The 58,562-nt window shown below is 43.0% G+C and overlaps 1 protein-coding gene across 1 annotated transcript; it reads left to right on the top strand.

Moving 5' to 3' along the window:
* The first annotated feature begins 19,309 nt into the window (after positions 1 to 19,309).
* Positions 19,310 to 40,205, top strand: LOC117871560 (prostatic acid phosphatase-like). Its single transcript, XM_034759385.1, has 10 exons — positions 19,310 to 19,511; positions 20,992 to 21,087; positions 23,295 to 23,381; positions 24,251 to 24,403; positions 26,395 to 26,493; positions 34,023 to 34,118; positions 36,626 to 36,758; positions 37,371 to 37,453; positions 38,637 to 38,743; positions 40,049 to 40,205. The coding sequence occupies exons 1-10, from the start codon at positions 19,398 to 19,400 to the stop codon at positions 40,203 to 40,205; spliced, it is 1,125 nt and encodes a 374-aa protein (XP_034615276.1). The 5' UTR covers positions 19,310 to 19,397.
* Positions 40,206 to 58,562: the final 18,357 nt, after the last annotated feature.

Below are 58,562 nucleotides of genomic sequence, written 5' to 3' on the forward strand. Positions count from 1 at the left end.
ACTTATAATCACTTAAAATCTATCTTTCTGTAGTTAATAAATCTGTTTTATATTTTACCTAAAATGGTGTGTGATCGAAGTTTTATCTAAAGCAGAGGTGCTTGGGAAATCTCAGCTCAGTTTACACAGGCTAGTGTGTGTTCTCTCTACACCAAGGGTCGGGCAGACTGAGTAATGAATTTACACTGGTCAGGCTTCTGACCAGGGCAAGATGGTACAGCTCTGGGGTGCACGGCTCAGGAGCTCGGGGGAATTGACTGGAGTCTCTCTATTGTTGGTTCATGACTGGGGAAAGCATTCATGTAACTCAGCTGGGTTTGTCGCTGCCCGTGGATGTCTGTGTAAGTGCAGCACCTGCCAGAGGTTTTGTAGCTTGCCAACAACATCACAGTGTGAGAGGCAGCCCGGGTTGGTGGGACAGAGGGCTCAGCGGTCCCACAATCCAGGCTGCACCCCGGGAACCCTGTCACAGACACCCGTAAGAATTCATACAAAAATTCTATGAAGAAACCCTTTTGCTCAAGCGAGCTCTGAGGTAAGAGCCAGGCCTTTGGACAAATCTTTGGGACTTTGAGTTTCACTTCTGAGTTATTTGTCTGAATAAACCCAGACCCCAATAAGCATGGTGATTGAATGAGCAAGTGTGTGGCGTCTCTGTAAAAGGGCCGGGAATAGGGAGAATAAAAGGCGGGCAGTACAGAGACACCCCTGCCAAGAGAGGGTGCATGGGTTTCTAATACTTAAATTGGGGGGGGCTTCTTCTCCTGTTTCTATGTATGTATTAATCACTGCCTAACCCATTACTCCAACCCCTTGAGTACTTACATCATCTCACCAGCTTCCTGATAGATTCAGGACATGCATCCTGTAAGTATTTCATTCAGCACTTAGATCAGGAGCATTAGTGACTGCCCCAGGCCAGGTCTTTATGATTCTTTGAGAGACACACAGAGGGCAAGTTTCAGGCACTGCACAATTTGCTTTTAAAATTAGCAATTTCTCAGGAGAGACATTTTCCATGAGCATTTTGGACCAGCTCCTCCACACTGGGGCTGTTTGGATGGATAGACAGATATCCTCCATGGTGTCTCCTTTTCTACCTTTTAGCGGGAGGCTCCTGCCAAGAAAGTGGGAAGACCCAGGTTCCTTACTAAAGTGCTATTATTACTTACATTTTCCAAGCTGATCCATACAATATGCCCTCCTAACCATTCATTTGGCTGCCAGTCTAAAAAACAATAGTGTTCTTTCATTGTAATCCTTGACTATTATTACAGTCATTTATTTTAACTGCATTCCCTCCTCAACTGGAAACCTGGGCTCAGTGGCAGTTTCACGAGTCTCGATTTATTTTCACTCTGCACTTCCCATGCATGTCATTCCTTAGTGCAGAAGGAACATATTCACTCAAAGGAAAATTGCTTCTCCAAAGGATCGTACCAATCCCCCTTTCTCCTTGGAACTCAGCATACTATAAGGTAGGTGCAAAACTGGTTGAAAGACTGTACACTCACAGAGCAGTTATCAATGGTTCACTTTCAATCTGGGGGGGAGGGGGAGGAACATATCTAGTGGCTTCCCACAGGGGGCTGTCCTGGGCCTAGTACTAGTCAATATTTTCATGAATAACTTGGATAATGTAGTGAAGAGTATGCTTATAAAGATTGCAGATGGCACTAAGCTGTGTGGGGCTGCTATCCCTTTGGAGGACAGGATTCGAATTCACAAACTGGAGAACTGGCCTGACATCAACAAGATGAAGTTCAATAAGGACAAGTGCAAAGTACTATGCTTAAAGAGAATAAATCAAATGCACAACTATGAAATGGAGAGTAACTGGCTAGGTGGTGGTACTGCTGAAAATCTGAGGGTTACAGTTGATCACAAATTAAATAGGAATCAGTGTGATGCAGTTGTGAAATAGGCTAATCATTCTGGGGTATATTGTCCAGCTGTACACAGCACTGGCGAGGCCTTAGCTCATCTTTTGGAAAGAGAGAGAGATTCCCGAGGAGAGCAACAAAAATGATAAAAGCTTTAGAAAACTTGACCTATGAGGAAAGGTTAAAAAAATTGGACATGTTTAATCTTGAGAAAAGAAGACTAAGAAGGGGAGGGGGGAGATGGACCTGATAGCCTTCAAATATGTTAAGGGCTGTTATAAAGAGGACAGTGATCAATTGTTCTCCATGTCCACTGAAGGTAAGACAAGAAATAATTGCAGCAAGGGACATTTAGGTTACATAGTAGGAAAAGTAAAAAGCGACAAAGAGTCCTGTGGCACCTTATAGACTAACAGACATATTGGAGCATAAGCTTTCGTGGGTGAATACCTACCAGACGAAGTGGGTATTCATCTACGAAAGCTTATGCTCCAATACATCTGTTAGTCTATAAGGTGCCACAGGATTCTTTGTCGCTTTTTACAGATCCAGACTAACACGGCTACCCCTCTGATAGTAGGAAAAGCTTTCTAACTATAAAGATAGTTAAGCATTGGAATAGGCTTCCAAGGGAGGTTAGACAAACCCCTGTCAGGGATATTCTAGATTTACTTGGTCCTGCCCCAGTACAGGGGGCTGGACTAGATGATCTCTCAAGGTCCTTTCCAGCCCTACATTTCCATGATCATATATTCACTAGCAAAAAGGAAAGCAGATGACCAATGGTTACTAAATAAAAAGAAACAAATCAAACAAAAACATAAATAATAAACATAGAAGTACAAGCATTTCTAGGAGGTGTATTGCAAAGAAACCTCCTATATTTTGACTTGGTTCCCATCACCAAGTTCATGGACCTGAAATTCAAAGAGGCACCAACCAAGTGTCCATTTTTGAGAATGCAAAGATGTGTGTGTGTACCGGTCAAGCATGACACCCGTGTGCACGGATGATCGATTCCAACATATATATGTGATAGGCCTGGCCCATCACCTGCATCCCAGTGCTATTGCTTGAAAAGTGTGTGAATGGGTGTGCACAAAAGGGGAGACAGAGTGCACTTTCTGTAAATGAGGTCCCATAAATCTACACAAGACACCTTAGAACTGTTGAGGAAGTTAAGTTAGCCCTAATTCTGTGGGGAGGGCTTTAAACTTTGCCATTATAATGACTTACCTTTCCTAATGTGCTTTCATGGATATCACATCTTTATAGGTCTGACCTACTCCTTTTTAACACGACTTTTGTTTGCTTGAGAAATGTGTTGGGGGTTTTAAACACAGCAGTTCACTGAGTTCAATTCAGTTGTTGTTACAATGTTGCTGCTTCATATAGCCTTGATCTGAATGTTACCCACGTGATTAGTAATGATCATTCTCATGATAGAGAGGTCTTGGCAGTAAAAGCAGCACCAGACAGTACGACATAACTGGAAATTCAGTACCTTCTGGTAATAGATTGCATAGCAAAATTAAAATGGTCTCAACTAAAACAAATTGGAAGACATAAAACAGCATCTAATCATGCAATATTATACCATTGACAACCATTCCTTTCTGATCTCAGCTGGTGATCAATTTATGCTCTGAAGTCTGGATGACTAATTCACTGCTAAAAGAGAGAAAGTTTACTGATCAGTACTAAAACAGATCCTAGTCAGAAACGTATCCCTTTAGATCTTTAGAGAGAGAATGGGGGTCAGTAGGTTTACTATGAAAACACTATATTTAGCATTGGTTTAAATTTTCATATATGATCATGTGTATAGACAACTGTGAGGAACAGATGTGTTTTCCTGGACAAGAAAACTGAGGCACCACCTGTGACTCTGAGCCATTCCCTTCTTGGCTAGTGAAAAAGTTTAAAGTATTTACTACGTCTGCTAACTGAGGTTATCAGCACCACCTCTGAGGAAGGACATCTACCATCTTTGCCATCCCAAAGTGCACCACTCACCAGCCAAGCATGCTTAGCATGCAGGGGGGACAGACTTGTCCAGTGGCTACCTAGAGTAGCCTCTTCACAGCTGCTAGCTCTAGAACAGAAATGGGTCAAGAACACAAAGAGGTTAAATACACTCTTCCATATGTTCATGATTCAGGGGGCTGGAAGTGCTGGAGGAACAGGAATGTTCCTTGTCATATTCCTTCAATTAGAGGTAATCCCCCAAAAGCCTAGCAGGAATCTAACAGGGTCTGAAGTTTCCCTTCCTCACCATGATGTAAGTGTAGGCACTTGTACAGGGTAATTTACCCAGTGTTACAATTCTCTTAGGCTGCATGGTCTGAGCATGGTGGGATGTTTATTTACATGAGCCTCCCTTCCACTCTCTCATCTCCTTAAACCTCCCTGTTGTGGAAGAGTTTATTTATTGACTTTGTACACCAAGAAGATCTTCCTTTTCTATGCAGTCTAGGTGCGAGGTCTCCTGGAGTCCTCAGACTGCAGCCACCACACAGCAGCTAACTGGTACCAGCAGAGATTGTGGACTGGTGGACCCTTGCTCACTATAAACCCCACCCATGAAACTCCCAATTGGAGGAGAGATCCAGTGTAGCTATAGGTATTTGTTAGATGAGATTTCGATATAAGATAAGAAATAAGTCAGAAGAAGTAGTGCAAGAGATCTACAGGCCCTAGCCTGTAAGACAATAGCTTAGCAAAAGGACATAAGGCCTCTAAATGCTAAAGTAGCTAAACAAAAGTGACCTTAAGTCACAAGATTGCATACGATAGAATGCTGTGATAAACAAGTACGATTCAACTGCTGACAGGTAAACACAGAGTCTCATTTGATGCCAGTTTGGATATTTTAGGACAGGAACATCAGCAAGAGTTCAACCACAAAATTGCCATAGTAACCAATTGATGTGTATGCTACCAAGTTTGAGGTAATGAATATACTAACCTATAAGTGGAGAACACCCCAACATTATTAGGGTGAGGAAGTTTAGTTATGCACAGACACGGCTGGATATCCTTAGGAATATTCCTGGCAGTCATTGAACACCATGATGGACTAACCAGGGCCTAAGCCATTGGGCCACTCCAGAGAGAGGATAGAACCCTTCATGCACCACCACCTGTCTCACAAGGATCTACACAAGGATGGTGGAAGTATACGATTCTCTGATGCTGGACATATGGACAATTCTGTATTATCTTTAGCTGCTTGTTTGGGTTGGAGTATTTTTGCTTCTGTTAATGGTGTTAAAACAATTGCAAATTCAAAAGGTTTTCCCTATGTGTAAGTGTTGCTCCCATGCACATTAGGGGGTTTCCAAATTAATAGTAACTAATAACTCTGGGTCTGGTCGTGGGACAAGTCCCTGCCAAACCACAGAGTGTTGACTGGGGATTCTTAATTAATCAATAAAATTAATACACAACCAACAGATCAGGCAACACCAGCTTCTACAGTTGGCTCAGAGTCGCTATTTAAGCCAGGAGGCAGCACAGGAAGTTGTCTGAGCAGGTGAGTCCCTGGTTGGCTGCTACATTGGACCCTCCCATCTCACCTGACTCCAGAGCCCGGTCTTGTTTCCTGTTCTGTTCCTGGTTCCTGCTTCTTTGCCCCATCCAGGCTACTGGCTTTGGCTTCAAACCATGGCTTGATTCCTGATTCTGACACTGACCCATGGCTTGACTCCTGACTGTCTCTATCGCTGACCTCCAGTTCTTGGCTCCTGACTCCTGCTCTGACCACTAAACCTGACCACTACTGTTCTGACTACTAGGTCTGACCTGGGTCCTGGGTCTGACATTTGCTTGGACCATTAACCCCCAAGTGGAGTCCAGCCACGTATAGACCCAGGGGAGCCACGTATAGTTCCCCCTTACCCCCAGGAACACTGGCACTCCATGAGCAGGCAACCAAGCCATGCAGGCACAGATCACACAGCTGGTCACCAAGAATCTCGCACTGCAGGGACAAGTCCACCAACTCTGCTCTGGGCCCAACCGCCCATATCACCCCCTGAGCCAACACCTGGCATCCTCCCTCTTGGAGTGCTTCAGCAGGGATTGTTCCAAATTTCAAGGCTTAATGAACCAGTGCCACCTCTTGTTCTTGTTTTGCCCTCAAACATACTCATCCAAGGTAGGCCTGCTAGTCGGCCTGCTGTTGGACTGGGCCTGCTCCCTGCTGGAGGCCAGCAGCCCGGTGCTGTCTATCTGGGACACCTTCCAGCAGGCAATATCAACCATCTTTGGTGATGCCAACCATGCTTGTTCCGCTGATGCCACATTGTGAAAACTCCAAGAATGGTCAGGCACACCTGCCTCCTATGCAGCACATTTCCACCACATCACATTGGACACGGAGGAATGAGGCAGTCCAGCCTGTTACAGGTCCGGTGGGGCCCGTGGGGTGAAATCAGGGATGAGATGGCTAGAGCTGAGTCCCCAGTGGATCTGGGGACATTCAGCAGGATCAACAATTGGCTGCATGAACGGCAGGAAGAAAGAAGTAGTCCACCTGGAGTTTGCATACAACAACATGGAACATTCCATTGTAAGACAAAGTCCCTTTTTAAACCAAAATATGGGTTCCACCCTTGATTTTTTTAACCCAGACCTACCCACAACCTCCCCCACTCCTGCAGCCTTAGACCCAGTGCAACAAATCCATCAGACCCAAGAGGACCTGAAAACCCACCTAGAGGAAGCCAAGGGAAGTTACAGCCAATAAGTGGATCACCAATGACAAGAGCCCATTTTTTCCTTTGGCCAGACGGTATGGCTCTCACTGAAACATCTGCACACACAAGCCATCTTGTAAACTGGATTACCAGTTCCTGGGCCCATACCAAATCACCACCAAATCAATTCAGTTACCTTTGAACTCCTCCTGTCCCAATCCTCCTGCCCCGATCCATCCAGTGTTTCGTATATCACTTCTAAAGCCCCATACATAGGATGCATTTCCTCCCCACTCCGTGTTTAAGGTCACAACATATATGTCATCCAGGGGATACTTGATGCCAGAATGAGATTGAGCAAACTATGATATTTGACTGGGAAGGTTACATTCCCAAAGGATGCTCCTGAGAGCCTGCAGAAAATGCCTATGGTGGTAAAGGCCTTCCACAAGAACCATCTTGGAAAACCCAGCCCACTGATACCTGGAGGGCACCAACAAAAGGGATCATGGGTCTCAACCCTGGTCTATGGGTCCCCAGGCAGTCACCAAACAGCAGCCACCACTCAGCAGGTACCATCAGGAATTGTGGGTTGGTGGACCCTAGCTCACCATAGGCCCCGCCCACAAGACTTGGATTGTCTCAGACTCACTATTTAAGTCAGCAGGCGGCACAGGAAGTTGTCTGAGAAACTAGGTGAATCCCTGGTTGTGCTGCTACATAGGATCCTGCCTTCTTGCCTGACTCCTGAGCCCTGCGTTATTCCTGCCTCATTCCAGTTTTCATGCCCCATCCCTGGCTACTGACTTAGTTCTGACCGTTGGCTTGACTCCTGGCTCTGACCACTAGGCCTGACCAGCACTGTTCTGACCACTAGGCCTGACAGCCTACGTCCCAGTCAACAACAGTAAGTAACTTATATGGCTGCCATTGTCCACCTAGAACCTGAGTGCATTTCAGGAGGATCTCTCCTCCTCACAGCCCTCCTGTGAGGTAAACAAACAACTTTTTACAGATGGGGAGTTGAGGCAGAGAGATTTAAGCAACTCTCTGAAGTTCACATAGGAAGTATGTGGCAGAACTTGAATTTGAACCTAGGTTTAAAAAAGATGAACTCAAACTGGAACGGGTGCAGAGAAGGGCCACTAGGATGATTAGAGGAATGGAAAACCTGTCGTATGAAAGGAGACTAGAGGAGCTTGGGTTGTTTAGTCTGACAAAGCGAAGGCTGAGGGGGGATATGATTGCTATCTTTAAATATATCAGAGGGATAAATACAAGAGAGGGAGAGGAATTATTCCAGCTTAGTACTAATGTGGACACGAGAACGAATGGATATAAACTGGCCGTGGGGAAGTTCAGGCTTGAAATTAGACGACGGTTTCTGACCGTCAGAGGGGTGAAATATTGGAACAGCCTTCCGAGGGAAACGGTGGGGGCGACGGACCTGTCTGGTTTTAAGATTAAGTTAGATAAGTTTATGGAGGGAATGGTTTAATGGTGAAGCATAGTAGTCAAGGAATACCAAGTAATGGTAGGTAAATAGTATAATGGCTAACAGGGGTCAGGCTAGAGACTCTTGCCTATATGCTCGGGGTCTTACTGATCGCCATATTTGGGGTCGGGAAGGAATTTTCCTCCAGGGTAGATTGGCTGAGTCTCTGGAGGTTTTTCGCCTTCCTCCGCAGCATGGGGCAGGGATCACTAGCAGGAGGGTCTCTGCTGATTGAAGTCACTAGAACACAGGATTGGGGACTTCAACAGCAGAGTCCAGGGAAGGGGTAGGGATGGTTTTATGGCCTGCAGCATGCAGGGGGTCAGGCCAGATGATCATAATGGACCCTTCTGACCTTAAAGTCTATGAGTCTATGAGTTTCCTAAAACCTAATTCACTGCTTAACCACAAGGCATAATTTCTCCTGGATATTATGGCCTACTCAGTAAGCACCATATTCAGCTTCTGTTGTTTATGTGGCCCAGAAGCTTAAGCATCTTTTCATGTAGCAGCAGCCCAAATGTATCAAAGTCAACAACAAGTGGGCATCAAAAGCAATCATGCTTCTGTGCATTTGAGAGATTTAATGCCCATCAATTTCATGTGTCAGCTGCTCTTCGTTTATTTTGACTTCTTGCCATCATGCTGTTGTCTTTTACAATTTAACTGTAAAGCCTTGGCTATGGAAAGCATTTAGAGTGCTTGGCAAAATCCCATTAAAGGGAAACTGGTAGGGGGGTTAACTACGAAGTACAATTCAACAGTATTTCTTACAATGTGATTCGTTAATAAAACTCAAAAGAAATCATCCATAAAGAATAAAATCTTACTTGTAGGCTCTAGGCACATTTATTAAACTTTTTGAATTTAGTCACATTCACGTCTTCCTGACTAAATATTATTAGAGACTAAAATATTCAATAGAGCTGCTGCAGAATGGATGTAAATATCTAAGTAGATGTAAATGAATTAGATTTTTTTACAATTAGCTTCATTAATTAAAAGCTATATTGTTCAGGAATTATTTTTAATATATAGAAACTAAAACTAACCAATAGGCCATGAGCAGTCTCTGTAAGAAGGGGAGATTGCAACCACTTTCTGCCGTGCACAGTCAACTTTCCACTGCTGCAGGCCTCTGTCAAAAGGAGTCACTGTGGCCAGGTGCCTGGGGTGGGCCACACTGAGAATGCCCCACTCAGGGCAGACTGCAAGAAATAGGGCAGACAATCCCCAGAGCTTGTGGTTTATTCTATAATTAGATTCACCAAACCAGTGATGAAAGAGCCTCTGCAATACCACACTGGTTATCCAGAAGCCAAACACAGTCCCCTTTAGGCATTCCAGCCCTTGGCTCCCATCCAGGCAACCCAATCGAATATAGTGAGAGGTTATTGAAACCCTATTTCACCATATATGAAGTTCTTTCTAATCTCAAAGGACCAGACACATGTCCCCAGGTGAATATGAATCTCAGCTCTTACCCCAAACATCTCGCTGTCAGCCGACCCTTAGTAAACTAACTAAAGATTTAATAATAGAAGAAAAAAAGAGAGTTATAAATGGTTAATAGATCTTATACATGCAAATGATTGCAAAGTCCTATATCAAGTTTGCAGCAGTGATGGGTTAGACTGCTGGCTTGTAAAGTCTCTCTGGTAACTGGAAGGTTCTCAGTCCATAGTTCAAGATGCTCCTTTTAGTTGTAAATCCACAGTCCAGAGAATTAGAGCAGGAAAAGACGCAACAAGGAGATGTCTCAGGTGTCTCTATGTCCTCTGCCATGTGCATAGGGTTGCCAACCCTCCAGTATTGTCCTGGAGTCTCCAGGAATTAAAGACGAATATTCAATTAAATATTATGTCATGTGATGAAACCTCCAGAATACGTCCAATCAGAATTGGCAACCCTACACATGCATGGAAATTTACTGTCCCAAACAAAGCCCACAGCCCCTGTCCGTGGAAAGTTAACTGGCCAAGATGGAGTCCAGGGTCACATGAGCATATTACATGTCCCTACATGTTTTGCTGAATCACAAGGGATGGCCATTGGCTCCTTGCTGTCTGAGGCATCCTCAGGAAGAGTTATCTGGGCAGGCTGAGTTTCTTCAATGGCCCATAGTGAGAGTGGATTGTCCTTGATAGGCCATCAGAATTTACATTAGTGCTAGACAACTATCTCGGGGGTGTCACCTGGGAATACGACAAAGGTTTAAGATACAAGTACAGAGCGAGTATTCGCATACAAAGATGATACATTCATATAAACAGGATAATTATATGTAGCAAATCATAACTTTCCCATTGATGCCTTACTTACATGACATACTTTGTACAAGATGTATTGCAATTGTATAACAGTGGTAACAGCAATGATACAAATGGTTGTCTTATACACAGCATCACAGGCAGCATACATTCTGCAAACTGAATGTGGCCCAAAATACGTATCAGCAACTGATTTGTCACAATAGGGTTGTGGTTCACCTAAATGATTAAGCAATCTCCTTTATCCCTGTCATAACTATAAAGGGAAGGGTATCAGCTCTCCTGTGTACAGTACTATAAAATCCCTCCTGGCCAGAGACTCCAAAATTCTTTTACCTGTAAAGGGTTAAGAAGCTCAGGTAACCTGGCTGACACCTGACCCAAAGGACCAATAAGGGGACAAGATACTTTCAAATCTTGGGTGGGGGGGAAGGCTTTTGTTTGTGCTCTTTGTTTTGGGGGTTGTTCGCTCTTGGGACTGAGAGGAACCAGACATCAATCCAGGTTCTCCACATCTTTCTAAACAAGTCTCTCCTATTTCAAACTTGTAAGTAAATAGCCAGGCAAGGCGTCTTAGTTTTACTTTGTTTTCTCAACTTGTAAATGTACCTTTTACTAGAGTGTTTATCTTTGTTTGCTATACTTTGAACCTGAGGCTAGAGGGAGGTCCTCTGAGCTCTTTAAGTTTGATTACCCTGTGAAGTTATTAGCCTTCTTTTTAAGAACCTGATTGATTTTTCCTTGTTTTAGATCCAAGGGGGTTGGATCTGTATTCACCAGGAGTTGGTGGGAGAAAGAAGGGGGAATGGTTAATTTCTCCTTGTTTTAAGATCCCAGGGGGGTTGGAACTGTATTCACCAGGAGTTGGTGGGAGAAAGAAGGGGGAATGGTTAATTTCTCCTTGTTTTAAGATCCCAGGGGGGTTGGAACTGTATTCACCAGGAGTTGGTGGGAGGAAGGAGGGGAATGGTTAATTTCTCCTTGTTTGGATCTGTATTCACCAGGGAATTGGTGAATGTCTCTCAAGGCTATCCAGGGAAGGGAATTAGCTTTGGGATGGTGGCACCGGACCAGACCTAAGCTGGTAGTTAAGCTTAGAAGTTTTCATGCAAGCCCCCATATTTGTACCCTAAAGTTCAAAGTGGGGATACAGCCATGACAATCCCAGATTCCTAGAGCACTGCAAATGGTACATAGGTTCTGAACTTTCATTGTCTGTCAAATAGCATTTCATTAAATTTTTCACATTGTTAGCATATTTGCTATAAAACTTTATACTAGATATGTACAGATAAGTACCTTTCCCTGAGTAAGTTAGGCAGCAACTCTGCTTGCTTAATACAGCCCTTAATTTTTAGTAACAAAATGGAAATACTAAAATAAATAATTGCCTGGGCATGGCTGCAAGCCAGACACCGCACTATTTCAAGAGGATTCCCTGTTACAATCATTCTTATTTCAAGAGACTAAAAAATTAGATAATATTTTCTTGTTCTTCTAATTAGATCCAGGGGGGGAAATGAACCAGCAGGAGTCCCTCATTTCTTTTTAATATGAGACTATAATGTCTGAAGCTCATTAAAGATGACCTGGTTAGGAATTACAATGTCTTACACACATACCCCCAAAACAGGATTTTATTTCTCTGGAACCTATTTAATTTCATGTTCATTAACAAGCCTTTTCTTGCTTTCTGGTTATTTGGACCCATTATTTTACAATATATTTCCTCATTTCCTTCATTTCTTTTGCTTCTCCCTCCTCCATTAGGTGTTTAAGTGCAAAAAATACCCATTTATTAAGTGCAAAAATACACATTGTGATACCTATGTAATTCCCCTTCTACTACTTATATGTATTTGTGGCCTGGGTCCTTCAGTCAGGATGGTATTGGTCTTGATTGTGTTAACATCTGTTGATAGGCAACAGGATCTGAAGTCATCAGTTCGTGGTGGTTTTGGATGAGGCCTCATGCTTTAATAAAGATGAGCATGCAATGGATGTAACCCAGCCTATAAGAATAGTCTTACTGTACACAGTATGGCTTAAACAATATTCTAGGGATTCAGACTTAAGATCGTCAAGACAGTGGGGAACCCTCTGCACCTCCTGAGATAAGATCAGACAGCATGAATCTCTTGGTATTTAATGTCTCCACAAGATAGAAGTGAAGGTATCCTCAATATAAATATATGTAACATGCTTTGTATGCTGTATTCTGTTAAATACATTGATTTAAAGAAAAGTATTTAAGGTTAAGGAATAATATAAATGCAACATGGAAGAGGAGCAAAGGAAACCTATAAAGATGGACCATGGAAACTGGAATTTTGTAAAAACAAACCTAGGATGAATTCAGGTTGGGTTCCATTTCATCTGAGTCACCATTGGGATGGGGGATCACTAGCAGGAGGGTCTCTGCCGATTGAAGTCACTAAAACACAGGATTGGGGACTTCAACAGCAGAGTCCAGGGAAGGGGTAGGGACGGTTTTGTGGCCTGCAGCATGCAGGGGGTCAGACCAGATGATCATAATGGTCCCTTCTGACCTTAAAGTCTATGAGTCTATGAGCTGGATAATGGGTTTTGGTCCATTAGCTAAAATTCTTTCTGAATAGTTATCTGGACTTCAGCTGTGCTATGACTAGTGCCTCTCTTGACCACACAATCTCTTGTGCTGATATGATTTGAATCACATCTTCCTGCTCTTTGGAAGGAGTGAGTGGATGATAGCCAATAGCTTTTATCTGACAGGGATGGTCAAAAGATTTTTTTTGTTTATCTTTCCAGATTGTGGAATAAGAAACAATGATTCTGTTCAGAAGAAGCAATACCATCCAGTGTGACAAAATAATCATATTGTGAGGCTGTGTCATTGCATTACAACACTGCCATTGTCACAGGGTGATGCTGTGTTGACGGTATTGCAACCTCAAAAATAAATCTGGGACTTCTGTGGGACACAGGGCAGGCATACAAAAGTTGGGTCTGCCTCAGGATTTTGGAGATGGAGGGCAAGCCTCAGCTAACCATTTCAGAATAACATTTTGATATTTATATACGCATAAGCCAGCAAGTTTTCTCCTTTTCCTTCTTCCCTCTCCCTCTATTCCTCCCCCCGGCCACAACCACATTCACCCACACAAGCAATATTCCCAGAAACTCCCAGGCTAGATATGTCATTACAGCAATATGCTCCTTAATAGAATGAGTGCAGTTAGATATTGAGTTCTAGCAGTGTATTAATAAAAGTTTCAAAAAAGAGCAAACAACATTTAGCCTGCCAGATCAACATGAAATATTGCTTGCAGGAAATTAAAATGTCTGTTCCCTTATATGTGTTCAGATACCCTTTTCCTCACCAGGTGATAATGAAAACAAAAAAAATCAATGTCTTGAAATTCATTATTTTAAGTAATGCTGACAGAGGGTGAAGAAAATACAATGCAATCTGTCTGAAATGACAATTCAAGAGACCAGCAAAAACTAGTTTTTGAAGCAGGAAGCTGAGTTACATTTCTCAGTGACAGAAGTAGTCTGGGAAGAAATATGGCAGGAGTGTCAGAAATGTATCCATTTATTATAGCTATAATTTTCCGGAACAAAATTTTATACAGCTTCTGACACCAAAGCATCTTCATAAAGCAAGTTTAGCTAACTATGATAAATGCTGGAGATGCACTAACCTAACCCACAATCTTCTCTTGTCACAAAGATGGGGGCCATATTTGATACAGTGTAAACTCCCAGGGCATGGATGACCTACCTAGTGGGTGGAGCAGGACTTAGCATGGTGGTTGTGGTGGCATTTCAGAGTAATGGTGAGCACAGACCCAGGAGTCAAGTACCAAGCCAAGGGTCAAGTAGGAGTCAGGGTTGAGGAGCCAAACCAAAGGTCAGAACCAAAGTCAGAATTAGGAGTAAGGCAGGTAGGCAAGACTAGACTGGAACTCATAGGAGTCAAGGCTGGAATAAGACTGGAACCAGGCTGGAGCAGGGGGCTGGAGGTAGGACCATGGCAACTGCAAGTATAGGCATGGTACATATTGAACAGCCTCTATGCTACTGCCAAAGCAAGGCTGAAGTAGCAGGCCACCTGCTCCCTTGCCCAATCAGGAGGCATCATCCTTTGCAGAGGGTTCATTGGGCCCAAGCTGAGCTTGCTGGGTTGCCTAACAACCAGGCTGGGAGCCAGCTGTGCTCCTGCCATACATATGCAACATTTGATCAACCTTTTCTTATACATGTTTAGAAAGTTTGTGTAACTTTTGATGTACGTAAAGACAATGATGCTGCCCTAAGTTTGAGAAAATGCTCTCTGGAAATTCTTTGGGGCTGAGAGGTAAAAAACTGTTGCCGCCCATCTTTCATGAAAGCTTACTAGGGAAGTTGAGAGTGCTTAACACAGGCAAAACAACATATTATTCCCTAACCTCGTTCTTGTAAATGGATGAACCATTTGGCTGAATCTTTCCAAAAATTCAGCCTGAGGCAGATATGTGGCATGGGAAACATATCCTGAACTGTCAAAATGTAACAAAGTTATAAGCAACTGAAACAGAGTTTTATAATGAGAGTGTCATGCAACCTTCATAATAGGCGGTGCTACCAGCCCTGCCTCTAATATATAAAAATTGTACCATGTTCTATCATTTAAAAAGCATAAATTTGGATCAATCTGATTCATAATTAGGTGGTAATGCTGGAAGATGTTCTAACAGAAGGGAGGTATGAGACTCATGCTTTAATTGCATGGTGCATCTGTTAATTGAGAGCTATTCATAAATTTGTTGATAATTATTAGTCGCTTGATTATTTTTTTGTATGGAGGTGGAGATGAATTTTAGGTACATTTGTTCCTTGCTGGAAATGTACAGGTCATTTGGCTTAAACCCTGAACTTTTCAAATAAAAGTTGTCACACATTTTCAAAATCTATAGGACCATATCAATTTTTCATAGGTCTTTCTCACATCCCACCAGCTAAAATAAGCGTGTAGGGCAATTAAAGAACCCTGAATTTATTTGGGGCATGCCTGTTCTATGATGCTGCATCAATCTGTGATTATGTTGGATCATGGATGACATGGCTCGAACAGTCTCATTACATGTGGAAGCAACTTGTAATGTAAACAAATGTACATTGCAGTATCAGTGCACTGAAACAATTATTATTTTTCCCTTCAGAACAAATGAAAATAGCTGGAAATGCTGATTTTCTTTCGTGAAAATATACATTTTACCAAAGATAATGTGAGATGACAGAGAAATTTTGTAAGAACAAGTGAGTCTGGAGGTCAGACTCATAGACTCATAGACTTTAAGGTCAGAAGGGACCATTATGATCATCTGGTCTGACCCCCTGCATGCTACAGGCCATAAAACCGTCCCTACCCCTTCCCTGGACTCTGCTGTTGAAGTCCCCAATCCTGTTTTAGGTGACTTCAATCGGCAGAAACCCTCCTGCTAGAGATCCCTGCCCCATGCTGCGGAGGAAGGCGAAAAACCTCCAGAGGCTCAGCCAATCTGCCCTGGAGGAAAATTCCTTCCCGACCCCAAATATGGCGATCAGTAAGACCCCGAGCATATAGGCAAGAGTCTCCAGCCTGACCCCTGTCAGCCATTATACAATTTACCTACCATTGCTTGGTTTTCCTTGACTACTATGTTTTACCATTAAACCATTCCCTCCATAAATTTATCTAACTTAATCTTAAAACCAGACAGGTCCGTCGCCCCCACCGTTTCCCTCGGAAGGTCGTTCCAATATTTCACCCCTCTGACGGTCAGAAACCTTCGTCTAATTTCAAGCCTGAACTTCCCCACGGCCAGTTTATATCCATTCGTTCTCGTATCCACATTAGTACTAAGCTGGAATAATTCTTCTCCCTCCCTCGTATTAATCCCTCTAATATATTTAAAGATAGCAATCATATCCCCCCTCAGCCTTCGTTTTGTCAGACTAAACAACCCAAGCTCCTCTAGTCTCTTTTCATACGACAGGTTTTCCATTCCTCTGATCATCCTAGTGGCCCTTCTCTGCACCCGTTCCAGTTTGAGTTCATCTTTTTTAAACATGGGAGACCAGAACTGCACACAGTACTCCAAATGAGGTCTCACCAGCGCCTTGTACAACAGAAGCAGGACCTCCTTATCCCTACTAGATATACCTCGCCTAATGCATCCCAAGACAGCATTGGCTTTTTTCACCGCCACGTCGCATTGTCGACTCATAGTCATCCTGCGGTCTACGAGGACCCCTAGGTCCTTCTCCTCTTCCGTTACTTCTAACCAATGTGTCCCCATCTTGTAACTAAAATTTTTATTAGTCATCCCCAAATGCATCACCTTACACTTTTTACTATTAAATTTCATCCTATTCCTGATACTCCAATTCACAAGCTCATTCAAGTCTCCCTGCAGGATATCCCTATCCTCCTCCGAATTTACAACGCCTCCCACCTTCGTATCATCCGCAAACTTTATCAGCCCACTCCTGCAATCGGTCCCGAGGTCAGTTATAAATAAATTAAATAAAATGGGTCCCAAAACCGAACCTTGAGGCACTCCACTAGTAACCTCCCTCCAACCCGACAGTTCACCCTTTAATACGACCCGCTGCAATCTCCCCATTAACCAATTCCTTATCCACCTCTGGATTTTCATATCGATCCTCATGTTTTTCAGTTTAACCAATAATTCCTCATGGGGTACAGTATCAAACGCTTTACTGAAATCCAGGTATATTAGGTCCACCGCATTTCCCTTATCTAATAAATCCGTTACTTTCTCAAAGAAGGAGATCAGATTCGTTTGGCACGATCTGCCCTTCGTAAAACCATGTTGTAATTTATCGCAATTGCCACTAACCTCCAGGTCCTCAACTAGTTTCTCTTTCAGAATTTTCTCTAACACCTTGCACACTACAGATGTTAAACTAACAGGCCTGTAGTTACCCGGATCACTTTTTTTCCCTTTCTTGAAAATAGGAACCACATTAGCTATTCTCCAGTCTAACGGGACCACCCCCGAGTTTACAGATTCATTAAATATTATCGCTAACGGGCCTGCTATTTCCCGCGCCAATTCCTTCAATATTCTCGGATGAAAATCGTCCGGTCCTCCCGACTTAGCCCCATTAAGGCATTCAAGTTTTGTTTCTACCTCGGATACGGTAATCCCCCATCCTGAATGCCCCTCTGTAGTGGTGCTAGTATCCCTAATACCTTCATTGGCCTCATTAAACACCGATGCAAAATATTCATTGAGATATTGCGCCATGCCTAGATTGTCTTTAATCTCCTCTCCGGCAATAGTCTTCAGCGGTCCCACTTCTTCTTTCTTTGCTTTCTTCCTATTTATGTGGCTGTAAAACCTCTTACTATTGCTTTTAATTCCCCTCGCTAGGTCCAACTCTACACGGCCTTTGGCCTTTCTCACTCTATTTCTACATTCTCTGACTTCGCTAAGGTAAGTTTCTTTACTAATCCCTCCCCTCTTCCACTCTATGTATGCTTTCTGTTTCTTCCTAATCGCCCCTTTGAGTCGGTCGCTCATCCAGCTCGGTCTAAATCTCCTGCTTTGTAATCTTTTTCCCTTTTTTGGAATGCAGGCCTCCGACAGCTCATGCATCTTTAACTTGAAGTAATCCCAGGCTTCTTCTGCCTTTAGATCCATTAATACGTTTGCCCAATCCACTTCCCTTACCAGTCCCCTTAATTTGTTAAAATTGGCCTTTTTAAAATTATAAACCCTAGTCTTTGACTTAATTCTGTTACTTCTCCCATGTATTTTAAACCGAATTAGCTCATGATCACTGGAGCCCAAATTGTCCCCCACTACCACTTCCTCAACGAGGTCCTCACTACTTACCAGAATCAAATCTAAAATGGCCTCCCCCCTCGTCGGTTCAGCTACCACTTGATGAAGGAATTGATCAGCAAGCACATCTAGGAACATCTGAGCCCTATTATTACTACTAGCGTTTGTGCCCCAATCTATATCTGGGAAGTTAAAGTCCCCCATAATTACACAGTTTCTATTAGTAATTACTTCTCTAAACACATTAAATAGTTCCTTATCCATATCTTGGGTCGATCCCGGCGGTCTATAGCACACTCCAAGCACTATCCCCGGAGAGGCTCTAGTGTCACAGCTGACCCTGGTTGTAAACCAGATACTTTTTCTTTAAATTTGACAAATAGCAGGATGATTAAAGAAACATCTTCTGACTTACATATGATGCGGCACTAAGTACAACTGCTACAAGAAAAGTTAACAAGCAAAGAAAGATTTATCAAGATTGATGGCACTTTAGGGAAAAGTTCTTTAGAGAAATTAGTAACCATTGCCATTGGAGATATTATCAATCCATTGCATGAGGTGGGAAGTTGGACACATTTTTATTCTTGCCAGTTAATTTAGAGCTAATAAATAAAGATATCTGCTATTTTATTTCTCCTAACGCCCACAGCCAAATCTAGAAATGCCCAAAGGGATCCAATAACGGAAGACTGGGTATTGCCAGCACCGCCGCTGCTGCAGCTGCATACATTTCAATACAAAGTACTGAGACAAAATGGGTTTGCTTCTCAGCTGTTGGGTGGTGGGAGTTATCTTGGGAGAGACTTTTGTATACAGCATATTAAAACTACACCAGTATACTTGCAATGTTTTCATTTATAAAGATGCAACAGCATAAACAGATCTATGATGGTGTTACTCGGCTTTAGTTTAAACAGTATGAGCACTCATGGTCAGCTTGTGTCCAGGTGCACTGTCAGGGTGCATGGGACCAAAGGCGTCCCTCTATCACACGCATCCTGGATACCAGCAGAGTGCCCTGCTCCCATCACAAGTCCCCTGGGGTGCAAGTAACCCAAAAGGGGAATAAGGTGAGCAGGAGGCAGGGCTATGGTCCATTTCTAGAATTCATAATACATAAGACTTACTCCTCCCCTCTTATTCATCTAACTGTATGTCAAACCTGCAGTAGGGCTCTGTCCAGTCCAAGCACTTGGTGTACAAAACATTCTTAAGCTATTGCAAGGATGAGAGTGAGACGGCTGCTATGTGGAGTCTGGAGTTTATGCTTTTTGTTGAGTCTTTTCTTCATTTTGCTTCACCAAACCACTGCAAAAAGAAAACTGAAGTTTGTGTCTGTAGTAAGTAGATGGCAGTGTTAATTTCACTATGTGAATGGAAGTAATTTCTTCCAGCACCTGTGGTTTATTGTTCTTCTTGAGTTAGAAAGTGTTCCCCAGGGGGGAAATGTTTTGTAGACATTTCAATATTTCCTGAATAGTCAAGCTGTATTATCGCTTCCCATAGAAAAATAAACAAAGTCCCAAACTTCAAAGAACATTTTGTAACTTTGCTTCCTTTTTGCAATCTCAGGTGATACTGAAGATTTACAGTGAGTGCCTTATTGGTGACATCCAAAGAGGCATTCTGCAATGATCACTTAAAGTTGTGAAATAGATGAGATGCCATAATAATGTTCACTTAGTGGAGAATTCCTCGTTGCCTTGGAACTAATTTATTGTCTCAAGGGAAAGCAATGTCGCCCTTATGTGTAATTAAACAATGCAGCACACATCTGTTTTTGTTTATTCATTCAAACAGCCCAGATGCAGGCCTGTTGGAAGTTGACACAACTTGTGTTGATTTGCAAGTTGCCCTGGTTGCAGGAGGTCTGAATATGGTCTATGTTGGACATAGCACATCCATTTAAATCACTATTTTTTTAGATGTATTCTTAAATTGTATTTCTACTTCGATGATTCAGGGAACGAATTAACGTGTCATATATAGTTTTAAAGTGATTGACTAATATGTATGTGTAGTCAAGTGAATTATACAGGATTATAACATGGAATGGAATTAAAAGGGACTTAAGGATAGATTCAAAGTTTTCACAACTATCTTCCCTGAGTTTAGATTTTAGATGATGATACTTGCAATATTTGATGTCTGCCTGCCTACACACTACTGTCTTAGAGTAAGTTTTTAATCAAGAAAAATGTGACTGGTAGTTTTTTTTCATACTATTGTCCTGCCCGCTTAATGTAGTGTGACCTATACCTCCTATTTTATCCTACCTCTCCAAAATAGATCTGGCATATGATATATAAGGCTATTATACAAACTTATACAGATTGCAAACAAAACCCTGAGCTAGCTACTTTTCAAATGCAGAAGAATAGAGTCCCTATGCCATGTAAAGTTTACAATCTAAAAAAATAAGTTACTGTAGGTCTAGGAGTAGGGCTCTTAGGCACAATTGTAATACAAATAATTATTTATTAGCAGTAGATATTATAGACAATAAACACATGATAGATGTATTAGCAGGAGCGCTGCCAGCGTTTCTGCTGCCCTAGGTGATGGAAGGTCCCATCCCAAATGCCGCCCCCCACAGAGGCAGCGGAAGGTCCCGCCACCGAAATACCGCCGCAGTCACCGCCCCCCAAATTGTAGCACCCTAGGCGACCACCTAACTCGCCTAATGGGTTGCGCCGGCCCTGTGTATTAGTACACAGCATATTCAGCACTAACTATTAATGAAGACACTGCTGGAATTGCAATAATTACTTCTAATAAAAAGAAACAATTATGTGAATGGAATTCAATCTATTTTGTCAGGTGTTTCGCCATGGTGACCATACCCCGTGTGAATCTTTTCCAAATGATAAACACAAGAAAAATGCATGGCCACAGGGATTTGGACAACTTACCAAGGTTTGTTGGCTATACAGGGGCCCATATTGAAACAGAAATTGTCTTTCACATGGTAAAGTTTTAAGGTGGTGGAATGTATTTTGGCAAGCAATGACTCAGAAAAGGACTTGGAGGTCATGGTGAATAGCCAACTGAACATGAGCTCCCAGTTTGATTCAGTGGTAAGAGAGCAAATGCAATACTTGAATATATGAGCAGGGGAATATTAAGTAGAAATAAAGATGTTGTATTAACATGGTACACAGCATTAGTGAGACCATTACTTGAATATTGTGTGCAGTTCTGGTATCCATATTTTAAAAGGCTGTTCATAAATTTGATAGGGTTCAGAAAAGAGCTACAAGCATGGCTCAACACCTGAAAAAACGGTCTTCCAGTGACAAACTAAAGAGGTTCAGGCTAGTTAGCTTAAAGAGGAGGTTAAGAAGTGCCTTGATCAAAGGAGAACATTTCTGATGGCATGGAGCTTTTTAATCTAGGAGACAAAAGCATAACAAGACCCAGGGGTTGGAAACTGATGCTAGACAAATTCAGACAAGAAATAAGGAGTGAGTTGTTTATACTGAGGGTAAACAAGCCATTGGGATCTCTTACATACAAATGTGACAGATTCTGATTAAGACTTTAGGTGAGGAAGGAGTCCATGTCTTCTTAAAACAGATGCTTTAGCTCAGCCAGAAGATATGCACTTAATTCAGGAACCATGGGGTGAAATTCTATGGCCTGCCTTATACAGATCAGACTGGATCATAATGGTGCCTTCTGCCCTTAAAATCTATGAAAGTCGGGGTCACATTTGCAGAACAGTCTTTTGTGCAGATGGTCTCGGATATCTACAGGTGCTAATATTTCATTTGAAACAAAGGAAGCGCTCTACCCAACTGGGTACTGAGCATCCTCAGCCTCCAGTCACCGAATAGGTGCTCAGCACCTTCTGGGATCAGGTCTTGAATTTCTCTCTTTGTCTATGATGACAATGCAAACATCACAATACAGACGGATGCACTGCTGCCTTTTTAATCCAATTTACAGAAAACTGCATCTAACTCCGGGGTTTTCAAGCTTTCGTATTGGTGACCCCTTTCACAAAGCAAGCCTCTGAGTGTGACCCCCCCTTATAAATTAGAAACACTTCTTAATATATTTAACACCATTAGAAATGCTGGAGGCAAAGCGGGGCTTGGGGTGGAAGTGGACAGCTCGTGACCCCCCTATGTAATAACCTTGTGACCCCCTGCAGGGTCCTGACCCCCAGTTTGAGAACCCCTGATCTAACTAAATAACAAGAAATAGGGGAACTCATCCCTACCCCATCCTGCTCAGTTCAATAAGATATAAATTTCAAAGGCTAACTACAATGATGTAAATTGTATTTGTATGCAATGTAGCTTAATCCCAAACAATCCCGCCCTCCCCATTTTTTAAATGGCAAAGAAATTAAATGTTGAAAGGACTATGTTCATGCAACACTAATGTTTCACAATTACAGTCAGAGTGAGGAAGTGCAAAAGCCAAGCTTGCAACATCAATGTTAACTTTGCAGTATTTCCCTCTTCCTCCAGGCCCACCCCCCTTATGCAAATATTTTAAGATATTTTCTTAATTAGGATGTGAATAGTGCTTACTCATGTGAGTTGCCTGGTAGCAGGATCCAAGGTAATAATAATAAACAACATAATAATGGATTTATTTAGCTGCTTTCATCCACTAATTTCAATATTATTAAAATGTATAATACCATGCTGAGGTTAAAAACTGTTGCATTTCCTGATTTTTGTGCTTATGACTATGTATCTTCAAATTGTAGGACTACAGATGTACTGTATTTCATTATATATTACCATATATGGGAGAAACATTGTTTCTCTTGGATAGCTCGGATTCTATGCAGCATAAATGTTGAGATACCTAACGGACAAAGATTTAAAATAAATCAGATAGAAAGACATGGATAGGGGAAGCATGAGTGCCTCGCTAAGGTTCTTGTACATACAGTAATCAGAGATGTGATGTTTTGGGGTGGGTTTTCTTGGTTTTATTTTAAAAATATCCCAGGGCATCCTGTTTGGCCAGATCAAAAAGAAGAAAATAACCTATAGGATTTATTTTATCTATTGCTCCCTCCTCTTTTTAAAAATCAGCTAAACCTGAATTACACATCCACAGCTACCTTACAATGACACTCATCAATATTGTTGCTTCCACAGCTTGGAATACAGCGGCAATATGAGCTTGGGCAATACATGCGGAAGAGATATAAACATTTCCTGAGTACCGTTTACAACCAGTTTGAGGCAAGTATTAAAATTAGCATGAAGGACATTTTTTTCTACATACTAATGGGACTTCCTTAAGACTTGAGGGGTCTGATCCTGCCTGGTGCTGAGCACCTTAACTTGCACTGAAGTCAACAGCAGTTCTCAGGGTTCTCAGACTCCCTGAGGTTGTGGCCCAAATTTTGTTCAAGTTTACTCATTATAGAAAGATAACTGAAGAGTTAGTGCAGAGTGATCTTCACTTCAGCGGTATATCAGGTTTGGCAAGAAATCAAATTACACAGAAAGTTGTGGTATTGGGTGAGCCCGAAAACACCTGAAAAATATTGGTGTTGTACTTGGATTCCCGTGAATACAGAGATCATTGCCTTAGGGCCTCATTAATAGTAGCCTCTCTTCAGTGATGCAATAAGCCCTCCTGTGTAGACCCCACATCCTCCTTACTGTGGACCTCAGCCACTAACAATGTGTGTCCACCTCTCTCGTCCTCATGAGAACCTCACCTGGAAATTTCATAAGACGCTATTAGAATCTCTTGGCTGTTCACTATTTGATATCTTAGTCTGTTTCATTTGGGGGTCCAGTAGCTCATCATATCCATTGCTGAATCCCAAAAGCTAGCTGGCCAACTAGACCCAGTTGAATTTTTTCCACTAGAATTTCTGATGGGGTTGCTATCACATTCCAGCTCACTATCCGCCCCAACGCCTGCTCCTGCTCCAACTCACTGCTTCCTCTCTATCCCATGTTTCCTTTTTGGCCCTTTGGATGCCAACCCTCCCTTCCCATTTCAAGTTCCCTCCTTTCCCACTAAAAGTCAGACAATTAACAGGAGCAGGGTTCTGTTAGTGACCACTAAGAAATAATTCTTTCTATCCTTGCTCCAGATTTATGTTCAAAGCACAGATGCTGATCCAACTCTTATGAGTGCCCAGGCAAGTCTTGCTGGACTGTATCCACTGGCTGGTAATCAGGTCTGGAACCCCAAAATCCTTTGGCAGCCAATCCCAGTTCACACTGTGCCAGTGTCACATGACAAGGTGAGTACAAATTGGGGACTTTCTGCTTCCCATTTGGCTTTATCAGAAAGCCAAAATATGTGATGAAGAGTGAATGAAGTGGATGAAAGTGACACTAAGCTAAGGCATCATGCACTAAGAACTGATAGTGTGGGCAGCACTGTTATGTTGAGATTCCTCAAGAAGAGAATTCCACTACACAGCCTTGTGCTTAATGAAAATAGAAAGATCTAAGTCTAAAATCTAAGGAAGTGAGTTTGCCCACACTGTATGAGAACACAACTCAGAGTTGGTAACAGATTAACCCACTCTCTTGGCTCACACAGAGACTAAAAATAGCTTGCTCCATTTGAGAGCTGAGAGGAAAGTACTTTTTTCCCCCTACAACTCTTTAGGGCTGTGGTCTTCAATCTTTTCTGGTCTATGACAAAAGAATTGTCCCATGTCTCTCCATATCCCACAGTAATATTTGGATTGTGGGATAATGTTTTAGCTATTTTGTCAATTGCTAGTTTTAAAAAAAAAGTTGGGGTTGGTGCTGCTGAGGGTAAGGTGAGGTAAATAGATCACTCCTTTCCCTCTCTTCTTCTCTGGACCCACACAGTACTCTGCTCTGAGGAGTGGGGAACACTTTTCCAAGGGAATGTGATCAAGCCAGCTACACAGCCACTTGAAGTGCTGCTTCCCCTGCCCAGAGCTGGGACTTGGGCAGGGAAGGGGAAGATATGCCTTGAAGGGAGCAAGGCACAGATGGCAGCAGGAGTAGGGAGAAGCATGTGAGCTGTTCCTTCCTTCCCTTTCTCAGGCTCCCACTGAATCCTACACACCTAGGAATTTTGCAGCTCTCAGTGGAGGTGTACCCTACTGGTTGAGAATAGGTGGCCTAGAGCACTGGTATCAAATTCAGCAAAATGTCTCATACATTTTTATCCAAGTGATCAGAGAACCATACCCTGGGCCATATAACATACACAAGTGAATCAAATTACTGAAAAACATTGCTGTAGTCCTTATTTATCTTGACCACTGAATGCTGCCCTGGTCTGATGCCCATTGCAAGTACTGTACTACAGTCACTAGAAACTAAGTTAATAAAAAAATTCTCATGAATAGGAAAACAAATGTAGATGTGATTCCCCCCACCCACATTATTTATTACATTTTACATTACTATGAATATACAGCAGACTTGACTCCACAAGTGTCTTTCTATTCAAAGCTAGTTTTCAATTACATCAAGAAAAATCATATCTATTCATGAACATGTGGTTAGATTTCAGGATGACATGGCTCAAACAAGTAGATTTTTAAAGCAGCAAAAACGTAGGTGTGCATATTTTCAGGCTAATTAGCTCTTCAATTGTCCAAGGTTTTATTTAAAGCTCTTGTTTTAATTGTGTGGCTACACATAGTTTTATTAATTATTTTGTGAGAGAGGACAAAACACATGTCAGTAGGACAGATACATGCCACTTCATTTCAAATTGGCTGTAATTTTGTTTTTTACTATTTAAATTTAATGCAGATAATTTCAAATAAAAATTCTCAGATTACACAAATACCAATTCTTAGACCATATAATCTAAACAGTCTTTAGCTTGGGGTGAGAGTAAACAAAGTTTTCTAAAATCTCTAAAACCAAACATTATGGGTTATTTCACCCATGTAGAAGGCCAGCAAAAGGCATATGCACCACTTAAGCCCTATTTTGAAGGCTTAAGCAGAACATGAGCTTGCAACAACCTTCTGCACAGGTGTGGATTTCACCTTGACTGGTTATGTTCTAATTTTAAGCAGGGACTTCCATAAAGGTTTAATAGTTCTATTACAGAAGTGAGTCCATAGGGCTATTATACTTAACCTGGGGCAAAAGCCACTGGAAAACAAACCAACCCCCCGGTACAGTTTGGCTCAACTAACACACACATGAAAAATGGAATCTCATGAAAAAACATTAAATAGCCAAATAGGAAACACCTTGCCTAATTAATCCATTGTATTTTTTGTTTTAGTTGCTACACTTACCTTATCCAAACTGCCCACGATACAACGAACTTCAGAAAGAAACCTTTGCAACAAGGACATTTCGAAGACATTTGAAGCACTACAGGGTAAAGAACACATGCTTTCAATTGTGGAAAAAGTCTAATTAAAAACTGTTGGTAAGGGGTTGCTCAACTCACCACTGGACAGGGAAGCCTCTTGGTGGTTCTGGGTTTTAGTTCAGTCAGGCTGATGCCCCTTCCTGTGGTAACACCCAGTCAGTTTCTCCTAGGCAGCCCTTGTCTCACTCCAGAAACCACAGCATCCTCTTTGTGACTCAGCCATCTGACTAGGTCACTAATGTGGTTTGCCCTTCCACAGGAAATGTATCAAGCAGTCTTCCGCTTCACTGCCTCACAGTGCCACTTCTGCAATGGCAGGCAGGGGAACCCAGGCCCATCCTCTACTCTGGGTTCCAACTCAGGGAACCTCTACACAGCAGCCAAGATCCATCCTCTGCCCCTTTCTGCTTCCATATATCCTAGCCTTCCCCACTTCTCTGGGTTTGCCAGTCTCTTCACTCCTTCATCCCAGGGAGTAATTTTAGGAAAACTCATCACTGCAGCACCCTCAAACACACTTCCCTTCTCCCCAGGAATAACTGCAAACACTTTCCCAGCAGAACCCTCTGCTTCCAATTTCCTGTCTTTTTTAGAAGCCCCATGTGTCCTTCACAGGTGAGCTTCTCTCTAATTAGCTGCTGCAAGCCTAAAACTACCCTATTTGCAGCCTAATTAACTTATTGGCACCACCTGTCCCAATTCAGCTCTTGCAGGGTCAGTTTGCGGACTAGACTTCATCACACTGTCACTCATGACAGCATTAGCCAATGGTAGGACAAGAGAATGGAAATCAAGAGACCTCATTGTGACATTCCCCTCTGGTGTTATGTGGACTGGTGATCCGCTAGGTCATATGCACAGCCTCTGGCATATAAGCTACTCCTTAGATTGTGCAACTGAATGACACTAGCCAATACCTCCAGTCCCAGACACAACCCTAGGAACCTCCGTCTTGCAGTGTCCACTTATACCCGCTGGATACTGCAAGCTTATAGAAGTTTGTCAATTTAACAAAGAAATTGATATGTACCAGGCCTGTTATCCCAAGAGGAGCCTCTGACTCACTTCAAACCAAACGCACTGCTTCAGGTAGAATGAACAAACAAATTTATTAACTATAAAGATAGATTTTAAGTGATTATAAGTCAAAACATAAGTCAGATTTGGTCAAATGAAATAAAAGCAAAATGCATTCTAAGCTGATCTTAACACTTTCAATGCCCTTACAAACTTAGCTGCTGCCCACCACAGGCTGTCTGGTTGCTCTTCAGCCAGGCTCTCCCCTTTGATCAGTGCTTCAGTAGCTTGGTGTGGTGTCTGTAGATGTAGGTGGAAGAGAGAGGAAGAGCATGGCAAACGTCTCTCCCTTTATCATGTCCTTTCTTCCCTCTTGGCTTTGCCCCCCTCCCCTTCAGAGTTAGGTGAGCATTACCTCATTGCAGTCCCAAACTGGCCAAAGGAAGGAGGGTGACTCACTCGAGAGTCCAACAGATCCTTTGTTGCTGCCTAGGCCAGCATCCTTTGTTCCTGTGAGACTGGGCTGGGTTTGTCCCATCCATGCCCTAATGAAGTGTGAACTGCCTCTCTGCTCTTAGAGAGTTTTTGCCTGGGCTTATTTTAAGCCATGAAGACACATTTTCAGCCTCATAACTATATACATGAAATTATAACCTATACCATTTCTGTAACATTACTATAACAACAATGCTCAATGCATCATGAGCCTTCCGAAGACACCCGACATGACAAACTTTGCATTGGATACCACACAATCATTTTACAAGGATGAACATGGGGGTGTTCCCCTGAGGTACAGAGCATCACACCTCTCCTCTTAGTTTACTGCAAGAGGGTTAGTCACTGACTAGCTCAAAGACAGTTTGTGTTATAGCTCTCTTGGCATACAGCCATTAAGACCATGAGGCAGCATGCCTCAGTTTCCCCAATCACACACAGCAAATCAGGTTTTTTATGGTTTCTCTGCTGTGATAAGCTTTAAACCTGTTTACAGGTATTAATTGAAAATAGCATTATCATACAGTTCAACATCCGTGTCAAAATTCTTATCCCCAAAACTTAACATTAATATCAAAATTTTTATCACAGATGTGCGTTTACAAGTATCTTTATGATATCATGCCCTCTGTTCAGATAGCGTAGTTTGAGGTTAGTTTGTTCATTACCCATGGTGTCCTTTGACTTTCTCCCATGTAATCAGTCACTGGCTTTTCTTTCCCTCCAGTGTTTCCTTCTGTGTGGGCTCTTAATTTAATCATGTTTCTAGCATTTTGATATCTCAGGGACTGGCCAGATAAGGGTCCAGGGGGATCCTTCACATTGGCTGCCCTTTGGGGAGCGGTCTCCCAACCCCAGGACTGTACATATGTAGAAAGTCCAGTTCTGCTTTTGGGGTTACCCTGTGTTTCCCACTCCCAGCACTGAGTCCTTCCCTGCCCCCTACAGGGCTGTGATCTGTGCTCTCTGGGCTAGGTGTGTTTACCCTTTGATCAGATGCACCTTTTCCCATCAGCTTTCTCATAATTGCTCCCTGTCTCTCACAAGCCTGGGGGGGAAACACACATACCCTGTCAGTTCGGTCGTTTGTGTTCTCACAAACTACCACCTGGCAATTTCCTGGTCTCAACTCCTCTGTTATCCCAGGCCTTGGAGCTGCATCTTGATGTAAAGAGAGACAGTTACTTTCCAAAACTTATCAGACATAGCATCCTGAAAAACTGGAACTGGGATTGGGGTACCCTCTGCCACCCCTTTCTCTGTCCCTGAGAAGTCAGCTGTGTGACAGCTCCCCTCCAGGAGGTCAGTTACACAGTTCCTTCTCAAAACAAGGGTCACAGGCTGAGTGCCTGGGTGCAGAGATGCTGACCCAGCCATCCTCCTAGTGTCCTGGGTATCCTGCCCCAAGTGACCAGTGAGGAGACACTCCTGTATCCTCACTATTCCATCTCCAGTTTCCTTCTCTGGGCCCCCTCCTAAGACACATTTCTCTGTGCTCCCCAGGAAGGGTTCTGTCTCTTGTTCATCTGCAGAACTCTGCCAGCTAACAACTGGGAAAGTTTCCTTAATCGCTGACAACATCTCTCCTGCTCCTGTGCCTGAGGGCATGTTGCCTTCTGCTGGAAAGGAGCTAGTCTCAGCCCCTCCCATACTTGGAAGCACACTGCTTCCTTGTGTTACAGAGTCACAGGAATCCTCACTTACTTTAATGGTTCCTGAAATCCACTGCCCCTTCTCTGGGCTCTCCTCTGGGACACATTACTCTATGCTCCCTTGAGCCGGTTTTACCTCTGGTTCAGCTGCAACCTACTGGCAGCTAACAACCTGGATAATTCTCTCTCTGGCAGGCATTACACCCCTATCCCTTCCTGATGTGGTGTTGTCTCCAGTTGCAGTGCAGGAGTTGGTCTTAACCACCCTCCACCCAGAAGCATGTGGCTTCCCCCTGCTGCCGAAGAATCAAGGAGATTCTCTCCCATTCTCTCAACAATTCCTGAGACCTTACTCTTTCCCTTGGGGGTCCGAGCATAAAATTCCCTCCTGCTGCAGGCAAATGCTTTAACCTGAGCTACACGGAAAAAAATCATTACCAAGAAGCAGGTTGACTAGGAGGTGTTCTATTACCCCCACAGTCAAAACACTTTCCAAACCTTCCCAAACCACATGGATTTTAGCTAGTGGTACGAGGAATCTGCTTTCGCCCACAATCTCTGCCATTGGCCAGGCAACATACTGGCCTTTGGGACCACACTCTGCTTAACTAGAGAGATCTGGGCCCCTGTATTCCTCTGCCCCAAGTATTCCCTGCCACCAATTTGGACAGCCTTAACATGCTCCATATCTGGTTCTGCAGAGACTAACCTCACAAATGCAATATGATAGGTTTCAATTGCTTGGCGGGGTTCTGTGTTGAGGACAGCAGAACTAACATGAGCTATTGGTTGCCTGCTTCCTCTTAGCACAGGGCATTTATTCCTCAGGCGATCAGTGGAATTACACTGATAGCACCTTTTGGGCTCTTCTGCTTTTACAGGAGATTTGTGACGAGGGTTAGAGGAATGGTTTTGGGTAAAAGAATATTTAGGCTCCCAAACCCCTTCTCTCTTCCCAAGGGGCAAAATGGGATCCTCCCTTCCCACCACTTTTAAACCCCTCTTTCTGTGGCCTGCCCTCAATAGACGCCTGATTCTGTTAGAAGGCATCAGCTAAAAAAAGCCATCTCATCCACAGACTTTACATCTTTGTCCCATAGACACTGCTTTACATCAGCCTTAAATATGCTTAGGAAATGCTCTTGAGCAGCAAGATCCAACATTCCCTCAAAACTTGCTGCCTCTTTATCCCAACCCATTTTCCCAACAAATCTTTCATTTTGTTGACATATTCCCCTTTACTCATACCAATATCCTTCTTAAGATTCCCATATTTAACTCTATACGTTTCGAGGGTAATCTGAAAACTTCGTAAAACAGTATCTTCAAATTTACAATAGTCTAAAGCATCTTCAATAGGCATTCCATTGAATACATTTCGAGCTTTACCAGTTAATTTCACAATCAGGGTGGGAACTCCCTTATCATCAGGGATTTCATGTATTACACACAACCTTTCAAAGGTAGTCATATATTCAGCAATATCATCCTCATCCTCCCATCCCACTGCATGCAGGACATAAGTGTTCCCATTTGTGGATTTTTGGAGTGATGGGAGTTGTTGGGGTCGGGAGGTTCTGATTCTGCTTTTCTAGCAGGTCCAACTGGTGTTTTCTCTCTCCTTCTCTTTCTTCTCTCTCTCTTTTCACTTCCATGACCCTTCTGTGTGCAGCCTCCTCCTTAGTTGCCTCTGCCTCCATAGCCTTTCTGTGTGCAGCCTCCTCTCTGGCTGCCTCTCTCTCTCTCTCTTTATCTCCAGTTCTTTCTGTTGCAATAATCTCTGGTGCTCCCTCTCCTTTTCTGCAGACTGCAGCCTAAAAAGCTCCAACTTTGCAATTGCTTCACTGCTTTCATTCTTTTTCCTGTTTTTCTGTTTCTACTTCCCTTTCCCGAAATAAGCAAAAAGAAAATAACAAAACTGTGACCTCCTCCTGACTGTTCTTAGCCATTGCACTTAAGACTCACTAAAAATCACAAATATCAGTGCTTAAAGTGTGAACTTCACTTGTAGTAACAAGCTGCACATGCGCCCTGCTCACTGCACCACTGTGATGTTCCCCTCTGGTGTTATCTGGACTGGTGATCTGCTAGGTCACTCCAATCCCTGACTCTGGGAGCCAGCCTTACCCTGCTCTGCTGTGAGAACCTCCCACTCCTGAGCTGTTCACGCACAGCCTCTGACATGTAAGCTGCTCCTTGGATTGTGCAACCGAATGACACTAGCCAATATCTCCGGTCCCAGACACAACCCTAGGAAACTCCGTCTTGCAGTGCCCAGTTATGCCCGCTGGACGCTGCAAGCTTATATGAGTTTATCAGTTTAACAAAGAAATTGATATGTATCAGGCTTGTTATCCCAAGAGGAGTCTCTGACACACTTCAAACCAAACACACTGCTTCAGGTAGAATAAACAAAATTATTAACTATAAAGATAGATTTTAAGTGATTATAAGTCAAAGCACAAGAAGTCAGATTTAGTGAAATGAAATAAAAGCAAAAAGCATTCTAAGCTGACCTTAACACTTTCAGTGCCCTCACAAACTTAGATGCTTCTCACTACAGGCTGGCTGGTTGCTCTTCAGCCAGGCTCTCCCTTTGATCAGCGCTTCACTCGCTTGGTGTGGTGTCTGTAGATGTAGGTGGAAGAGAGAGGAAGAGCATGGCAAATGTCTCTCCCTTTTATCATGTCCTTTCTTCCCTCTTGGCTTTGCCCCCCTCCCCTTCAGAGTCAGGTGAGCATTACCTCATCACAGTCCCAAACTGACCAAAGGAAGGGAGGTAACTCACTCGAGAGTCCAACAGATCCTTTGTTGTTGCCTAGGCCAGTGTCCTTTGTTCCTGTGAGGCTGTGCTGGGTTTGTCCCATCCATGCCCTGATGAGGTGTGAACTGCCCCTCTGCTCTTGGGGAGTTTTTGCCTGGGCTTATTTTAAGCCATGAGGACACATTTTCAGCCTCATAACTATATACATGAAATTACAACCTATAACATCATTGTAACAACAATGCTCAATGCATCATGAGCCTTCCAAAGACAGCCGACATGACAAACTTTGTATTGGATACCACACAATCATATTATAAGGATGAACAGGGGGGTGTAGGGTGCTCCCACAAGGTACAAAACATCACATTTGTATATTCTCCTTTTAATGCAGGTATTTCATTCCTACTAAAATTAACAGGCCTAACTACCACATATTGGAAGGAGATTATACCCACTAACTGATTATGAAATTATAAAACTTGCTTGGCTGGCCTATCCACACCAAATGACAGGTGCAATTTTAGTGAAGATAAACTCTTGGCCACCAGATTAGTGGAAATCTAAACAAAACTGAGCTCAGCTACAAACTCACCTCCCTCTCTCTGCTCAGTCTCACATGCATAACACCTCCTCTGACATCTCTCCCCACATGCTCCTCTGCTAGCTCAGATGACTCCTCCTCCAAAAAAATCTCCTCACTAATTTTTCTCATTGTCATGTTAGAAAATTCCCACAACTTCACTACAGTCTCGAACACCTCTCTCTCCCCTTCACGTCTAACATTCAGGTTGTTGCTCAAGTGTTTCACTTCTTTCACCACAACATCTCAAATGCCTCTCCCTTCCTCCACATCTCAACTATCAAAACCCTTACCGTGACTGGGGTAATCTTCTGTCAGCTCCACTGCAACCTCCTGCTCTCTGGCCTGACTTCCGCTTTCTAAACCTCAAGTTTATCCAAAATATTGCTGCCAAACTATCATCTTCCACTGCTTTGACCCCATCATCCCTTCTCAGGCTCTTCACTGGCTCTGCAACGTGGCACCACATTCAATCTTCTCATATTTTACACAGTTCTGCCTCTGCTTACTGTTCACTTTTGTCTCCTGCCACTCTCCTGCTCGATACATACTTTGCATTAGTTCTGCTTCTCCACATGGTCCTGTTTACCCCTTTCCCACAAAGTGCGTTGGTGCTTTTCCCCATGTTTCCTCAGATGTCTGCAATCTCCTCCCTGATACAGTAGGTCATGCAGCCTCCCTCTGCTCCTTCAGATCCCACCTCAAAACCCCTTTCTCCTCCTACAGTGTCCCACGTTCCCACAACAATCTAAGAAGAAGAAAAAAATCAGTATTTTTAGAAGGGGAACTAGTGATGTATATATCCTATGGGACAAGCAACCTCAACCATGTTGTGTGTAAACATCCTTTCCTCTTGCCTGTAGTCATCTCTCCCTGACCTGTAGGTTCATTGGGACAGGGTCTGTCTTTATTCTTTCTATAACAATAGCATATACCACTAAGGTGTTATATAGGAATGTCATAAATGAGCAAAACAAAAGCCTTTCATCATATTTACATGTTTGCTGTTTTTGTCTTCCAGCCATTTCTGAGATTTTTAGCAGTTCACACAGGATACCCATTGAAGAGGCTGAACACTGAAAGAATTATAAAAATATATGACACCTTACTATGTGAGGTAAAAGTATATAAGAAAATTCCCCTAAGATCCAATTCAGACATGCTACAGTACAAGGAGGATTGATTTACAAACTTCATCCTCTGCTCCTTAGTGGTTAGAAAAAAGCTATACGTTTGCAAGGAATAGGTGTTTTAGAATGCCCAGAGCTAGGGATTCTTACTAGACCAATTGCTTCAAATAATTGACATACATATCCTTCATCCAGTTCTATGCCAACATAGCTTTTTTTGTGTGTTAACTTCCTTGTTGCCCTAAGTACCACTGAGAAAGTCTATCAATCATATTATCACCACAGTTCTGGAAGGGAAAGGATGAGGTAACTTTTAGACCCCCCTGCTTGCTGTATTATTTATACAGCACCATAAAGATGCATAGCGTTTATATTAGTAAAAATACATGGATTGGCCCAGAAAATATAATCTTCCTCTTCAAAGATTTTTAGAGTCAAATGGTGCAAGCAGGTACAGTAATAATTAGGTAGTAGCAAATGGAGCAATGTGTGAATGGAAACACCTGTAAGATTCATTGAACAAGTGGGATTATAGCAGTAATTTGAAGAAGGCAGAAGTCTATTGGTGAATATTGCTTGGGAGGCTGTTCTAAGCAGAGGGACTGTGTCTTCCAGTGCAGGAGCAAACAAAAATTGCAAGGTCTTGCAATGTAAGTTGTTGGTTGTTGTTTTGTTTGTTTGTTTTCTTTTATTTAAATAACTGTTTGGCATATTACCTAGAAGACTAAAGCAGTTTTAAAGTAGATTACATTGTGGATGCAAACTACCCAATTGTATCACATTATGCAATAAATTGCCATCTGTCCTGTATTTTCCACGATAGTCCCAATTTTGCCAAGGCAATCCCACCTGGGACATTTCCCAGATCTCTACATTAGTTCAATGACCCATGAAATGTCAACGTAATGGGAAACTGCAACTTGAGCATGTTGCAGCAAGTCATCACCACATACCAGACAGTGATGTGCCAATGCAAAGCCACAATGCTGTATTGCAAACATTGGTGTTCTGAGGCAGGAGTTTATTCCATCAGGTAAACTTACAAAATTGCCCATCCTTGTCTGTCATCAGGGGCCCTTATGCCAGAGAGAATTTAACTAATTAGTAGAGTACTTCCTCCAGTGTTGGACTCTGAGTATGGGTCCTTCACATTGCTCAGCTGGGACTAGGGTGACCAGACAACAAATGTGAAAAATCGGGACAGGCGGTGGGGGAGTAATAGGAGCCTATATAAGAAAAACACCCAAAAATCGGGACTGTCCCTATAAAATCAGGACATCTGGTCACCCTAACAGGGACTCTAGTTGGGGCTCCTGCCACAAAAGTAACAACTCCACCCGCTGTGCAAAAAGAGTCTTGTTAGCTGTTTTCATGCAGCCACGGTAGAAGTTACCTCACCATAGTATTTATTATGGTCACATGCCATTTGACTTCTAGGTAACTCCAAAGGCACAAGTACTTGTTTGCCTGCAGCAATGGTATGAAACAATATTCACTTAGTATGTCCTCTTCTTTCTAAACAAATCATGTTTGTTAAAGAAATAAATAATACATTATGACCTGAGCTGATTTAACCTGACATGATCCATTGTTTCTCCTATTTAAACAAATCCTGTCATTAATTAGCAAGTCCTTCAGGACATAACAGGTAGAATGGAAGCAGGTAGTTCTGAGAACGCTCCCACTGTTTAGCTCACAAATTGTCACACTTTGATAAGGGTACACTATGTTATGACAAAATAGGCTGGTTTTGTTAAACAGGACTTCAGTTCAGTACAAATCTGGAGCATTGTGTGCATTTCCTACCTCTTCACTGTGGTAGCCTTTAACATATCTGACTCCAGCCCCAGAGGCAAACATAGCCTCATTCTACTTTGTTTTGGGAATTGAGGCAACATCTGTAAGAGTTGGTGTAAAATGGGCCAGAACTTATCTCCAGATCCCCAACCCTCACCAGAGGTCAGGTTGTTCAAAATGCAGATATAAATGTGGCAGTTTGAGCCATTCTCTGGCTCACTGATTTCTCAGAGCTGCCAAGCCGAAAAGCCTTGACTGCCATGTAAGTTTTGCTTGAATAAGGGCTTCTGGATGTGGCCCAAGAACTTGCTGACAATAGAAAATTTTCACTAAGACACAAGCTTCATCCTTAATAATTTGATGATGATCATCCACTATACATGCAGCCATTTTTGCATATCCCTCCCTATTAGTGCTGTGCCACCTCCTGGTCTTCATGAATACTGCCATCTCTTCTTACCCTTTAAAAGTTGCTGTCTTTGAGCAATATATTGATATAAATGAGAGTTCCACCACCCCTGTGCAGTGTCTGGTCCTTAGTTTAATATAAAATAAAGAGAAATCTTTAATTTGGTCTAAACATTCAGGATTTGTACCTGAATGTACCAGAGCTTTGCTGTTGGTAACAATACAAAAGGAAGCAACACAATCTGGTAGAAATCAGAGAGAAAATCATTGTTTTCCTTCTTTGCTGTAGGAGATCAACAATTACACTTTACCATCATGGGCCACTCATGGTGTCAGGACCAAGCTTCTAAAGCTCACAGAACTGCTGCTACGGGCAGAATTTGGGCTCCACAAACAAAAACAGAAGTCCCGACTCCAGGGAGGTAAGCAAAAATACATAATTCTAAGTGGGGTGAGAGCGTGATAGGAAACAGAGTGGAAAGGGTGTACAGTCAACACTGGAATTCATATCATATTTAGAACTATGGAAGCTGCTATATACACTTATTACAAGGTGATCATCTATTCTTACTTGAACCCATGGAAATCAGGAAGTTACAATAGAGTTACACTAAAGAGAGGTTTCAGAGTAGCAGCCGTGTTAATCTGTATCTGCAAAAAGAACAGGAGTACTTGTGGCACCTTAGAGACTAACAAATCCTGTTCTTTTTACTAAGAGAGGGCCAGACTCACCAATACACTCTGGCTTCTTTACACTACCCTTGTGAACCAGCCCGTTAAACCAGTTTATGGCTGCTTTCAGCCACTGGGATCTACCAATGAATTTGGCCCTAAAATTGGTGCACGTGGGAACACAATCAAGCCCATTATTTATACAAAGATTGGGTCAGATTCATCAGTAAACTTCAAAAAGTAGCTATAAACACATGTTAACTAATCTATCATGTGTTTAAGCACTTCCTTGTGTTAAGAATATCAACATTAATACAAGCTCCCTATACCATTGTTGTCACTATTTTCCAATTTTCTTCCAGGTGTTCTTTTAAAAGATATTCTCAAACATCTCTCAACTGCCAGAAAGCCTTCCAACCGGCGAAAGATAATGATCTATTCTGGAGTGAGTGATCTTTTCCTTTTATGTTGGATTTTTGAAGTTGTCAACTATAGTAAAAGACATGGGACCTTCATTTCCTGCATCTAACAACAGTTACACTGGGTTTTCTTTCTTTTGGGTCTAGCTTTAACCATTTCATCATGATTTACTTTGGAAAATGTAGCTCAAATACATACAGCATCTCATTTCCCAGTCCAACCTAGTGGCTTACTTCATTCTTAAGCTGCTTTGATTGTTTAGTAAAGAAATCAAAAGGCTTGGTCCAAGGTCTTAAACTGATCCAATAGGACATCCTTGATCTAGAAACCAGCCTACTGCTGCTTTTTTTTTTTAATTAAATGTAGTGATTTTAAAAGGTGCTGGACTGGCTGTCTTAGATACTGAGGTTTTCTATTGTTGCACAGAGCATGCACCTTCTCCCAGTAGGCAGGGAGAGTCCTGGATTACTTGGCAAAAACTATTTATAGCCCAGTTAGGTTGTGAGATGTTGGATCTTAGGGCCAAATTCTTTCAAATCTGACCTCTAATTCTGGATGCCCAACTGGAGAAAGCTTGGGCCTGACTGTAAGAAGAATGGAATACTCCCAACTCCCATGCACTTTCACTAGAGTTGCAAGTGCTCAGGTCTTCTGAAAATCAGACGTGAGATGTCTCAGGTTGGGCATCCAGAATTAGAGGTCACATTTGAAAGGGTTTGGCCTAACAACTGAGGTACACAAAATTGAAGGCCACTTTTAAAATTTAGGCCTAAGTCTACCATTGGACTGGAACTGATAATTGCCAGTCCTGGGCCTCAGGCCAGCATGATTCTGGGTAAATTAATATATATTTGGGATGAAAAGAAGGAAACATTTCTCTGGCAGGTTGATATTGTTATTTTTAATGGCAACTATTTGAACCCGCTCTGAGATTTGGAATATGAGTAGTAGTCCCGGAAGGCTGATATAAATGCATTTTATCACATAGGTATCTCCACACCAGGAAAAAAAGCGAACTTTTTTCAAAGCTTTCTTGAAATAAGAATAATCAAGGATACAGAGATCAGAGACCAAGTACTTATTCATGGAGTTGTGCAAGTAAAGTGAACTGTGCAGCTTAACTGGTGGAGAAATTATTGAATGTTTGCTCAGTAGTGACCACATCATTCTCAGAAATTCTTTAATGGGAATGTTCCTTCTGTTTACAGCACGCTGCTACCATTGTTGCCTTACAGATGGCACTCAATGTTTTCAATGGAAAACTCCCTCCATACAGTGCCTGCCATTTTTTTGAACTTTACCAGGAAAAGGATGGGTAAGTATCTGGATAAAGCTGTATTACTGAAATGTACTTTTTAAAAACCAATTTACTGAAGCCCCAGAGTATTTTATAAATAAAACTGCTTTTGGTGGCCAATATTGAGCTGCCTGGACATATGGGGCCTTAAATAATAATAGGGATCATGGTATTAGCTTAATTATTATAATCTGAGTGACTTTACTGCTTGTGAAAGGCACCAGGTTCACAGCCCTAGAGCCTGAAGTCTCTCCCTACAGTGTAAGCTTCCCTACCAGTGAATTTCAACCCTGTTCTAGGACCACCTCCAGCGGTGAGAGGTTTTACTCAGCTCCCACTGCCACTCAGTCCTCTGACTCTCCACTGAGAGTGGATATGTAGAGCTGAGGATCCCCAGGTCCCTTCAGCTCCCAAATTTCCCCCTCCATGCTGGGGACACAGGGAACCCTTGTGGAGCAGAGCAACATAACACCCTCCCCTGACTCACAAAACCCTTTCCACTGTGAAATCACACAATTCTGGTGCCTCGGGGCCCTCTAGAATCATGGCTGAAGGAACAGCTTTTTCCAGACACATGACTAGTGCTAGTTCAGGGATACTAGATGTCATACAAAATGGCTGGATACCAGGTGGGATTGTCAAATGCATCTAACAGGACTTAGAAGCACAAGTCCTACTGAAAGTCAATAGGAGTTGGGCATCTAACTCCCTTGGGTCCTTTTAAAATCCCACCCCCATGAAAAATGCCCTTACAATAAGTTCAAGTAGAGAACATACAAATCTTCCAAGGAAAGATGGTGATGTTTCAAAATAAGTTATTAAAATTAACTGAACAAAACACCTTGAGAATGTACAGGAAAATCAGTCAGGTCAGCGCAGGAAAATCAGCTTAGATGAACTAATGCCAGTAAATCTTTTTGATTCTCAATATCTACATATAAAGGCAAATTTAAATGTTAACGTATAGGATAAAATTCACTCGTTCTGTGTTACAGCAGAGGTGAAGTTGATCCATAATGTTTTACAGACATTTATGTATCAATATTTCATTTAGACCTTGTATATATATTAGACCAAATATACCTCTCTAGTCTACCCATGACACCCTTACTAACAGGAGGGCACATGGACTGCAAGTCCCTGTCTCGGATAATAAAGCACTGTTTCTCTTAATAATTCATTCCATTTGGCACTTTTTATAAAGAGTTAGAAAAAAAGTGTATCAAACTTGTCCGTGGTCTAACTGCATTTAATAGGGTCCAAACACTGCAACTTCAAAGAAGGTGTGCCTAATTTTACTTTTATCTGTGTGCTGTGACTCAGGCAATACACCATTGAAATGTACTATCGGAATCACTCTTTGAAAGATCCCCACCCGCTCACTCTGCCAGGCTGCAAATTTCGCTGTCCACTCGAGCAATTTAATCAGCTACTTTCGTCAATCATAGTGCACCACTGGACAAAAGAATGCAGGATGTAGGGCATAAACAAGGTAAATATGGTGCCGTTAAATGTTGTGTGTGTAAGTGTCATCCTAAATGTGTGGCAAGAGCAGATAAAACCCTGACTAGACATACCTTTGAAACAGCAATATTTTTGTACAGGTTTGATCTGAAATGAATAGCAATCCAGCTCCATTAAGATAATTTTTCTCCTACCTCTCTATTGATGCATATGCCCAGCCAGCCCCAACCTAAACTGCTCTTCTGGTGGAAGAAAAATTCAGGTTACCTTGCAACCAAGGGTGTAACTTGCAGCTTGTGTAGACATACCTGTGCTAGCTTTAGTATAGCTAGTTTGCTAAAAATAGCAGTGAGGACATGACAGCATAGGCTTCAGTGTGAGCTAGCAACATGAGTACATACCTGATGGGGGCTAGATAAGCTTGTACAGCCTGTGCCGAAGCCATGTCCTCACTGTTATTTTTAGTGAGCTACCTAGATTAAAACTACCATATGTACATCTAAATGAGCCCCAAATTGCATCCCCAGTTGCACTGTAGATGTTGCGTCAGAATGAAATCAAGGATTATTACATGGCTGAAACATTGTAGGATACTATTTTTTATTTTATTTTAGCATAGTCAAAAAGACATTTAAGTTATTAAAACAAGACAACAGGAGTTGGAAAGCAACTGAGCTATTTCAAATCTCCCAATCTTCTTTACATGGAAATATACCTCCCAGCTGATTGGCAAGTCCATGCAATCTCTTATTTTTCATAGATATCCATATTTGGGAGGGGCAGATGGAAAATCACACCTTCCTTCCTATATCTGGCTTTACATTCCTTAATATAGAGTCCAAAAACAAAACTGCCCCTAGAACACAAGTACACACAGAAAAACTGTCAAAATTTTCAAGTTACAACTGTTGTATGTCATGCTTGGAAATCCCATATGGCTTTCTGAATCACTAGTCTCAAGAGGAATTTGGACCTGCAGATATTAGATGAGCATAATGAACCAATTCACTTGGCTGTAAGTATTTTCTTACTACCAAATCCATGAACAGAAGGAAGATGTTTTCGCTGGAGTGAGTGAATAATCAGCAATGAATAATTTACTCAGGGAATTTCACAGACTGTCAGTAAGCAGATCAAGAAATCATCAAAATTATCCACTATTGAATATGATTCCTGTAGTTTTTGACAAACATGATCAAGAAGAGTGTGTTGTAAATATCCAACACCTGCACTGTGCTGTTTAGCTACCTAAGTCATGTCCAATCTGCTCCCTGATTGGATAAATTATGTAACTAACCAACAAAGAAACAAGTGAAAAATTATTACCAAATACATAATCAAAATTTGCTTTTGGTAACAATTTGATTATTCAGACTTAAAGTACACCTCTGTTAAGAGGGCCAGCATAAGGCCTCTGCACTGCTTAAATTCTCAAACCAGGGCAAGTCAGGTTTAGGTGGTGCCTAGGCCTCTTACTGGCCCTTTGCACTAACACAAATTTCACCCTTCAGGACTGTTGTCTTAGTAAACCTTGAACACTCAAATATACATGGAAAACCAAACACAAGAGGTCACAAACCTGGTTGACTTTCAAATCTGAATGAGTATTTTCAGGCCATTTTTCCACTTTCACTAAATTAGAATTTGAACTGCTGCCCCAAAGATTACCAAGTCACTGTGAATCAGGACAGAAGGGAACAACCGATCCTGAAGCTGAAGCAAATTCACAAGAATCACACACAGATTCTGGGCCAACTTCAATCCTAGTGTAAATGGTTGCATTTCTATTTAATTTCACCTCCAACTTTGTCAAAATCATCTTTAACATTGTCCCTTGGTGCTGCATTCATAGATTCATAGATTATAGGACTGGAAGGGACCTCGAGAGGTCATCGAGTCCAGTCCCCTGCCCGCATGGCAGGACCAAATACTGTCTAGACCATCCCTGATAGACATTTATCTAACCTACTCTTAAATATCTCCAGAGATGGAGATTCCACAACCTCCCTAGGCAATTTGTTCCAGTGTTTAACCACCCTGACAGTTAGGAACATTTTCCTAATGTCCAACCTAGACCTCCCTTGCTGCAGTTTAAACCCATTGTTTCTGGTTCTATCCTTAGAGGCTAAGGTGAACAAGTTCTCTCCCTCCTCCTTATGACACCCTTTTAGATACCTAAAAACTGCTATCATGTCCCCTCTCAGTCTTCTCTTTTCCAAACTAAACAAACCCAGTTCTTTCAGCCTTCCTTCATAGGTCATGTTCTCAAGACCTTTAATCATTCTTGTTGCTCTTCTTTGGACCCTTTCCAATTTCTCCACATCTTTTTTAAAATGCGGCGCCCAGAACTGGACACAATACTCCAGCTGAGGCCTAACCAGAGCAGAGTAGAGCGGAAGAATGACTTCTCGTGTCTTGCTCACAACACACCTGTTAATGCATCCCAGAATCATGTTTGCTTTTTTTGCAACAGCATCACACTGTTGACTCATATTTAGCTTGTGGTCCACTATAACCCCTAGATCCCTTTCTGCCGTACTCCTTCCTAGACAGTCTTTTCCCATTCTGTATGTGTGAAATTGATTTTTCCTTCCTAAGTGGAGCACTTTGCATTTGTCTTTGTTAAACTTCATCCTGTTTAACTCAGACCATTTCTCCAATTTGTCCAGATCATTTTGAATTATGACCCTGTCCTCCAAAGTAGTTGCAATCCCTCCCAGTTTGGTATCATCCGCAAACTTAATAAGCGTACTTTCTATGCCAATATCTAAGTCGTTGATGAAGATATTGAACAGAGCCGGTCCCAAAACAGACCCCTGGGGAACCCCACTCGTTACGCCTTTCCAGCAGGATTGGGAACCATTAATAACAACTCTCTGAGTATGGTTATCCAGCCAGTTATGCACCCACCTTATAGTAGCCCCATCTAATTTGTATTTGCCTAGTTTATCGATAAGAATATCATGCGAGACCGTATCAAATGCCTTACTAAAGTCTAGGTATACCACATCCACCGCTTCACCCTTATCCACAAGGCTCGTTATCCTATCAAAGAAAGCTATCAGATTGGTTTGACATGATTTGTTCTTCACAAATCCATGCTGGCTGTTCCCTATCACCTTACCACCTTCCAAGTGTTTGCAGATGATTTCCTTAATTACTTGCTCCATTATCTTCCCTGGCACAGAAGTTAAACTAACTGTTCTGTAGTTACCTGGGTTGTTTTTATTTCCCTTTTTATAGATGGGCACTATATTTGCCCTTTTCCAGTCTTCTGGAATCTCTCCCGTCTCCCATGACTTTCCAAAGATAATAGCTAGAGGCTCAGATACCTCCTCTATTAGCTCCTTGAGTATTCTAGGATGCATTTCATCAGGCCCGGGTGACTTGCAGGCATCTAACTTTTCTAAGTGATTTTTAACTTGTTCTTTTTTTATTTTATCCGCTAAACCTACCCCCTTCCCATTAGCATTCACTATGTTAGGCATTCCTTCAGACTTCTCGGTGAAGACCGAAACAAAGAAGTCATTAAGCATCTCTGCCATTTCCAAGTTTCCTGTTACTGTTTCTCCCTCTTCACTAAGCAGTGGACCTACCCTGTCTTTGGTCTTCCTCTTGCTTCTAATGTATTGATAAAAAGTCTTCTTGTTTCCTTTTATTCCTGTAGCTAGTTTGAGCTCATTTTGTGCCTTTGCCTTTCTAATCTTGCCCCTGCATTCCTGTGTTGTTTGCCTATATTCATCCTTTGTAATCAGTCCTAGTTTCCATTTTTTATATGACTCCTTTTTATTTTTTAGATCGTGCAAGATCTCGTGGTTAAGCCAAGGTGGTCTTTTGCCACATTTTCTATCTTTCCTAACCAGCGGAATAGCTTGCTTTTGGGCCCTTAATAGTGTCCCTTTGAAAAACTGCCAACTCTCCTCAGTTGTTTTTCCCCTCAGTCTTGATTCCCATGGGACCTTACCCATCAGCTCTCTGAGCTTCCCAAAATCTGCCTTCCTGAAATCCATTGTCTCTATTTTGCTGTTCTCCCTTCTACCCTTCCTTAGAATTGCAAACTCTATGATTTCATGATCACTTTCACCCAGGCTGCCTTCTACTTCCACATTCTCAACGAGTTCCTCCCTATTTGTTAAAATCAAGTCTAGAACAGCTTCCCCCCTAGTAGCTTTTTCAACCTTCTGAAATAAAAAGTTGTCTCCAATGCAGTCCAAGAATTTGTTGGATAGTCTGTGCCCCGCTGTGTTATTTTCCCAACATATATCCGGATAGTTGAAGTCCCCCATCACCACCAAATCTTGGGCTTTGGATGATTTTGTTAGTTGCTTGAAAAAAGCCTCATCCACCTCTTCCACCTGGTTAGGTGGCCTGTAGTAGACTCCTAGCATGACATCTCCCTTGTTTTTTGCCCCTTTAAGCCTAACCCAGAGACTCTCAACACTTCCGTCTCCTATGTCCATCTCTACCTCAGTCCAAGTGTGTACATTTTTAATATATAAGGCAACACCTCCTCCCTTTTTCCCCTGTCTATCCTTCCTGAGCAAGCTGTACCCATCCACACCAACATTCCAATCATGTGTATTATCCCACCAAGTTTCAGTGATGCCAACAATGTCATAGTTGTATTTATTTATTAGCACTTCCAGTTCTTCCTGCTTATTCCCCATACTTCTCGCATTTGTATATAGGCATCTAAGATACTGGTTTGATCTTTCCTCCCAGTTTTGTCCTGACTCTCCTTTCTCTCTGCCAATATAGCCCACACTCCCTCTCGTTTCCGACCCATCTCCCCGGTCTCCATGTTCCCCACTTACCTGTGGGCTTTGCTCACCTGTCCCCGTCGAACCTAGTTTAAAGCCCTCCTCACTAGGTTAGCCAGTCTGTGTCCGAAGAGGGTCTTTCCTCTCCTCGAAAGGTGAACGCCATCTCTGCCTAGCAGTCCTTCCTCGAATAGCATTCCGTGGTCTAGGAAGCCAAAGCCCTCCTGGCGACACCATCTTCGCAGCCAGGCATTCACCTCCATGATGCATCTGTCTCTGCCCGGGCCCCTACCTTTGACAGGAAGAATTGAAGAGAATACAACCTGCGCTCCAAACTCCTTCACCCGTACTCCTAGAGCCCTGTAGTCACTCTTGATCCGCTCAGTGTCACACCGCGCAGTATCATTTGTGCCCACATGGATGAGTAGCATGGGGTAGTAGTCAGAGGGCTGGATAATCCTCGACAATGCCTCCGTAACGTCTCGGATACGGGCCCCCGGCAGGCAGCATACCTCCCGAGATGAGATGTCAGGGCGACAGATGGGTGCCTCCGTCCCCCTCAGCAGAGAGTCTCCGACCACCACTACCCTACGTTTCCTATTCGCAGTGGTGGCAGCAGACTCTCCAGCCTTAGGGGTACGAGGCTTCTCCTCCTTTACTGTAGGGAGTGATTCCTTCTTTCCTGTGTCAAGAAGAGCATAACGGTTACCTATAACCACGGCAGGAGGGTTCGGAGCAAGGGTGGAGCACTGCCTGCTGCCAGAAGTAACCAGCTGCCAGTGTCCACCCTGAGCCATCTCCTCCTCCACCAGTGGTGTATCAGCAGTCCTGTGTACTGGGACAGCTACCTCAGCTGTCTCCACATGGACACTGTCGAGGAATTGCTCATGGATATGTACTTTGTGTTGATACTTTGAATTATAATGTATTTATGAGTGAGCATCCATTGGATAGAAACCCATAACATGTTTATCTCAAGTAAAATGTAGAAATATCATTAGGACCAAATTATGTGTCCCTCTGCATGAGTATGCTACGTGCGGAGAAGGTGCAGGGGGCCCTTCCCCTCATCACCATAAGCTTATTGGGGATGAGTCATGTCCACCACACAGGAGAATTATAGCATTAGGAAACCATTAACACTCCTGGCAACCCTAGAGAGCCAGATGGGTGTTCCTAGGCAAGGGCCATGTCTTTTCACTTGAACATTAGGACAACTATGTTGAGGGGCAGAGTAGGGTGACCAGACAGCAAATGTGAAAAATTGGGACAGGGGCTGAGGGGTTATAGAAGCCTATATAAGAAAAACACCCAAAAATCAGGACTGTCCCTATAAAATCAGGACATCTGGTCACCCTAGGGCGGAGGGTTCACTTTACATGCATGTAGGAAGAGAACCCCTTCCTCACACTCTCCTTGATGCTCAGGGAGCATCATGCCTTTCAAAATGGGCTGAGTCACCACTGCTACAAGCTTTTAATCACCCACCCCTCTTCTTTCTAAATAATCTTCATTCCCTCATTCTGATGAGGACAGCAGGGGCATGTGTCAGCCTCTTCTGTGTCCAATTACACCCGTCCCCATATTCAAATACTGTCAATTCAGCGAGTAGCTAAAACTGTCCCCTACTCCTCTGCTTCACATTCATCATGTTTTGTGAGAACAAGCCACTTGCTAAAAGCTGTAATTCATTTACCTTCAGATGCACGCTCTAAGATCTTCAGGAGACTAGTTTTGTGAAGCAACTCCCCCCACACAACAAAGTGACATCAACCTTTCAGATATTTCAGCGGTAACTTCCATCAGTGTGACCAGAGCCAGCATTGTACCTGTCAAGAGAAAATACCTCTTAGTATTGCAGTGGACTGTGAAAACTGTACATGGCTGTGACTTTTCTTAACGAATGTTACTTCTGCTTTAATCAAATCATGTACCTTAAACGAAATAGTGACTTTACAAAGCCCGAGTAATTTACCAAGATTTATGACTGTTTACTTGATTGACCTTAGTTCAGTGAGATTACTTTAAACTTTATGGGTATACTTTTGATGCTAACTTTTTTTGGGGGGGAGGGGTTATAAGTTTAATTTTCAGAAAAGATGTGATATTGTCCATTGAGTGCTGCTGCCTCTTTAGGAAACAAGAAGATCCTTGAGGTCAATGGTCAGGTACGGAAAGCAAAATCAGAAGGAAAGATGCATGCAAATAGAAGAGTCAATCCAGTCTGCTCCCACTTCCATCTATTCCAGGAACTGTTAAACATTTTGTACAAAGATCCAGAAATCCCAAGAAACAAGGAAAATTGTTGTTTACTAAGTGAAGGGGTGAGACACAAAAAAACCAACATACTAGCAGGGAAAAAGACAAGAGGGGTGGGGCAAAATGGACTGCTGGCCTGCAACTGAAAAAAAAAAAAAAAAATTCCCAGCCAGCACATCTGCTGTAAAAGCAGTGTAGACAGTGAGCTGAAATGACAAGGGAAAGAGGCATCAAGCCATTCCCCTCTTTTTGAGGAGGCTGCAAATCTCGGCCGTCATGGGTGAAAGAGAAATCACTTGTTGCTTTGTATGTCATCCTTTCACATAGAAAATGTACCTTGCTTTTGGATATAATTGTCATTACTCTGATCACAGTAAAGTCCCTGCTTCAGAAAAATCAATGGGTCAGTGCAAAGTCTGAGTCTAACAAAAAAAAAATGAATGTCTTCCAAAAAGTGGAGAAAAAAGCCACAAGCTCTCACTAGATAAAACACAGCAGAATACACTGTAGGGAGCAATCCTCCATTAATTGGAAAATGGGCTAGTTGACTTACAGAGCTAGAGCTTGAGAAGTCTGCAAGTGCACAACTGTGAGTATAATTTGTGGAAGCAACTACCATGACTGCACGCAGTTGGCAAATCAAACACATATCTGGTCATTTTCACATGCAATTACCACCATTTCAGCAACCTAACCTAGGAAATCACAACATGCCAATTTGCATATATGAGAGGAATTCACCCAAGTACAGAGAACCCATGCAAGGCTTCAGCACCTCTTCAGACCTGAGTGTTAGTGATGTATAACCTTTATACTAGGACTGGCTGAGCAAGAAGACGGGGGATGGACACTGGGAGTTGAGAGGGAAGAGTGGGATCAGAAGAGGAACCTTGGGTTGTGGGAGACTGGGATGAGGAACCCCAGAAGGGAATCTGGGATTGGGAACCAAGGTGACTGAGCAAGAAGCCAGAGGAAGAGACTGGAACTAAGAGTCTTTGGGGGAAAGCTGAGATTCAGATGGGGAACCCAAAAGTGGGGACTGGATAGATGAAAAGATCTGTATGAGGAGCTGGGGGAAGGAGGAGTTACAGACAAGGCTAGGACTAGGAAGGGACAGGTTAGGCTGGAGGAAACAGGAGTAGGAGGGGTCAGGTGTGGGGGAACAGTGGCAGAAAAGTCTGTGACCATTAGAGAACACTTCCTTCCAGAACTGGAAATGGAATCCAAGATTCCTGGGTCTCAACTTTCCTAAGCAAATCGCTGTGAAGTCAACAGGCAAAGTGTATCAACATCCTCTAGTGGCTGGGCTGCACAAAGGATGACAATATACTATAGCTCAAGTGGCAGAGATCTGTATTGTGGATCTAAAGGTTCCAGCCCTGCTGATGAACCATATGGGTGTCACTACAGTTCCACCTGATGGAATTTCTGAATTTATGTATAACTCTCTATATATTTATAATAATGCTCTCCACTTCAGTCTTGTCTGATTTCCATGTATACAGGGTATTGATAGTCCTATTGTGCTTTAAACCAAGAAAAGAATTTTGGCTGGAATTTTCAAAGCAGCTTAAGTGAACTTGAATTTAAATGGGACCTGGGCACGTAATGGTCCTTTGTGCCTTTGCAAATTCTGCTCCATGCTCAATCTATACCCACCCACCTTCCCCAGCAGAAAATAAAGAAAACAGGGAAATTGCTTTTTTGCATGTCAAATTCTTATTAAAGAAAGGAGGAATTCAGTGATTTTTCCCACTTTGTTTTTCTAATCTCCCTCTTCCAAATGTAATTTCTGTAGCTCCCATGGAAGTTGACTCAGACTGAGATTGCTAACCTCTGGAAACAGAGGGGGTTTCTTGACACCCAAAATAGACTCTTCTTTTATGAGGGGCCTCATACTGCTGCCATTGCCCTCAATGGGTGCAGAATCAAGTCCTTAAGTAGAGAAACTGTGGTTCTATGTGAGAAAGGGGGCCTTTTTGACATTCTGGCTTCCTTGCCACTGTTTTGAAGAATGAGGTGCATCACAGGAGATGGAGACAGACAGATACATTAAAAGGCTCTATCAGCCAAGGTGGGACTGGGTCACCGCCACACACCTGGAATAAGGGTTCCCTACACCACTGAAGAAAAATAAAATACCAAAAATAAATGTGTTTAGAACATACAGATTCTTTTCTTCCTTCAGGCAGGTAACACAGGTTCGGGATTCTCCTCTGAGCAGGCAGGCCCATTCTCTCCTCAGCTGGGGCCAAATAGCCACTTCTCTTTCCTCAATACTGGTAGGGAGTTACAAAGAGGCTCCCAAATGGCATGCTCAAGAAAGAACAGCCCTGGGTCTGCTTTGTGGCAAAGAAGAGTGAAAAAAAAATAAACAAAGGATTCCCTCTTGGTAGCATATATAGCCAAAAAAAAAACCTTCCCGCTTTGGCATAGCAGCAAAACAAAGATAAAAAATGTCTTTTCCTTAGCTTAAGGGCAGCCAACTCCAGGTCATTCCTAATCAAGAGAGCAGCTTCTCTCTCCCACAAACCTTTCTTTCCAGTATAACCCTAATCCTTTTAATAAGCTACAGCTAAAGGCCTTTCCAGGCCTGGCAGTGCATGCAGCCTTTACAGCAGAGGTGGGCAAACTTTTTGGGCCACATCTGGGTGTGGAAATTGATTGCAGGGCCATGAATGGGGGGAGGGATAGCTCAGGGGGTTGAGCATTGGCCTGCTAAACCCAGGGTTGTGAGTTCAATCCTTGAGAGGGCCCATTTAGGGTACTGGGGTAAATATCTGTCTGGGGATTGGTCCTGCTTTGAGCAGTGGGTTGGACTAGATGACCTCCTGAGGTCCCTTCCAACCCTGATATTCTATGAATGTAGGGCTGGGGTGTGGTGCCAGGGGTTGGGGTGCAGGAGGGGTGTGGGATGCATGAAGGGGCTTAGAACAATGGGTTGGGGCACAGGAGGGGTATAGGCTCTTGCTCAGCGCCATCTACCTAGAGCAGCTCCAGGGTGACAGCGGGACTAAGACAGGCTCCCTGCCTGCCCTGGCCCCACACCGCTCCCAGAAGCAGCCAGCACCACATCCCTGGGGGCGGTGGGGCAGAGGGCTCTGTGCTGCCCTCGCCTGCAGGTACCTCCCCCAAAGCTCCCATTGGCTGCAGTTCTCCATTCCAGCTAATGGGAGCTGCAGGGGGTGGTAGGTGAGGGCAGCACTTGGAGCCCTCTGCCAGCTGCAGGGACATTGTGCCAGCCACTTATGGGAGCAGTGGGGGACCCATGATGGTGGCAATCCCATGGGCTGGATCCAGCCCACAAGCCATAGTTTGCCCACCCCTGCTTTACAGTGTAAGCCAGTGAAGCTGTTCAAGCACAAAAAGCACAGAGTCAATCATGTCTCCTTTTCCTGGGAGAAATTTATTTTTTGCACACACAAAAAAACAAGTAAAAAGCAAATCTTACTTTTAACTTCTTCTCTGTCTAACCACAACCCATCAGGCACTTTTCCCTTCTACCAGCAAAACTGAAAAAGCACGGCAGGAAATACTTTGCATACATTCTGCTCTGTTTTAGAGAATATTAATATCAGCTTTTTTGAAAGCTGAAACACAGGATCCAGATCTTCAGCTCTTGTTTATAACTGAAATTTAAAATGGAAATGCATGTGGATTTGGTCTTTTCTTTAAAAAAAAACAAACCCTCAAACAATTACAGCTCAGCATTAGTGCTATTTAGGTATTTACAACTGCACAGAAACAATGGTACAATGGATCATGTAATAATACCTGTATCACAATGACACATGGGACCCTCATCTTTCACAAAACGTACAAACAAAACATGTTTAAGAACATAAGAATGACCCTACTGGGTCAGACCAAAGGTCCATCTAGCCCGGTATCCTGTCTACCGACAGTGGCCAGTGCCAGGTGCCCCAGAGGGAATGAACAGAACAGCTAATCATCAAGTGATCCATCTCCTGTCACTCATTCCCAGCTTCTGGCAAACAGAGGCTTGGGACACCATTCCTGCCCATCCTGGCTAAGAGCCATTGCTGGACCTATCCTCCATGAATTTATCTAGTTCTTTTTTGAACCCAGTTATGGTCTTGGCATTCACAACATCCTCTGGCAAGGAGTTCCACAGGTTGACTGTGTGTTGTGTAAAGAAATTTATTTTTTTTAAAACCTGCTGTCTATTAATTTCATTTGGTGACCCCTAGTTCTTGTGTTATGAGAAGTAGTAAACAATACTTCCTTATCTACTTTCTCAACTCAGTCATGATTTTATAGACCTCTATCATATCTCCTTAGCCATCTCTTTTCCAAGCTGAAAAGTCCTGGTCTTATTAATCTCTCCTCATATGGAAGCCGTTCCATACCCCTAATCATTTTTGTTGCTCTTTTCTGAACCTTTTCCAATTCCAATATATCTTTTTTGAGATGGGGCGACCACATCTGCACACAATATTCAAGATGTGGACGTACCATGGATTTATATAGAGGCAACAAGATATTTTCTGTCCTATTTTCTATCCCCTTCTTAATTATTCCCAGCATTCTGTTCGCTTTTTTGACTGCCACTGCACATTGAGTGGACGTTTTCAGAGAACTATCCACAATGACTCCAAGATCTCTTTCTTGAGTGGTAACAGCTAATTTAGACCCCCATCATTTTATATGTATAGTTGGGATTATGCTTTCCAATGTGCATTACTTTGCATTTATCAACATTAAATTTCATCTGCCATTTTGTTGCCCAGTCACCCAGTTTTGAGAGATCCTTTTGTAGCTCTTCGCAGTCTGAGTTTTAACTATCTTTAGTAATTTTGTATCATCTGCAAATTTTGCCACCTCACTATTTACACTTTTTTCTACATTATTTATGAACATGTTGAATAGGACCGGTCCCAGAACAGACATCTGGGGCATACCACTATTTACCTCTCTCCATTCTGAAAACTGACCATTTATACCTACCCTTTGTTTCCTGTCTTTCAACCAGTTACCAGTCCATGAGAGCACCTTCCCTCTTATCCCGTGGCAGCTTACTTTGCTTAAGAGCCTTTGGTGAGGGACCTTGTCAAAGGCTTTCTGAAAATCTAAGTACACTATATCCACTTGTCATAACTATAAAGGGAAGGGTAATAGCTGTCCTGTGTACAGTACTATAAAATCCCTCCTGGCCAGAGACTCCAAAATCCTTTTCCCTGTAAAGGGTTAAGAAGCTCAGGTAACCTGGCTGGCATCTGACCAAGGACCAATAAGGGGACAAGATACTTTCAAAATCTTGAGGGGGGGAAGGTTTTTGTTTGTGTTCTTTGTTTGGGAAGTGTTCGCTCTCGGGACTGAGAGGGACCAGACATCAATCCAGGTTCTCCACATCTTCCTAAACAAGTCTCTCCTATTTCAAACTTGTAAGTAAATAGCCAGGCAAGGCGTGTTAGCTTTCCTTTGTTTTCTCAACTTGTAAATGTACCTTTTACTAGAGTGTTTATCTTTGTTTGCTGTACTTTGAACCTAAGACTAGAGGGGAGTCCTCTGAGCTCTTTAAGTTTAATTACCCTGTAAGGTTAATTTCCATACTGATTTTACAGAGATGATTTTTACCTTTTTCTTTAATTAAACTCCTTCTTTTTAAGAACCTGATTGATTTTTCCTTGTTTTAAGATCCAAGGGGTTTGGATCTTGATTCACCAGGAGTTGGTGAGAGGAAGGAGGGGAATGGTTAATTTCTCCTTGTTTTAGATCCAAGGGTGTTGGATCTGTATTCACCAGGAGTTGGTGGGAGGAAGGAGGGGAATGGTTAATTTCTCCTTGTTTTAAGATCCAAGAGGTTTGGATCTGTATTCACCAGGGAATTGGTGAAGGTCTCTCAAGGCTACCCAGGGAAGGAAATTAGCCTTGGGATGGTGGCAGCGGACCAGAGCTAAGCTGGTAGTTAAGCTTAGAAGTTTTCATGCAGGCCCCTACATTTGTACCCTAAAGTTCAAAGTGGGGATACAGCCTTGACACCACTGGATCACCTTGGTCCACATGCTTGTTGACCCCCTGTAATAGTCTCTGCCGAGGTTCGGCCCTCAGCAGGGCTGTGGGGTATCCCACAGCCTCGCTCTGGTCCGCCGTCAGTCCTGGTCCAGCGGAAGTCTGGGATAGCAAACACACGGTTAGGGGCTCAGGCCCGTAACCAGGGGCTGAGCCAATAGGTCAGAAAAAGCCCCGAGCCCTCAATCAGGGTGGACAGCAACCACACAGTCTGGAGCTCAGGCCCTCAAGCAGGGGCTGAGTCAGTAGTTCAGGAACCCAGGCCCTTAAGCAGGGGCTGAGTCAATGTTTGTAGCAGCCCAGGCCCTAGGTCAGGGCGGGGCAGCAATCAAACAGTCAGTCGGGAACCCAGGCCCTTAAGCAGAGGCTGAGTCAAGGAGCAAGAGGTCGCAGCCTCTCTAGGTCAGGGAAAAGGGGGAGTCTGCCACCCAAGGAGTGGGTGGCAGGGGGGACGCAGGCCCTCCCACTCCACTGCGTCCCAGCCCGGGGCCCTAGCAACAGCGGAAACTCACTGCTGTCAGTGGGGATCCTGACCGCAACACACTGACATAGGCTCTGGCAGTGCTGCAGCCAGACTGGGGTCCGCTGCCCCCAGGCTACTTCCACACTCCCCCTCGTAGGGTACCTGGGCCGTACTAGTGTCCTCGGTGCTCTCCACCAGCATCGGTTCCTCCGGGTAGGTAGCGAAGGGTATGCTCGGCTCCTCCTCGGGATAGCTGGAAAGGGACAGGCTCAGCTCCACCTCGGGATAACTGGAAAGGGGAAGGCTCGGCCAGTCCTTCTCGGGGTCGCTGGAAAGGGGAAGGCTCGGCCAGTCTTCCTCAGGGTACCGGGCGAGGGGTAGGCTCGGCTGGCCTGGTGAGTCACCAGGCCGGTGACGGCCTGCTGCTGTCTCCCAAGCGGGAGCTCGGCCACAGACGTCTGCTCTCTCTACCAGCTTGTTCTCCACTGAGCTCTGCAGGCGGGCTTTTATACTTCCAGGTCGGCGCTGTGACCTCTGAGGGGCGGGCGCCGGACCCAGTGGCTCCGCCCACGTTGGTGTTAGGGGAGGTTCGGCCCTCAGCGGGGCTGTGGGGTATCCCACCGCCTCGCTACACCCCCTCAAAGAATTCTAATGGATTGATAGGCATGATTTCCCCTTACTAAAACCATGTTGACTCTTCCTCAACAAATTATGTTCATCTATATGTCTGACAATATTGTTCTTTATTATAGTTTCAACCAGTTTGCCCGGTACTGAAATCAGGCTTACAGGCCTGTAATTGCCAGGATCACCTCTGGAGCCCTTTTTAAAAATTGGTGTCACATTAGCTATCCTCCAGTCATCCGGCACAGAAGCTGATTTAAATGATAGGTTACAGACTATGTTAGTAGTTCTGTAATTTCACATTTGAGTTCCTTCAGAACTCTTGGGTAAATACCATCTGGTCCTGGTGACTAATTGCTGTTTAATTTATCAATTTGTTCCAAAACCTCCTCTAATGATACCACAATTTGGGACAACTCCTCAGATCTGTAACCTAAGAAGAATTGCACAGGTTTGGGAATCTCCCTCACATCCTTAGCTGTGAAGACTGATGCAAAGAATTCATGTAGTTTCTCTGCAATGGCCTCATCATTCTTGTAGTGCTCCTTTAGCATCTCAGTTGTCCACTGGCCTTTTAGCAGGCTTCCTGCTTTTCATAGAATATCAGGGTTGGGAGGTTATCTCGTCCAACCCCCTGCTTAAAGGAGAACCAATCTCCAACAGAATCCCCAAATGGCCCCCTCAAGGATTGAACTCACAACTCTGGGGTTAGTAGGCCAATGCTCAAACCACTGGGCTATCCCTCCTCCCTGATGTACTTAAAAAAAAATTGCTATTACTTTTTGAGTCTTTGGCTAATTGTTCCTCAAATTCTTTTTTGGCCTTCCTAATTGTATTTTGACATTTCATTTGTCAGTGTTTATGCTCCTTTCTATTTTCCTCGCTAGGATTTAACTTCCACTTTTTAAAGGATGCCTTTTTGCCTCTCATTGCTTCTTTTACTTTATTGTTTAGCCACGGTGGCTCTTTTTTGGTTCTCTTATGATGTTTTTAAATTTGGGGGATACATTTAAGTTGAGCCTCTATTATGGTGTCTTTAAAAAATTTCCACGCAGCTTGCAGAGATTTCACTTTTGGCACTGTACCCTTTAATTTCTGTTTAACTAACCTCCTTTTTTTTATGTAGTTCCCCTTTCTGAAATTAAATGCTACAGTGTTGGGCCATTGTGGTGTTTTTCCTGCCACGGGGATATTAAAATTAATTATATTATGGTCACTATTACCAAGCGGTCTAGCTATATTCACTTCTTGAACCATGCTCAACCACCATGCTCCACTTAGGACTAAATCAAGAATTGCCTCTCCTCTGGTGGGTTCCAGGACCAGCTGCTCCAAGAAGCAATAATTTAAGATGTCAAGAAACTTTATCTCTGCATCCCGTCCTGAGGTGACATGTACCCAGTCAATATGGAGATAATTGAAATCCCCCATTATTATTATTGAGTTTTTTATTTTAATAGCCCTTCTAATCTCCCTGAGCATTTCACAGTCACTATCACCATCCTGGTCAGGTGGTCGGTAATATATCCATACCGCTATATTCTTATTAGAGCATGGAATTTCTATCCATAGAGATTCTATGGTACAGTTTGATTCATTTACGATTTTTACTTAATTTGATTCTACGCTTTCTTTCACATATAATGCCACTCCCCCACCAGCACGACCTGTTCTGTCCTTCCGATATATTTTGTACCCTGGTATTACTGTATCCCATTGATTATCCTCATTCCACCAAGTTTCTGTGATGCCTATTATATCAATATTCTCATTTAATACGAACACTCTAGTTCACCCATTTTATTATTTAGACTTCTAGCATTGGTATATAAGCACTTTAAAAACTTGTCTCCTTTTAGCTGTCTGCCATTACACAATGTAATTGAAAGAGACTCTTTTTTATTTGATTGTTTCTGATCGGACCCTGCCTGTATTTTATCATTTTCCATCCTCTCGTCCTAACTAGGACATAGAGATTCTCTATTAATAGATCCTCCCCTAAGGGATGTCCGAACCATGTGCTCCTCCACACCTGTCGGCTTTCCCCCAGCCCTTAGTTTAAAAACTGCTGTACAACCTTTTTAATGTTAAGTGCCAGCAATCTAGTGACATTTTGGTTTAGGTAGAGCCCATCCTTCCTGTATAGGCGACTCCTTTACCAAAACTTTCCCCAGTTCCTAATAAATCTAAACCCAGATTTCATCAAGAAAAGTATTTTAATGAAGATTTATAGCAGGAGAGATTAATCACCATGTGAAGTAACTATGGTTCTTTGAGTGGTATCCCTGTGGATGCTCCATTTCAGGTGTGCAGACACCCCATGGCACCTTTGATCGGAGATTTTCAGTAGGAGTGTCTATTCTGCCCACACATACGCTCCAGACATCCTCATGCCCCATAGTGAGGATATATAGGACTGTGCAGGTGAACCACCCTCAGTTCCTTCTCTACCATGAAGTCCTGTGAGACAAAACTCTGAAGCAGAAGCGAAGGAGGGTGGGTAGTGCAACACCCATAGGGACACATATATTGAAAAACACTAGCTACTACACAATTGAGTAATCTATCCTCCTCCTTCAAGCAGTGTCCATCAGGGTGCTCCACTTCAGGTGACTCCTAAGCAGTGTCCCCAGAAGGAGAAGAGGGCTTCTAAGTTGGATCTAACACTGAAGACAGAACTGCATTGCCAACCACAGCCTCCGATCTGGAAGCGTGAAAATTGAGGCCCAGGTTGCAGCTCTGCAACTTTCAACAACTTGGAACATCTTGCAGTAGCTAAACACTGGTGGCATCATAACAAGAGAGAACGTACCCACAGTGCCGAGTCTTTGAGTGGAAATTGTGGGTCCTTTGGCTCTGTCTGCAAATTAAAACAATCAGTCTGGGAGACTTTCCAAACAGTTTGGCTTTGGTTCTGTCCAGATAGACGGTTAAGTAAGTAAAGTGAACTATACCAGAACTAGAGTAGAACGGCCACAGCTAAACTGAAAGCAGGCGCACAAGGTGCTGTGCCTCAGGTTATAGGGCGGTTGAGAAGGAACTGAGGGTGGTTCACTCATGCAGCTCTGTATGTCCTCAGGATGGGGCACAAAGTTGTCTGGATCACATGTGCAGATCAAATAGGCTTTTTGGGTTATTGCCTCACAAGCAGACTGTTTCTATGAGAGCAAACAAACATCAGCACTTACATTTCCAGCTGCAATAGACATACCCACCCCTCCCCTTCCATGTTATGTGGATATCTCTGCACCAGCAGCCACACAACTAAAGTATGTCTTACGTACATTAGAGAACAGGCACCATGTAACTAGATCAATTTAAAACCACTCTAGTTACGTTGGTGCAAACCCACTAATATAGACAGATGCATTTAAACTGGCTTAAATTGTGTTTACAACAATTTTAGCTTAATGCAGCAATTTACTAACCATAATGTATCTCATTAAACTAAGTGGGTTTAAAGGTGATTTACAATGGTTTAAGTCCATCTATACCATGGGGTTTGCACAGGTGTAACTAGATTCAATTTAAATTGATTTCACTACACAGGAGCAACATTCCTAATATGGATATGGTCTTAGGTTGTCAAATATGGTGACTGGAGTTGGTAGCTGCCAAGAAAACAGCAGCGTTCAGGTGGGTTTGTACTCGGCCTGGCTAAGCTGTGTTGTGCTGCCCTGTCCATGCTGCCCTGGATACACTGCTATTTATATTCACACTAGCTTGCTGAGGGTAGTGCGAGTACGTGTACAGGAGCAAGAGAATCACACCCCTAGCTCATAGTGTACGTGTAGCTTTAATAGAGAAGAGTATCCTCTCTACTGACTTTAGAACCATTCAACAGAATTCTAAAGCCACAATATTACATTCTACTGGCTGATTTAAAAAACTAGAGGAAGATGATCAGCTTATGTTAAATTTGGAAGGAATTTTACATAAGACTAGGTCAGTATATAACATGGGAATAACACTAGGTCTGCCCTGCATAGGGTTGCCAAGTGTCTGATTTTCAACTGGAACACCTGGTCGAAAAGAGACCCTGGTGGCTCCGGTCATCACCGCTGATTGGCGGCACAGGTAGGCACTCTACCCGGCTCTGCGTGATTCCTGGGAAGCTGCCAGCATCTCCCTCTGACTCCTAGGCAGAGGGACAGCAACAGGGGCTATGCATGCTGCCCCCAGCGCCAGCTCAACAGCTCCCATTGGCCAGGAACAGTGGCAAATGGGAGCTGAG

The sequence above is a fragment of the Trachemys scripta genome, chromosome 2 (assembly GCF_013100865.1).
Source record: "Trachemys scripta elegans isolate TJP31775 chromosome 2, CAS_Tse_1.0, whole genome shotgun sequence".
Lineage (NCBI taxonomy): Eukaryota > Metazoa > Chordata > Testudines > Emydidae > Trachemys > Trachemys scripta.

Coding starts and splice junctions, on each gene's coding strand:
- LOC117871560 (XM_034759385.1), top strand. CDS start 19,398: ATGAGAGTGAGACGGCTGCTATGTGGAGTCTGGAGTTTATGCTTTTTG. Junction 37,454..38,636: donor AGATAATGATCTATTCTGGA/GTGAGTGATCTT, acceptor TTCTGTTTACAG/CACGCTGCTACCATTGTTGC. Junction 38,744..40,048: donor CTTTACCAGGAAAAGGATGG/GTAAGTATCTGG, acceptor GCTGTGACTCAG/GCAATACACCATTGAAATGT.